The sequence below is a fragment of the Hibiscus syriacus genome, unplaced genomic scaffold (assembly GCF_006381635.1).
Source record: "Hibiscus syriacus cultivar Baekdansim isolate YM2019G1 unplaced genomic scaffold, ASM638163v2 tig00111582_pilon, whole genome shotgun sequence".
NCBI classification, from domain to species: Eukaryota; Viridiplantae; Streptophyta; class Magnoliopsida; order Malvales; family Malvaceae; genus Hibiscus; species Hibiscus syriacus.
The window spans coordinates 11,067,176-11,139,264 of record NW_024063126.1 but is presented as its reverse complement, the minus strand read 5'-3'; the positions used below and the strand labels follow the sequence as shown (position 1 = coordinate 11,139,264).

The 72,089-nt window shown below is 34.0% G+C and overlaps 3 protein-coding genes, 1 long non-coding RNA gene and 1 pseudogene across 4 annotated transcripts; 2 read left to right on the top strand and 3 right to left on the bottom strand.

Annotated features, from left to right (window-relative positions):
- Positions 1-32,818: 32,818 nt before the first annotated feature.
- Positions 32,819-33,411, bottom strand: LOC120165281 (ethylene-responsive transcription factor 13-like). The gene has a single exon (XM_039174830.1). The coding sequence runs from the start codon at positions 33,399-33,401 to the stop codon at positions 32,874-32,876; it is 528 nt and encodes a 175-aa protein (XP_039030761.1). The 5' UTR covers positions 33,402-33,411; the 3' UTR covers positions 32,819-32,873.
- A 1,707-nt stretch (positions 33,412-35,118) lies between these two features.
- LOC120165360 lies at positions 35,119-36,568 on the top strand. Its single transcript, XR_005519810.1, has 4 exons — positions 35,119-35,158; positions 35,364-35,416; positions 36,342-36,417; positions 36,497-36,568. It is a non-coding gene; the product is annotated as an uncharacterized LOC120165360 (long non-coding RNA).
- Positions 36,569-45,868: 9,300 nt separating this feature from the next.
- On the top strand, positions 45,869-46,566 carry LOC120165448 (low affinity sulfate transporter 3-like). Its single transcript, XM_039174964.1, has 4 exons — positions 45,869-46,003; positions 46,118-46,203; positions 46,286-46,362; positions 46,444-46,566. Exons 1-4 carry the CDS (start codon positions 45,891-45,893, stop codon positions 46,564-46,566), a joined length of 399 nt encoding a protein of 132 aa, XP_039030895.1. The 5' UTR covers positions 45,869-45,890.
- A 2,346-nt stretch (positions 46,567-48,912) lies between these two features.
- On the bottom strand, positions 48,913-49,685 carry LOC120165150 (ethylene-responsive transcription factor 13-like). Its single transcript, XM_039174732.1, has one exon. It carries the CDS (start codon positions 49,628-49,630, stop codon positions 48,923-48,925), a length of 708 nt encoding a protein of 235 aa, XP_039030663.1. The 5' UTR covers positions 49,631-49,685; the 3' UTR covers positions 48,913-48,922.
- Positions 49,686-52,780: 3,095 nt separating this feature from the next.
- On the bottom strand, positions 52,781-56,369 carry LOC120165447 (annotated as a pseudogene).
- Positions 56,370-72,089: the final 15,720 nt, after the last annotated feature.

The window sequence follows — 72,089 nt, the reverse complement described above, 5'->3', positions numbered from 1 at the left end:
TGAAAGTTATGCTTTTCATCCATTCAAATGATGGAAGTGAGAATGAAAAAAATAGTATAGTGAGAATAAAATTAGAGGGTGAAAAACAAAATTTCCGGTGTCAAATATTAATTAGACTTCGATTATAATATGAAGTATGGGTCAAATTAGAGTCATCTTGAATATTTTCGGGGCCTTAAGCAAAAATTAAATATTGGTCTCTATAGAACGAAAGTATATTCTATTATTTTGTGTAATTAATTTAACATTATATCAATACACTATAGAAAAATGATTAAATTTGTCATTATTCACATTGTTTTGTTAAGAAAACACCTTAAACACAACTAAGAGATAATAATATAAAAAAATGTGGGTATGATACAAAGCTTGATTTTGAATAATAAATAATAAGTAAAGATTGGTGTATTAATTTTATCATTCGATTGAGATTTGAGAAGTCTGAAAGTTAATGAATATTTGTTAAATTGAATAATAAGATTTTTAAAAAAGAAATTTGTTAAATTTAATACAAATTAAATGAATTAATAAGGTAGATGAAAGAAGAATGTCAAATATTGAGAATTTTATGAAATTATGAAATACATGCCTAAATTATTAATATAGAAATTGGGGGGCCCGACCACTGACTTAGGGTGCTCCCCCTAAGAGCCGACCCTGGTCAAATATATTGATATTTAAATAACTATTTTTTAATTATTTAAAGTTAAATTATATTAATTAAGTCTTTAAACTATTACGTTTAATCATTTTAAGTCCTACTAATTTTTTTTGAAAGAAAAAGAAGTTTAATTAAAGATCCCTCATACTCTGATCGAGCCAAAACTAAATCGAGACAGCAAAAGGGAAAAAGAGTGCTCAGGTATTTTATTCATCTATACAGATCAAACAAGGATACCAGGTTCAGTTTAAAACTGTTACCAACAGTCTTTCCTGAAGCAACATTAACAAAAATCAGGAACCCTTCACTTTGAACCGAAGCAAACAGAACACAATTGATGGGCAAAGCTCAACCACCGTAGTCGCAGGCACAAAACAAAACAAAGACTACTACTAACAAAGCATAGGGCAGCCAGCTACAACAAGCCAAAACCACAAACAAAGCACCCACAGAGAAGAAGGAAATCAACAACAATTGTAGCCGAAATCTTCTCCAAGAAAAACCACAAACCAAGCCAATTCAAACCGCAGCAAGGGTAAACCATAAATACAACAACAACAAACACCAAAAGTAGAGCAGACTTCAACAATATAAACATGGATAGCCGCCTGAAACAAACCAACCGAGAAACCCGTTGTTAATAGAGATTACGTTATCGGGCCAATTACATTTGCTACACCAAGCGATTCGAGCAAGGAAAATACCGAAAATTTGATTCTCATCAACCATCTTCCCGTTGGAAACCACCTCGTTGTGAAACAACCAAATAGTCCAAGCTAAACCATGGAGAGCCAATAGCCATACAGGGAAGGAATTTGAACGAATAGGACACTCAACCCACGCAAGGACAAAGGATTTGAGATCACTCGGCATCACAAAGTTGACATTCCAAAGTTTACAACAGCGAAGCCATAGCCTCCAAGACACTGGACAATGACAAAAGGGCTACATTTTCAGCTGATTCATGACAAAAGGAGCAAGCCAATTTGTTGAACGAAACAATGCCTCTCAACAGTAGTTCAAACTTAACGGGCACTCTTTCAAGCACCAACCTCCACAAGAAAAATTGTACTTTAGGAGGGGTAAAATTGATCCACACATACTCTAACAACGACTTATTTTCCACAGCAGAAGAGGATAGGAATTAGGAACCCACAATATTCTTTCGGCTTATAAACCCCTTTCGTGCTTAGTGTCCACACTAATCTATCATGAAGCGAATTGTTAACAGAAAAACAATTTATCATGGAGACAAAGCTCTCCCATGAACTTTTTTCCCAGTCAAAAAGAGGCCACCATATAGAGATCGACCAAAGCCATTTATCATCAGAGAGAAACCCAAAGTCTGAAACTTTGCCATCCTTCTTGATAGCCAAATTGAAAATGCGAGGGAACAAATCTTTGAGAGAAGACTCACCGGACATAAATTAGTCCAAAAGTCGATGAATTTTCCATCGCCCAAAACAGGCCGCAACTTATCAGACAAATCTCATCGTCATTGTGAATTGGTTTCACAATCGACTTCCAAATCCAAGACGCCCGACTATTCACTTTAGGTGAAAGAGAAGGAGATTAGTTGGACTTAGCACAAATGACCTTCCAGAGGCAGTCACGGTTGCTCCCAAAACGCCAGATCCACTTATTAAGGAGAGCTCGATTTTTAATCCTTAGATTAGTACCAACACAGGCCTGCATAAATCTTCCTATATGACCCAATGAATAGTACTTTTGTCGACTTTACCTCAGATGAACCTTGTAATCATTCTATTCAAAATGGAACTAATGGAACAAGGCATGAGGAACATGGATAAAAAATATACGGGAAGACTGGATAGAACATATTTGACTAGGGTTAACCTTCCACTAGAAGACAGAAGGCAACTCTTCCAACTAGCAAGTCTCTTCTTGAACTTCTCCACGATCGGTTTCCATAAAGAGCTGTTATTAGAAGACGCTCCGAGAGGGATGCCTAGATAATTGGAAGGAAAGGAGCCCGATTGACAACCAATGGAGACTGACAAAGAGTTCAGCTTGCTGCTCGAAATGTTAACTCCAAATAGATTGGTCTTCTTCAGATTGAGTTTTAAACTCAAACAAGCTCAAAAGCCCTTATGACCCTCTTGATATTTTTTACTTGATCCTCGCAAGCCTTAGCGAATACAATCAGATCATCAGCGAATTGAAGATGGGATATGGAGAGTTCGTCGTCAACTGCGATACTATTGAAGAGTTCAATATCGACAGCCTTCGTCAGAGCCATACTAAGACCTTCAACAACAATACTGAATAGGGCGAAAGCGGACAATCCTGTCTCAACCCCTTTTAGAACGAAATGAATTAGAGGGAACACCATTGACCAAAACCAAGATTGAAGCTGACGATATACAATATTTTATCCATCTGCACCACTTAGAGCCAAACCCCGTTATTTTTCGGCCAATAAAATATTCACACATCACACAAAATTATGTAATTGTTTTGACAAAAAAATAGCCTTAAAGCAAAAAAAAAAAAAGTTATAGTTCAGGATTTATTTTGACTAAAAAATAATTTAGCTACTTAAAATGGTTACATATAATAATTTTAGTACTTATTTTGACCATTAGTTTAGAGATTTTTTTTAGTTTAAGCCATTTTTAATTGATGATGAACTAATTAGAAATTAAAGTTATATACAAATTTATTGAAACTGTAATCCCCAGATCTCATATGAGTTGATTTTTTTGACATGACATCTTCAAAAAAAAGAGAGCCACCTCCCCTCCCGGATTGTATAAGGAAATGCAGATTAATATATGTCTAATATACGGCGTTATCGGAAATATAATAAGATATTTAATAAAGTCGGTTTAGCGCTACCGTAAATGTTGAGTAATAATAATGTTGTAGGTAGAAATTATGAAGAAATATTAAAAAAATTGACAATCGGCAAACTTAACTTGTCGGAACGTATCGATACAATTAAAATATGAATCGATACATAACAATATATTAGGTAAACATATGAGAAAATCGGGTTCAATATGACAAATTCGGTAAAGCGCTATTGGATATGTTAAAAGTATCGATTCCATTGAAATAAATATCGACACTTTTGGAATTTAAAAGAAAAGCAATAATAGAGCCTATAAAGTATCGATCAATTATAAACATATATCGATACATAACAATATAACAGGTAAATGATAAAACCGGTTTCATAATGATAAAACCGGTTTCATAATGACAAAACATTTAAAGCGATACCAAATATGTTGAAAGTATCGATTCCATTTAAATAAGTATCGACACTTTTGGAATTTAAAAGAAAAGCAGTAATAGCGCCTATAAAGTATCGATACTTTATAAAAATGTATCGATACATAATAATATAACAGGTAAAAATATGACAAAACTAATTTCATTATGACAAAACCGGTAAAGATCTACCGGATATGTTGAAAGTATCGATTTCATTCAAATAAGTATCAACACTTTTGGAATTTAAAAGAAAAGCAGTAATAACGCCTATAAAGTATCAATACTTTATAAAAATGTATCGATACATAACAATATAACATGTAAAAATATGACAAAACCGGTTTCATTATGACGAAACTGGTAAAGTGCTACCGGATATGTTGAATGTCTCGATACTTTGATAAGTATACGTAAGAAATTATTGATACTTTTAAAAGAAATAGGTAAATATCCTATCGAAATTATGGACACCTGACATAAAAGTATTGAGACTTAAGTAATTGTATTGATTAAATATAAATAACATATATGGTTAAAATATAAAAGGCATAGCTAAATTTCCTCTGAAAATAGATAGAACACGATCGAGTTCTTGAAATCGAAGCTTAATTGTTGCTGCATTTCATAAGGCGGTTTTAAAGCGAAGTTTGTTTGTTTGTTGCTGCAGTCGAATTGAAAAGTATGTTGTCGAAACCCTAGTTTTTTTATTATTACAGTAATAAAAAATAGGGGTATTATGTGTTTGGGGTTTTCGAAGAAGTAAAGAAGGATTTGAGACCGATTACAGGTAGAAAGTGATATTATAGCTAGATGATAAATATCGATACTTTTATTAAATATTATAGGTAGAAAATGATATTATAGGTTGTATAAATGTACCGATACTTGGAGTATTGAGTGTTCTCATTAGTTTGAAGGATATAGGGATTAGGGTTTTTGGGTTTGATTTAGGGATTTCGAATCGAACCCAAGAAGGATTTGGGACCAAATATATAATATTATAGGTAGAAAATAAATATGGATACATGTATATATTTATAGGTAGAAATATGGATGATACTTGTAGTAGTGGTCATTCAAATTCCTTTGAAGGAAATCGTTTTACTACGAGAGTAGTTATCTTTTCTTATCGATATTTGTATATTGAATAAAGTGTATGTAACCAGTATTTGTTTTGATTTGTGTAAACTGATATATGAAGGAAAAATGAAGTCAACGGATCTTACAATTGTTGTTGGCGAAGATGACTTTGAAATTGAGACCGAGAGTCGAAAGCAACCAAAAGGTAGATATATGTACTTCTAGTAAGTATCAATGTACTTTTGTTATTATTGTTGAAATGGTAATTGGATTAAAGTATTTAAGAACTTTAAATTGATTACAAATTTTAAATGTTGACAATATGACCGAATGCCAAAGGATGAAGGAAGCTGGCAATCACATTGGTTCGGTATGTAAAATGAAATTGACATCGAGTATTATTTAGCATTAATGTATTGATTAAGAAACGTGTATGCTTAATATTAGGTGAAAAATGTTGTGTTGGAGAAATGGAAGTCGATGACTGATGCTGAGACGGAACCTTACATTACACGGTCAAAGATGGATAGACAAGAATACAAAGCTTGGAGGAAAGCACATGAAAAGAAGGTATTCAATAAACTTGAAAATACTTTGATAAAAGATATATAAGAACAATAACATTATATATTTTTTAAAAATATAGGAAGTGTCGACAAGGTGCAACATAAAAAGATTGAATTCATTAATTGAACACCTTAAGGAGAATAAGCAATTGAATGTGTTGAAAGAAATGGGGTTTGAATCTTTAATAGGAGTAAGGGATCGACCAATTCGGAGGGAATTGTGTCAATCCTTGGTGGAGCAATTTGATGTCCAACTATGTATGGTTAAATATGGCGATTATTCATTTCCTATGGGGGTCCCATGTGCTGCAGCCGTCTTGGGGGTAGAAAATAAAGGCAAAAGTGTTATAGAAGTCAGTAAGACTAAAAAACTGGAAAGCACTTGCCTCCAAATATGATTTGAAGCACAAGGTGACATATTCTGAACTTAAAGAGGAAATCAAAAGTGGATCTTACGAGGGAGATGACCTGAAGGCTCGAGTTCTATTGTACCTTGTCAGGATCTTTCTTTGTCTAACGGGTGATACATCAACGAGCAAGGACAATATGAAGTTGATTTGCGATGAAGGCTTGAAAGGTGAATTCAATTGGGCTGAATATGTCCATTCGAGATTGATTGAATCAATAATCATCTTTCAAAAAGGCCACTAGAGATACCTCAAAGGGTGCATAGCAATCTTAGAGGTAAATGAGTTGAAGAACGTTTTTGTTTTTTATATAAAATAATAGTATAGTTATTATATAAAATGATAAATTTAATTATAAATGCAGGTTGCACTGTTCGATTTTTGGTCGGACTGTAATAGTGTGCCGACATATGAAAGAACTAGAGTGGCACGTATCCGTGCATATGGAAAGTAATAGGTGGTTAGAGTGATGGCGAAATTGAAGTTGGATAGACTGACGAAGCAAGAAAGGGTAATAAATGTAATTAAATAATATTAAGAATACAATAAATGTATTAATATTGTAGTTTAATTTTGAAGGTTATTGGCAAGGAGGTAGACGAGACAGAGGAGGCAGTAGAGGAATAGGAGAAGGAAGAAGAGATGGTAGTAGGGGGATGACGGTGAGGGAAAACAGTAAATTCGACATTTGATGTCTGAATTAGCGGATGTAAAAAAATTTCTTTTGATTTTGCAAAGACAATCAAGATTCGAAGAGACAATTGAAGGCTTAAGGGGGAAGTGGGTGGAAAAAGATGGAGTGGTGAAAGAAGTTGAGGAGTTGAGGGGTGAACTTAAGATGGTGACGGTGGAAAATTGATAGAGTGGTGAAGGAAGTTGTGGAATTGAGGGGTGAAGGGGGTGGTTGAGAAAAAGTCAGATGAAGGGGAAAAAATGAAAGGTGAAATAAAAGAGATGAAGAGTTATGTGGAAAAAAATACGATGAATTGAAGAAGTATAAAGAATAAAGTGAGGAGGAGGATGTGGATGTGATTTATACACCAAAGAGTGTTATAGATGTAGATTTGGATTCAGAATGTCCTGTACCCAAGAAGAAGCAGAAGGTAAGCTTAATAAAATAAAACTTAATTTGATTTTTATTATTTTGTTGTGACAAAAATTTGTATGCAAAACTGTAGGTTGAAAAAGAGGAAATTCCAAGCAGAATTGGTGATTACAAAGATGCAATATGTGGTTATTTATGGAATAGTGGGTTACAATCGACGTAAGTGAAATATATTGCTTTGTGAGTGATATTTAAATATTTCATGACAAAATATTAGTCCTAATGATTCATACATATATGTTGTAATCGAAATGGGGAATCAATTCGCTACAGTGTCCGACGTTGAAACGTTGAAGCCTATAGAATGGGTTGGCGATGCGGTAAGTAGAAAGCAAAAAATGTTAAAACCTAGTGAATATGTTCTGATTATGTAATTAATTTTGTTAGGTTATTGATTTGGTCGGTTAGACATTATGTTACCAATCGAATAAGTTAGCACTGCATGGGAAGAATGGCTACCTTCCATACCACTTAGCAGTGAGTTAAAATACTAAATGTTGATAAGTAGTGTTATAGATGGTCAATTAATAATGATTGTCGCATAAATGCAACAATAAGAGTTGGAGGGGAAATCAACTCTTGATAGTATTGCGAGCTTTTGGGAGATGATATTGGATGACTGTAATATCCCAAACTACGGGTTAGTGACTAAATTGTAAATTGTTAGAATTTGGTGATAAAAGTAGAATAGTTAAATAGTTCAATGATTTATTTGAAAATATTTCCTAAAAGTTGTTAGTAATTATTAAAGGAATTAAAGGGCAAAATGGTCATTTGACAAGAAATATATTTTCCCCTTTTATAAGCATGAATCACATTGAGGGGGGGGAGAGTTATATAAAAACTCTCTTATTCTTCTTCTCCTCTATTCTTCACGTGTGCCAAGCTAGAGCAAATGTGAGTTTTCTATTTAGTTGATTTTATAGTTGGGTTTTGATCATTAGATGATAACTAAGCTTAAGGAAAGCTTAAGTTATCTTATAATCAAAAGATGAAGATGTTATGAAAGATTTAAGTGAAGGAGTTTTGAAAGGAATTTCTGTAAAAGAGTTGATAAGTTGAATTTGAAGCTAAATTCGACTTGTCATTAACTTAATTAAGAGATATGAAGTGATAGAATTGAAATTAGAACATATTGAAAATTTGGGTATGATTATTGATTCCATATTAAAGATGAGATTTTGAGGTTTAAGATTAGATAAATATATATAAATTAGTTTGAGTATGCGTATTTAAGTTAAGAATATAAAAGGGGATGAATTATGAAAAATTGAAGTTGGAAATAGTGAATTTTCGTAGTTGAACAGTAATTTCTGGGTAAAATTCCAGATTATGCAGGGGGTACAAATACCCCCTGGGGGTATCGATTCCCCCCTAAAGAAAAAAATGGAATGTTAATTCATTAAACTAGCTTAAGTTGTTAACATAAGTTATAAGGTTTAGGCTTCTGATAATCATTCCGGAAATTATGTTATGTAGATGTTGAGCCTAAACAAGTTTCGGAACAATCAAAGAATTAGTATTAAATCAAAGCAAGACTAAGGTGAGTGCAATTTAATTGTACTTATGTTATCGATCAAACATTGGCTTGCGATGAGCCAGTGATGGAGTTATTATGGTAAAAAATAAATTCTAAAATGTTATGTGATCTTTATGTGTGCATGAGTACATGAAAATGTGTATAGGTGTCATATGTTATTATATGCCATATGTGATACTGAACTACATGAATATATGAAAAATATGATATCAACTATGTGATATGCATGATATGCTATTTTATGTGCTATGGGATGTATATATGAATATATGTGAACATGATATGAAATATGTACACGAACAAATGAGAAATGATATAAGCCATATGAAACAACCTACGTGATTACATGCAAAGTGATATGAACTATGTGACATATGAATATGCAATACGTGATATATGTTATATGATATGAGATAGATGTTTACACATACATGTGGTATGTGACAGAAGAAAAGAAATATGTGATCATAAGAGCAATGATATGAAATGTTATAAATGATAATGCCCATGTTATGTGATATGAGAGCTAGTGGTATAGTTGGCATGCCAAGAGTCGAGGGTTTACTTATGTTCTACGAAACATATGGACAGAATTACCTATGTTTTTTGGGACATATGGACAGTATACCTATGTTCTAAGAACCATATGGACATTTTACCTAGGTTCTTCGGGACCTATGGACAGTTGCCGAGGTTCTGTATGACCTCTGGATAGGTCATTCGGGACATTTATACGAGCTGTGATGACAACATTAGTGGTGCACAACCTCAATATACTCACATACCTTAAGTTCTCACTGGTGTACATGGGCTAATAAAGAGATTTAATAAGTATACTGAATATAATATGTATATGTGATTTGTTATATGGAATAGATCACAGGGTTTATGTAATAGTGTATTGCTTGGTTAATGCATGATATGTTATATATAAGGGTGTTAAATTATAAAGATTAATGATAATAAATGTGAAATGTTAAACGTGTTGATAAGGATATATGTGCATGTGGGTATATGTTACAGAAATGATATATGTTTTTATATGATATGATCGTAATAATTGTTCATGCATTTGATATGAATTATATGATGTTAAGTGTATTTCTTTATGAAATGTTTTATGATTTTATTATATGTTTATATGCCTCACTAAGTCTATGACTTAGCGTGTGATTTTTTCACACGTAGGTTTTGAAAAGAAGAAGATTGATAAAAGTTATGCAAGACAGGTCAATTTCTCATTTCCAAAGATCAGATCAGAAAAGAAGTTAATAGTATGTATTTTGTAATACTTATAGGGGTTGGCATGTAAGCAAAGATTTGAATCCGATATGTTTTAATCAGTTTTGTAAAATCATATGATTGAATTTTGGAATGTTTTAAATGTATATATGTAAATGGTAAATTTTATACGGATGAAACCTTTGATTTTTATGAATTTATACGTAGCAGGGTATCGGTTCCCTGTAGCAGGGGAATCGGTTCCTTTCCAGAAATCTGGAAAATTTTAACATTTGGTACTGTAGCACGGTACTGTTCATTACTATCCACGAAACTGTTCATACCATATTTTACTGTTCATAAATACATTTTTACCTCAAAATTTTATAACAAACATAAATGAACAATAAATGAACGTATTTTCTTAATATAAGTTCAAATGTTCTGTTATTTGCAAGAAGAAAGGTTTTGAAATGTCAATGTGACATCTCGGTCTCGTATCCGAGTCGGATATGGGTTGGGGTGTTACAATGACTATTCGAAATTCATCGACTGTGACAAGGTAAGACTCCATACGAATTGCATATGATGTTTTCGGACATATAATGTTAAATTTTGTCAAATTGGGTGTCAAATTTATTGCAGATCCTGATCACAATAAACGACGGTGGTATCCATTAGTATCTGTTGGTGTTGGATAATGTTTATTGTGTTGCAACGGTATATAATAGTCTATTTTTATCTCTAGCGGCCAAAAACATAGTAAAGGATGCTAATAAATTGGTATATATGAAAGGAAATTATGTAATATTATATTTGTTTGGATCATAACTTGATATTTTTTAATGCTGATGATAATATTAGATAGATATAATAAGGAACGCAGTTTTGTAAAAGCATGTGGACAACTAAAGGTCTCATTGAAACATTTCAAATTTGTGGAGCATAAGATAAATAAACAATTGAATGGGTATGAGATGCTATCATAAATAGAAAGCGCAATTTATGTAAGTTTCATAATTGACATGTGTGGTATTCAAATTTTATAACAGATGATTTTGTAGGTAGAATGAAAAATTAGTTTGCGGTTAAATTGTTAAAAGTCGTAGATTGAATGATATGGTTCACAATACTTAATGTACTGACAATTTGAATATAGGTTGTTGGGGAATGGGATCATATGGGAATATTAAATGATCTCGTAAGCCACGATCAAAATAAACGGAGAGAGGAGATGACAAAAGCTTCCATCAGACACATGAATAACAAAAGGGCGGGATGATGTAAATGTAAGGGAAATTTTTTATATGATTTATAATTTTGTATCTGAATGTAATTATGTATGAGATGAGAAAAGTTAGCAATAGGTTGTTGTACATGTTTCTTATACATAGTAGAAGTTATGCTGATACTTACGATATATGGAGATCGTTGTCTGCATTAATCCAAATGTCACTAACATAATTGTCATCATGTGCAGGATTAATGGGCCATTCCATTCCGTCTTTGAAAATATCAGTTGATGTAGGCTGTGTACTTGTTTCCAAACTGAGCTTGACTTGAGGACATGTTAGTTTGTTATGTCCCTCACTGTTGCAAAACCCACATCGCCTAATTTTCTTCTCGACCTTGTTCTTTGGTACTTCTTTTTGCTTGTGTTATTTTTATTTAGGGTCACAAACGTTGTTTACTATAGGGCTTGGGTTGACTAATCATTCAAATCAAAATGAGTTTTCAAATTCTACTGTTATTCTTTTTATCTCATCTCTTGCGGTTTTGAAAGACACATCTTTCTTTGATGTAATGTAGCATAACCGACTAGACGTTGCACGTAGAGCAGCGAACCTTGCCATTTGCATTACTTCTGGAGGCACATTCAAGTCAACAAAACTGGGTGCACAAGCCTTCACATCCTTAATCCACCTACTTTGAATCAAAGACCCGGGCAAACATATATAATCCAAGTGCTTCAAAACGTGAAGAGTATGGCAACATGGAATTCCGACAGTCTCGAATTTTCTACACGAGTAATTTAGGGTTTCCATATCAAAATCAAAACTGATTTCAAATGTCTTATTTTTTCTTTGTACTTTGTCAAAATATAATTTTGACTTTCATCTGATAAGGACTGAATCTCTTCCTGAATTCGGTACAATGTCTCTCGTTGAAGTTCTTCTTGGAACAAATGAAAAGATTCGCGCGTATAAATCTCAGCAGTGTGGCTTTCAAGGTCAATCAGTTTTGTGATATGGAAGGGCTTTGTATAGGAGCTTAAGTAATCCACTTTCAACTTTTTCATGCGCATTCTACTAATTCTACTAATTCCTTCTTTAATTGCACGAACAACATCTAAATATGTCTTCTTATTTTTTAGTGCAATCGTGAGTGAAACATTCATAGACTAACACCTTTGTGTTGAGCGAATATTGGCAAATAAATGACCGGTTAGATATGCTTGTGCCCATAAGTGCCGAGTATTTCCCTTCTCAGGCACCCATGGATGCTTTTCGACATTGAATTCCGAAACAATTGAATGCCAGTGAATATCAAATTCCTCGGCTGCCCACTACGAAGCCATGCATTTTGAGAATGCTGTTGTAAATTTTGGGTCACCAATGTTAGCTTGTGCATTACGAGAAAGATGCCAAGAACATAATATGTGCTTCTTTGAAGGGATAACAGATTTGATAGCCCTCTGCATTGCCTTATCCCATCGGTGACAATTGAAATAGGCGATTTATTCATCATGGCTTCTAAAAAATTCTTTAGCACCCACTCGAAAGATTGGGACGTCTCGTCAGCGATTATAGCAGTAGCAAACACAATTGTGTTATGGTGATGATTAACATCGACAATAGGCATAATTGGTCGACCATACAAATTATCTTTGTACGTTATGTCGAACACAATTACATCACCGAAGCATGTGCAATCTGATCTCGATGTAGAATCCGATCAAATAAGATTATGTAATGCCCCTGATTTGTCTACCGAGAATGTCATAAAAAACCCAGGATCATCATGTTTCTTATAATCAAAGTAAGTAATAAACACATTCACATCCCCATTGAAGATTTTCTTTTCTTTACCTCTTTGAAGTGCATTGTAGAGGTCTTTATGTATAAATCCAACATTATGATAACCCCTGCCTGCTGCGTTAAATAGTTCATTACTTGTGACGTGCCAACACCGATGTCTTTCAATGTTGTAGCCTCATCGACATCAGCCTTACTCACAGCTCTATTAGAACGCATAAATGGTGTCATAACTGGTGTGGAAAATGCATGGTTATATTTATGAAAAGACGTACTTACAACCCACTGATCGTTTCTATTTGTTGTTGTAACTACGACTTTAGCCTTGCATCCTGTTCTTGTGACTAGCGTATGAGCATGTTGACGATAAAAAATATTGACTTTGGATACTCAAAACCCTTCTTTGGAACAACAAAATTCTTGTGCCTTCATATTCCCTTCCATATCAAGCCGTGTTGTTCCCCGACGTGCACTAAAACCATGTTCTTGTGCGAATCCCTTGTAAAAGTATGAAGCTTGATCACGTGAAGAGAAGTACTGACCAACCAATCTGTTAGATTTATCAACAATATGTACTTCATGGCATTCTTTGGTTGGCTTAACATTGTCTGATGTAGTATGATCCATAGCTAATGGTTGCTACATATGGAAAAAATTTGCTTGTGCAAGTTCAGTGGTCTCAACAGGAGTTGATGGAGATGTAAGTAAAGGTTCATAGAACAACATGTTTCAGTGATGTTTTCAATAGGATGTGGTAGTTGAATGATAGGTACAACATTAATTTCTTAGGACATATTTAGGTATGTACAATTAATAACTACAAAATTCAACATTTATTACTTTAAAGTAATAGGTAAATTTACAATGTAAGTGATAAAAAAGAGACTTTTTTAATGAAAAAATTAGTAAACATAAAGTTAGGAACATTTTTGTCCAGTATGCTTCCCAAACTTGATGTATTGATATATTTATTATAAGTATCGATCCCAAAAACATCGAAACCGATAATTATAAAGTAATAGGTAAATTTACAATGTAACCAATAAAAATATATTGGTTTTATGAGAGAATAGGTCAACATAATGTATCGATACTTTTTAAATTGTGTTGATACTTTTGGTCCAGAATGAATGCCCAACGAGATGCACGCATAAAGTGTCGATACATTTATCATAAGTATCTATCCCAAAACATCGAATGATAATTATAAAGTAAGGTAAATTTACAATGTAACCAGTAAAAATATACCCATTTTATGAGAGAATAGGTCAACATAATAATCTATACTTTTTAAATTATGACGATACTTTTGGTCCAGAATGAATGTCCAACGAGGTGCACACATAAAGTGTCGATACATTTAATGTAAGTATTGATCCCAAAAACATCGAAACCGATATATATAATATAATAGGTAAATTTAAAATGTAACAAGTAAAAATATACCGATTTAATTAGAAAATAGGTCAACATAATGTATCGATAGCTTTTTAAATTGTGTCGATACTTTTGGTCCAGAATGAATGCCCAACGAGGTGCACGCATAAAGTGTTGATACATTTATTGTAAGTATCGATCTCAAAAACATCGAAAACGATATATATAATGTAATAGGTAATTTACAATGTAACTGGTAAAAATATATCAGTTTAATTAGAAAATAGGTCAACATAATGTATCGATACCTTTTTAAATTGTGTCGATACTTTTGGTCCAAAATGAATGCCCAACGAGGTGCACGGATAAAGTGTCGATACATTTATTGTAAGAATCGATCCCAAAAACATCGAAACTAATATATATAATGTAATAGGTAAATTTACAATGTAACCGGTAAAAATATATCGGTTTAATTAGAAAATAGGTCAACATAATATATCGATACCTTTTTAAATTGTGTCGATACTTTTGGTCCAGAATGAATGCCCAACGAGTTACACGCATAAAGTGTCGATACATTTATTGTAAGTATCGATCCCAAAAACATCGAAACCGATATATATAATGTAATAGATAAATTTACAATGTAACCAGTAAAAATATACTGATTTAATTAGAAAATAGGTAAACATAATGTATCGATACCTTTTTAAATTATGTCGATAACTTTTTAAATCGTGTCGATACTTTTGAACCAGAATGAATGCCCAACGAGGTGCACACATCAAGTGTCGATATATTTATTGTAAGTATCGATCCCAAAAACATCGAAACCGATATATATAATGTAATAGGTAAATTTACAATGTAACTGGTAAAAATATATCGGTTTAATTAGAAAATAGGTCAACATAATATATCAATACCTTTTTGAATTGTTTCGATACGTTTTTAAAATTACACGTGTTTTTTTTTCTTCATTATTAATAACATAAAAGAATCGATACAAATCCTAAATCAAAAACCCTAAACCTAAAGGTAGAATAAAACTCTTCCACTCCGATGAATACAAGCGTCCATAATAAATACGATCAGATCTTCAGGTAAGTTTATTGATATTATGCCATAATTTAGGGTTTGATTAATTTACGAATTGGACTCTTTTTTCCTTAATGTCTTTGTGTTCCAATGTAACAACATCGACACCAAAATGGCTCTAAAACATCAGAGTCGTGGGTCTTCTTAACCTTCTTCCAACCAAGCTCTTCTCAATAACAACCTTGTTCTCAACCAAGCCCTTCTTCTGAACAAATCAGGTCATTCGAAACTTAGAACTTTAGAACCGACGAGGAGAAAGAAAAATGGCAGAGAAGTTTCAAAGTAAGGAAGATTCATCCTGAACGTGTTATTGACATGGATTTCATGTTCGATGAGAAATATGATTTTAGTTTTAAATCCAAATTTACATCTTGGGGTTGGCTTGAATTCCTTGGTGTAGAACCAAAATATTTCCCCAACCTAGTTAGAGAATTCTACAATAATGCTTCCTTCGGGCGTGAGCCTAATAATAATAATATAATAGGAATTAATATACATGTCATGGGGAAGGATATATATATCTCCAGATTCTGGTGTCGAGAATAAAGGGGATTCAGATAAAAATGATTTAGATACTACACTCCAACGTGTTGATAGAAATAGCCCAATTCACCTAGATGTAGAGTCGAAAGTGTTTCATAAAATACTCACTTGGTTTATTCGGCATTCTAGGGGAAAATTTTCAGTGATTCGAGACTGAGATTATTGATGGTTAGAAAAGTATAGATCCAAAATGGCTCTAAATATTACTAAACTGATATTTATCACAATTGTTTATATAGACACAAAGGGAGCACAATTTCAACTTCACTACCATATGGATGTGTCATCACCCATCTGTTGAACAAGCATGAAGTTGATTTTTCGACTGACTCCCCTGTTCGATTAACCTGCAAGATTAACATGTTATTAATGACTAGAGCGAGATACGATTTTGTTGAAAATGTCGGTTGGAAGCGTGTCAAAGATGTCATTGGATTAAAACAAGAGAAGGAGCAAATGGACCCCATTGGCCATAAAGACGACTAACCAATGGGAGCATATTGATTCCCTTGTGAGCGAAATGCAAGCCAATATTGCATCATTTCAACGACATCAAACGATTTAGGTAATTAATTATTTATGTTTCTAAACATTTACACGTTGTAAAATGTATTTGATTTTCTTTTAACAAATGTGAACGACCAAGCGCTCAATGAAGATGACGATGAAGATGATAATGATGATAATGATCCAAACAAGTATATCGTGTCAGCAATACCGCGCAAGAAAACTTGTAATTTTTAATGCCAATGGTGTCCTTGCCTACTTCTCAAGAAATCCAAAAGGTTTTAATTCTGTTAATTTGTTTCCATTATTTTAACATATAAGCATACAACTTTAATCTCATTTTCTTCATGCTGTAGATGTTATCCTGAGAACAGGAATATATAAATTTCTGCATTTTTGTTTAGAAATTTTGTTGCCATTTGGTTTCCAAGATGAGGTTAGAACTGTTAAGAAATTGAATTACTATAGACAAAATCGTTAATATACAATTAAATATTAATATTCGAACTTGATTACAATCTCAGACATAACATCGACTGTGTACTTCAAAAACTACCTTTGTTGTCTGACCAGTTTCTACACTTTGCTGACTTTTATTTGTTTATGATTCCTACATATTTATGTTTGACTGTTTGTAAACAGGATCAAGTAAAGTGCAAAAAACAAGATAATCTTACCTACTGTAAAGATCTCCATGAAGTGCAAAAAACAAGATATATTTACCTACTGTAAAGATCTCCATGATGTTTGGATTGCATATCCTCATTTTAAAGCCCTAAATACACTGTTGGTCGATGATCAACGGAAAAATGATTATAATCCGGTAAGTTACATTTATGCATATGCTTTTCCAGTTAAACAGGTGTTCATACATTGGTTGATTAACAATTTATGTTTTTATATAGCAATACAATTACATATGTCCACATCCCTTTGACACTACCTATTCGGAGGACAATGCTTTAGGTATGACACAAATTTATTCATGCTTATACGAATTTAGTTTCTTGTTAGTAAAATTGTACCTGATTAGTTTGATAATTGAAATTATTTATATATGTCCCTAGAAAAAGGCGGTAACACATGAGAGTATTTGGAAAATTTATGGAAGGCGCCTAATGTTTCGGACTTCGTTAGAAATAACCCTTTTTCATCGGATTAATTTTGTTGTGGGTACATTATTTGAACATTGTTATATATAAAATTGTTGTGTATGTATGTTTGGTTTACTTATATTGTGTATTTTTCATTCGATTCACATAATACATAATATGCACTTTTTCAATTTAAAAATACTAAAACATATACACAGTTGAGTATAACATGCGACTTACACAATAATATTCCATTCAGATGGGTTGTGCATAACAATCTATCTATCTCCTCTTCTCTTCCAAGTGTGTACTTTATTCCCATGTGACAAGTGTGACAACCCCATCGACTCACAACTCAGCTTTGAACTGAATCAGTATTGTCTTTTACAATCTTGATGGTTCATAACGCATGTTACTTGAACAATGAATCAATTATGCAATTTCCATATTCTTTAACACTGCATTTCATGTTCATTTCATATTTAATTGGAGTTTGAATTTCAATATAAATTTTGGCTTCACTATAAATATGAGCCCGAGCCTTTGTTCTATCCAAACAACAACTTACTTAAACAACGCATCAAGAGGTAACATCAAATTCCATTTCTAAGGTAACAACTTACCTTTTTCCAAAACTTATTAACTTAGACAATTTGCATGTTATAATTGATTATTCCTAATTTCCATTGTTTTTCTTTCCCAACTTGAAACGCGAGGGAAATCCTGACCATCATAATTTGAGTAACAAGCAGAAAGATTGGATATCCAAAGATGCCTTTCGGATATTATCCATTTCAGCCAGCTTATTGAGATGTTTAACCTTAAACTAAACCGTCTGAGAAACATACTTGATGTAGAAGCAGTTGCAGATTTAAAATCTCATAGTGTGTATTTGGTTCTCAAACAGTTAAAGCGTCAAAAACGGTTCGGACGTATGATCTGGGTGGTATACGGGAAATGCAACAAATGACAACTAAAAATCCCGATAATTGAGGGCTACAACTTGTAATAGTAATAAAAATAATTGAAGGGCACACATGTATAAAGTATCGATACTTAGCTAAATTAACAATGTAAACGGTAAAATTCTACCGGTGCAATGATAATAGGCGTACATGAAAGCGTCTAACTTGTCATTTACGACTATTTTCATTATACCGGAGAACTTATCCGTTTACATTGTTAATTGTACTGTACTTATGATTTAGTGTATCTTCCATTATTTAACATTATTAAAAAGATCTAGCGTTTAATTCTCAAGAATTTCTGGATGCATTTTGTTGCATTTCCCGTACCACCTAACATAAGTCCGAAAATGCTTCTGATTCTTTAAATGTTTGAGAATCAAATGGATCGCCTTCGAGATTTTAAATATGCAGTTGCTTCTACATCAGCTATGTTTCTCTCATACGGTTTCGGTTTACGGTTCTCCTATCTTCATGAGCTGGATGAAATGAATAATATCCGGTATTCTTCGCATATCCAATCTTCCTGCTTGTTACTCAAATTATGATGGTCGAATTTCCCTAGCATTTCAGGACGTATGATCTGGGTGGTATACGGGAAATGCAACAATGACAACTAAAAATCCCGATAATTGAGGGACAACTTGTAATAGTAATAAAAATAATTGAAGGCACACATGTATAAAGTATCGATACTTAGCTAAATTAACAATGTAAACGGTAAATTCTATCGGTGCAATGATAATAGGCATACATGAAAGCGTCTCAACTTGTCATTTACGACTATTTTCATTATACCGGAAAACTTTTATCCGTTTACATTGTTAATTGTATTGTACTTATGATTTACGTGTGTATCTTCCATTATTTAACATTATTATTAAAAGATCTAGCGTTTAATTCTCAAGAATTTTGGATGCATTTTGTGCATTTCCGTGTACCACCTAAATCATAAGTCCGAAATGCTTCCGATTCTTTAAATGTTTGAGAACCAAATGGATCGCATTTGAGATTTTAAACATGCAGCTGCTTTACATCATGTTTATGTTTCCTCATACGGTTTCGGTTTACGATTCTCCTATCTTCATGAGCTGGATGAATAAATAATATCCGGAAGGTATTCTTTGCATATCCAATCTTCCTGCTTGTTACTCAAAATTATGATGGTCGAATTTCCCTCGCATTTCATTAGGTTGATTGCTCCTAATATATAACGACATTTGATCTCCGAATCGTTGTTGGTTGATTGGTCGGGCTTTTATATCCATATTTGTTTCTCTGTATACCGATACTGAGGATTGTTGAAATATCAATACTAGTTATATTAATGTATTTTATATCTGCTTACAAATGTATCGATACACATTATTAAAGTCATTTCTATAATCTCCACAACAAAGTTTTCATACTTAGAATTTCTAAATCAGTTAAATATAACATATTGAAAATTTGAGAAAATGGTAAAAATTTAAACAATCGATTAAATATAACATATTGAAAATGGACACAACCGGTTTCTATAATTTAACCTATAAAGTATCGGTACCTAAGAAACATGTATCGATACATGAAAATATAACAGGTTGAAAATTGACAAAACCAATTTCAATATAAATGACTTAATAGGTAAAAAATTGACAAAACCGATTTTCATAACAAAGCTTATAAAATATCGATACACGTATGAAAAGTATCGAGTCTTATAACTTCGAAACTGATTACTTTAAATTAATAGGTAAATATGTATACAACCCCAATGTAAGGTGTAAAATTATACTGGTTTAATGGTAAAATACATTTATATAAAGTATCAATATTTTTTGTACATGTATCGAAACTTTTTGTCCAATATCGATACCATACATAAAAGTGTCGATATTTCTGGTTTAAAAACGGTATCGGTTCTAAAATACATAATAGGTCATCATCTTTTTGACAAAATCAATTTCCATAATTGCGCCTCTAAAGTATCGATACAAGTATAAAAGTATCGATACAAGCATAAAGTAATAGGTATATATACAATATAACTGGTAAAAATTGATAAAATCGGTTTTTGGGAATGACAATCCAGTAATTAACCTATTTTGTTATCGTCGAATTTCCAAAGCCCCATCAAGTTAAAAAGGCGCTACCTATTACGTTATATAAACGCTACCTAATATGTTATTGTGTTTGATAATGTTTCCAATAATTTACCGGTTACATTATCGTCTATATATTTTTGGCGCATTTTACATTGGATGATAACATAACCGGTTATTACCTTTTTATTACCAACTCAAATAATATTTCCGGTTAAATCATATAACATTTACGGTATAGATTTTAACCGGTCACTTATTTAACCGGTTATTTGTTTAACCAGTCACGCAATTTTTTAGCCGTTTTCTAACCGTCTCACAGCAGAACTTCCCGAGCCACCTGCTTCAAAGAAATTTGATTGAAAAATCATTAGTTTAAAAAAAATAAATGAAAAAAGAATGTTAATTATATTATATTTTCGACATTTCTCATTCCTTTGCTCAATAAATCTTCCATAACAGCAAGCCGCAGCTCTGAAGTGAAGATTAGTAATTGGATTGACAGCTGCAACGTCGCCGGCCACGTCGGGAACCTGAATTACCCAAATTCAGTTTACAAAGTTACAATCAACCCACCAAGTGGCACCGTGGTCACAGTTGAACCAGAGTGATAGGTATGCAAATGAAGATGATGAGGAAGATGAGAAAATTTTAATAGGAAAATTTGGATTTAGTCCCTAAGTTATTTAAAATTTTAGAATTAATTATATTTATTTTTTATAGAAGCTGTTAGTTTTATTTAAAATAAAAAATCCAGAATTACAATGAAGGTTTACAAGTATAGTTGTAAACTAAACATATAATTAAGACATTTTCTTATAACTATTGAACAAGAAACTAGCTACTTAAGATCACACAAGGACCATACAAAGAAAAGGTAAAAGAATTTAACCAAAAAGTTCGAATAAAAGATAGATACGAACATATTGAATGTATCGGCAAATGAACCACAAAAGAGGATAAAATTACTTAAAAGACCACCGACAAATTGCAAATCAAAGTCGAGCGACATGAGAAAACTATCCACAAACGCAAATCGCATATCCAAATTCAATCCGATGGTCCAAAACATGAAAGATCAACATGATAATAAATAAACGTCTTGATCAGTCGTGACGATGTCAAATCTAACACTGAGAAAAAGATAAACAAAAACAATAGTCAAAACGACCGAAACCGTGCCCAAAGACAGAAAAAATACTATACAAGCAAAGAATATATCATAAATATAAAATTATTAAAAAATAAAAAAAAATAAAAAATAAAGATATAACTTTAAGAAAATAGATGCAAAATAAAAACATATTGACGGCGGCTACCAATACTAAGGTTAGTATCGTGGCCTGAAACCAAAGAAGAAGAAGGGGCACGGGCTAAAGATGTTTAGAGTTGAGAGAAAAAATATAAGTTAAATTATTTAATTATATTTTAAGATACATATTATTTGTGTTATAATTATTTTTTAAAACTTAAGTTGATTTAGTAGTAAGTATTAACTTGAATCCTAAGAGGCCTATGGTTGATCTTTATGAGACAAATACCTTTAAGAGGCCTATGGTTGATCTTCATTAGGAAAAATCTTTATTTATTTTTTAATAAAACGAGGTTTTTTGATGTGGTATCTACGTATATATCTTCAAAAGCTTTTTAAGCCAGTCCCCTATAATTTCCGCCGATGAGCAACTTGTTCCATTGACTACAAAACTAGACAATGTGAGGACAATCTCTAAAGTTCGAAACATGCTTCATTTGCACAACTCGGAAGTTTGCTCTTGTAAACGTGGCGACATTCCAAGTTTCTCACTACACACACCCATTATCCATTCAACAGAGGCAAACCACAATAACGGATGCACAAATATTCTTGAGGATGGACTCTTAAATGTTAATAATTTACAATTTTTTAATGAGATAGAGCACAAATAAATTTAGAATAAACATCATCAGTAAAATAGATATTGAGTGATGAATGATGTAACTTACCTATAAAAAAATGCCATGTACAAGAGTTTCCGTTAAGTTTTAATGGAGAGGTACCAAAAAAAACATAAACTAAACGTTAAGTATGATTTTGAAATAAAATAAAGTTTAGGTACTAAAACGGAACAAAAGTAATAATTTAAGTACTAAACGTGCAATTTACCCTATGTAATATTTTCAATTAGAGAAAATAACCTCAGTTACCAAAAATGCCTTATAATATACGATTTTAACCAACTTTTTTTGGATTTGCCAAAATGACCAACTAAATCGCAATGCGATTGATAATTCGCAACGCGATCTCCGGTATCGCAAATCAGTTTCCAGATTCGCAACGCGATTCTAACTATCGCATTTCGATTTCCCAAATTCGCGTTGCGATTTTCCTAATTCGCAATGCGAATACGTAAATCGCAATGCGAATCTGTAAATCGCAACGAGATTCTAACTATCGCAATACTGAATTTCAAATTCGCAACTCGATTTCTGAATTCGCACATGTTTTAATTTCGCAACACAAATGTTTTGGGTATATAACTACGCAGCAATAGCAACTCATAACCTAAATCTCTAAATCACAACTCATTCCATCTCCATCTATCACTCTCTCCGGCGACATCCGTTCCTATATCCAACGACATCCTTCCCCATCCGGCAACAGGTTTTAGTTTCGCAGCTCGTTTGTTTAGTAAATTAATTTACAATAATGAAATCATCTAATGTTGATCATGTTTGGATAGATTTGTGTTTTGGAGGGTCATGGGAGAATGTTCATGGTGTTTTACAATATATGCCTTTACCCATGAATCTTCAACTAAAACTGTCATTAAAAAAGTTAACTTATGAAACTCTAATGTTACGTGTTGCAAATAAATTGAATTTAGAGCCCCTAAGTGGATTTAGGCTATCTTATCAGAGAAATGGTAAAGTTTATTTGTTAACCGACAATGAAGATGTTGAACGATTTATTGCTTACATTAGTGTTTCAAGTGATGATGTTACATTGTATGTTGTTGAACTAGAAGTAGTGAAGTTGGGTCAGCGGGTAGTAATCAACTAAGTTTTCAACCCCAGTTTATGGTGCTCAAAATTTAATGGTTCCACCACAATTTCATCACCAAGTAAATATTGTTTCACCACATTTCCAATACCAAACACAATCTCAAAACCTACAACCTTTCCCTAATCCAAATCCCAATCAACTTTCAGCACCAAATTCCGGTTATCTTATTGACCAGTTAGACGATGATGAGCCAACAGAAAAAATTGTGAGTACTAGTCAGTATTCGAAATTTGATCTTGGTCAATACCCGAACTTTGATCTTGGTCAATACTCGGATTTTGATGATTTTTCAGAAGAAGAAACAGACCCTGCGTGTAATGATTTTGATATTGGTCAATACCCAAATTTTGATGATGAAACAGCCGTTGCCGAGGAAGATGTTGTTGATGATAATGAGGAGGAAGTTACGACTGTAAATGAACATGTTGAACATCCATTCTGTAATTCATATAACACTGAAGAAGAAAAAGAAGAAGAAGAAATCCCCAAAGAAAAGTCCCCGAAGAAAATGCCACGGAAGTATAACTGGAATATGCCATAATTACTTCAGATACCGGAAGAAGAGTTGGTAAAGATAGCAGTTGATTGTTACACAAAAATTATTCGTATCAAGAAAGATGATTGTTTTGATACAAAGGAAGACTTGAAGATAGCTTTGTATATGAAATGTGTGGAAGATGGCTATCAACTAAAAGTTAACAAATCAAGCAAAGATCGTTTCGAAACAAGGTGTATGATTGACAAAAACTGATGTGGCATATGATTGCAAAGAGGATAAAAGATTGTGAAATGTTCAAGTTAGGACTTTTATTGATAAACATACATGTTCAAGAACCCAAGTTTTTCCTCACCATAGACAGGCAAACAAAAAGGTGTTGGGTGGTTTTCTGGCTGAGTTAATGTTTTTGAATGGTAGGGTATATCAGGGACATGAAATTATGACTGACATGAATGCTCGGTTCAAGATTAGTATCTCATATTCTCAAGCTTAGAGAGCCAAATGTTATGCCTTGGAATTGTTGAGGGGGTCGCCAGAAGCATCGTTTGCCCAACTGCCGGCTTATTGTCACGATTTAAAGCTAAAAAATCCTGGGTCGGTAACTCATATCAAAACAGATAGAGATGGATGCTTTAAGTTGCTATTTATCGCCATTGGTGCTGCGGTTAGTAAATCAATATAATTTTGTTGACTCATTTTTGTTAGTTACATGCATTTCACATTTAAATGATTATATTTCTTGTGTATATGATTTTGTAGATTCGTTCGTTTATTAATTGCATGCGCCCAGTTATTATAGTTGACGGAGCACATTTAAAAGGTCGATACCTTGGAGTAAACTTATTAGAAGTAGTCATGGATGCTAACAATGGGATACTGCTAATAGCTTACGGGGTTGGCAAATCTGAAACCTCTGATTCATGGACATGGTTTATGGGGTATCTTAGGGATTGCATAGGTCCTATTAGCAATCTGACAATCATATCTGATAGGGCAAACTCAATTGTCAACGCTGTTAGAAGGTGTTTCTCAGATGCTTTTCATGGACTTTGTGGTGTTCATTTGTATAGAAATCTAAAATCAAGGTCTGTTGGTATAAAAAATCACAAATGGACATACTGGATTGTCTACCCTATTCCATATCCTTCTGAGTGGGACATACCAGATGACTTACAAACACTTTTGCCACCAGCCATGGACAGAAGGCTACCTGGGCGACCAAAAAGTCACGATCGTATACCGTCTAAGGGTAAAGAGAAGAAGAGATCGATATGTAGTCGGTGCAAGGAAAGTGGTCATACAAGGTTGACATGTGGATCACCAGTGCCATCACAATCATCTTTTCCTCTACCAAAATATGGATCCTCATCAAAATCCCAATCACAACCGGCTTCACCTTTTGGGACTGTTAACTTAGGTGATTTTTAAATGCAAACGTTGTATTATGTGTGAACTTTTAACATTTTCAGTTAGACATGTATTAGTAACTTGAGTTTGAACATTGCTATGATATATTCAGTTGTTATCACTTATTAGACATTCATTTGACTATCGCAATGCAGAAATCGCAACACGGAAATCACAACGCGAATATGACTATCACAACACGGAAATGACTATCGAAATGCGGAATTGACTATCGCAACGCGGAAATGACTATCGCAACGAGAGAATCGCAATGCGAAATGAAAATCGCAACGAGTGAATCGCAATTCGAAAATGAAAATCGCAACGCGAAATTATGTTTTACATTCAACATAATGCAGATTGAAATCAACAAATCAACTATTACATTTCAATCAATTAAACAAGCACAAATATTTTGTACACATCAATTAAACAAATCAACATTTACAAATCATCTTTTACAAATCAATTAAACAATCAAAAAATAATAATGAAATCAACTTTTGCACCCATACATCCATTTCACGCAGCTCACTTCGGGATTAACATGCAGAAACCAAACATTGAATCAACAACACTTTCTACACATCTAAAACCTACAAACAGTAAATTATTGAATTCTAGCTACTTAACCAAACATTTTCAAACCAAAAAGAGTAAATATGTTTAACAACACTTGCATTTGGCTTACAAATTGTTTATGGACACTTTCATAATGCGGATACAGGTAGGCAGCATCTCGCATATATCGCTCTAGCCATAAAATGCTGAAACCACAAGCCTACTGCACCTCTATCTCTATCGGTGGGAGGTAGAAAATGTGTACTTCCTGTCGTCAAACGCTCCAAGCACATGCATACGAGAGGACCACAATCCCCTCTGGCTTTCTTCGTTGTTGTGGCGCGGTCGTCTCTGATAACTGTAACATTGAACTTCTTTGGCTTCTTGTTTCCAGACTTAGTCCAATAATCAATTGCATCCAAGAATTTAGCCAAATGAGAGCTCCATCCCTTAATCATATCTCTCAAATCAGACAACGATATATAATTTATCATGCTGTCATATACTATTGTCTTTAGGGATGGGAGCTGAAGCTCGACGAGAAGCCAATGAGTACGGTCCAAAACAGGGATAAACACCTGCATCGAAATGTAATAATTCAAATTGCGCACTTATTTATGAACACCCTTAAAATATTTAAACAAATATACTAACCTTATCGACCTCCCACTATGCAGGATAAAGTTTAGCTTGTCCATTAGCCAACACATATGATTCATGTCGTTGATTCTTCAAGTGAACTACGTGAAAAGACGTCGGCATAATTGTATATCACATTTTTTTAATATTTTTCTTCAATTTCCTTACAATTAGAAGACGTGTCACCCATGCATCAATATGCTGTTTTACAAAAAAAGACATATATTAGTGAATTACATAAATTTTAAAAAAAATTAATCAAACTGAAATATAAGAAATATAAGACTTACCCCCCATCGAAATAGCCGTTGTCTTCAACCCCTAATAATACACCCCACCAAGACCATTCAATCAACAAATGCATATCATCATTGAGTTTGTATATGTTAGCGTAACACCCTTGGCTCCGCTAATGTAGATAAAAATCAACTGCGGTCTTAGCCCAAAGGGTATTATCCAGAATTGTTTCCGGTAGTTGTTTCCTCTCCACTTCATCTGCTGGAATGGTACTGGCCGGTAACTTATACGAAAGCCAACAGTCATCCATCATGTCCGGCACGTGAGGGGGCTTCTCAATAATTCGATATATTACGCCATGTGAATCGGGCTCTAGAATGTTGGGAGGGACCTCTTCAATGATGACAGTGCCCTCTTGAATGGTGGGAGGGGACTCTTGAGGGATGATAGGGGCCTCTTGAACGATAGGGGAGGCCTCTTGAACGATGACATGTGAGTCGGGCTTTTTCTTACGGATTCTTCGCACTATTGGGGTGAACGAAGACGTAATGGCACGTGCACGCCGTCTGATGCGTGAACTCCATCTTGCAAGAAAAACCCGACGTAGAGCATCCACCTTAGCGGGCCGCTAAAAATAAATTAATACATAAATCAGTAAATAAACAGACATGATATTAAACAGTGAGAACAAAGACAAATATATTTCAAACTGGCACGGTATTCACCCAAGTCATTATTATATCATTGTTCACAAAATGCATCAGATAACATTCCAGAAGTAAGCACTTATATAAACATTTAAAAGGACAACATATAGGTTTAGTGCAGGTTCAATGACAACATAAAGAGTAGTAGTTTATTCTTGAAACTTAAATTTTCAACATTTTGAAGTTAGTATTTGTCTTTTGGTTGAAGTAATGCAATTCATTCAAGTTTCAATTTGTAGAAGAAGAATTAGAATCTGAAACTTAAAATCGCAACGCGAAAATGAATATCGCAATGCGAAAATGACTATCGCAATGCGAAAATGACTATCGCAATGCGAAAATGACTATCGCAATGCGAAAATGACTATCGCAATGCGAATTTGACTATCGCAATGCGATTTTCATTTCGCATTGCGATTCTTTCGTTGCGATAGTTAAATTTGCATTGCGATAGTCATTTTCGCATTGCGATAGTCATTTTCGCATTGCGGTAATCATTTTCGCATTGTGATTCTCTCGTTGCGATAGTCATTTTCGCGTTGCGATAGTCATTTTCGCATTGCGATAGTAAACTATTCTTCTTCTGCAAATTGAAACTTGAATGGATTGCATTACTTCAACCAAAAGACAACCAAAAACAAATACTAACTTCACAGGGTTAAAGAATAAACAGTTAAACAGTATTGGCAGCAACCGAATGAATTTACTAAGCAATCTAAGTGAAATTACGAGTAAATTTATCATCAAGTTAAATATGAAAAATATTAAACTTACCTCGTTGCGTAGAGTATGAACCTCGTTATGCAACGATGCTACAATCTCACGTAGAGCTGCTACCTCACCACGTAAAGTAGACACCTCAACACGCCATGCACCATTGTCATCGCGTAAAGTACCGACCTCCTCACGCAAGGCATTGACCTCATTACGTAACTCCCCTAACTCATCCCGTGGAGGTGGAGAACAGGGAGATAAACGTCGTGGCATCTTTGCCGGTCGCCTATCATGAGGTGATGGTGGAGAAGAGGCTCGATGATGTGACAGAATAGGTGATGACTCTCGTTGTGGAGGTGTATATTCGGGTCGATCAGGTGATGGCTCTGGGTGAGGTGATGGCTCTCGAAGTGGTGGCTGCTCATCATCCGTGCCATAAAAAAAAGCTTACTAGGTTGCCACCAATCAGTGGCAAGCTCAGCTTCTGTGGCTGTCAGCCTCTGTAATGGAGTGTTGGCCTCCTAATAATATGAAAGCTCAAACAAAGTTAAACGTGTACTATTAATAACTTGTTTATAAACATATGGTAGTATTTGTGTTAACTTACATTATTTATTGTAGTATGCGGTAGTAAATCTTCCCATTGCTGCAAGGACCGTTTCCTCTTCCAGGAAATAGCCCTAGGAATATCATTAGAAGTTTTTAATGCATATGTCCACATGGCGGGAAAGACCTCAAATATCCAAATCTAAAAACAATATAATAACAAACATTAGTAACTGTTAAAAAATTAATTATAATTTTGGAAACATTATATAAAAATTATTACCTTAAAGGCCCAAATAAAGCCTGACAAAGTGTATTTGGAACCATCGCCATGCAAACTTTTCCGATCATTAAAGGCAGACGACAACTTATTCCATGTAGCTCTCCATAGATACGAACCCCACGGAAACAGGTTCCATGCATTTAGGTCATCTACCAATTTAATTAGATCATTAGGAATAGGTTGTCGGGCCTCTCTGCCTAAAAATCCGGCTTGCAAAAGTATTAGAAGGCATACTCGGACAACATCGATGTCATCCATCCGAGTAAAACCATCTTTCTTATTCAATAATCTCGTCAAGTCTTCCACGTGTAAATTCGACTTCTCCGTTGACTGCTCAGGAAAAACCCGGGAAAACCATGATAGGGGGTAATATGTCTAGTGTACCGATCTACATCATCGTGTCCGAAGCGTAGACCGGTGATTAAGCAAAACTCCTCCCGCCCAAAACACGTATAAGCCGGTGGAAAATCAAACCATATCTCTTCATCACGACGTTGTATAGTCTCTGGTAGATTACTAGTCATGGTTTGAAGAAACAGATGGGTCAACATAGCATCTCCACCTGGATGTTGTACTTTCAGCCATGGCCCGAAGCAAGTATCCTCAAATATTTTTCTTTGTGCATGTGAAAGCTTCGACGCAATTGTTTTGGCCAGGCTTACTTTATTTCTTAAGGTCAATTGAGCCGAATAAAAGTTCTACAAAAAACATAAACATACCAATTTAGATATACCAAAAACTACACTGTGAAGATATGGACAATAAACATAAAGAGTAGTAGTTTATTCTTCAGACTTAAATTTGCAACACTGTGAATTTAGTATTTGTTTTTTGGTTGAAGTAATGCAATTCATTCAAGTTTCAATTTGCAGAAGAAGAATAGTTTCTGAAACTTTAAATCGCAACACGAAAATGAAAATCGCAACACTAAAATGACTATCGCAACGCGAATTTGACTATCGCAATGCAAGAATCGCAACGCGAAATGAAAATCGCATTGCGATTCTCTCGTTGCGATAGTCAAATTCGCATTGCGATAGTCATTTTCGCGTTGCGATAGTCATTCTCGGTTTCAAATACTAAAATTGAAAGAAACTTGAATGGATTGCATTACTTCAACCAAAAGACAAATACTAACTTCACAGGGTTAAAGACTAAACAGTTTAGCAGTATTGGCAGTAATCGAATGAATATAATAAGCAATCTAAGTGAAATGGTTAATCTATTATTGAAAACACCAGTAAACTTATCATCAATTTCAATATGAAAAACCTAATAATAATGCAAAAATTTCAAAATAAAAATAATTAAAAAAACTAACCCTCGGTGGTTGATTTGGTTGATTTTCCATTTCTGACCGTGAATGATTTCACCGGAGATGGAGACTGTTATTGTTGTGGGGACTGATTTCGTCGGAGATGGGGACGGATGTTGTCTTAGAGAGTGAGAGATGGAGATGAGACTGAGTTGTGATTTAGGGTTTTAGGTTATGAGTTACGATTACGGGATATACTGTGGACGGTTCAGTGTTCCGATATATTAATATATTCGTGTTTGGAATTTGAAAAAAAATACGCGTTAATACGAATGTCGCTATGTAAATCGCATTGCGATAGTCAGATTCACATTGCGATTTACGTATTCGCATTGCGATTTACGTAATCGCATTGCGAATTAGGAAAATCGCAACGCGAATTTGGGAAATCGCAATGCGATAGTCAGAATTGCGTTGCGAATCTGGAAACTGATTTGCGATACCGGAGATCGCGTTGCGAATTATCGATCGCATTGCGATTTAGTTGGTCATTTTGGCAAATCCAAAAAAAGTTGGTTAAAATCGTATATTATAAGGCATTTTTGGTCACTGAGGTTATTTTCTCTTACAATTATGATTTAAAATTAATTAATTAATATTATTTTATAATATTATGAAATATTTTATTCAAATTAATATTTTATCTAAATCTATATAGTTATAAACAAAAAATTTATGAATTTGATTATGATATATAATTAAATATATAGTGTCTTGAATGAAGTTAAAGGTTTTAGGTTATATTTATGGAGTTCCAAACATTTTTTTTATGACGATCGCAACCGAAAGTGACCTATGATGGTGGTGGGCGGCGGACTGCGATGAAAGAGTTTGATCGAGTTTATGAGTTAAATTAATATTTTATCTAAAATTTAAAGTTGAAATTAAAACTTACTCATTTTATTGCCGTTCTTTTCCAGCGAGTTATATTGTGCTTTCATAGTGACTTTTCCATGCAGTGTCTTGGGAACCTTTTCAATACGGTCCGGATTGCTAGCTCCCGTTCATAGTTTTGCTACAGATGATACACGAGGAATCTTGTTATGGTGTTGTTCCTTCTAATGACCGGCATACCTAATCAAAACTAATACGGCTTGAACCCCTTATCTTTGATACTGCCCTTAGGAGTAGCCAAGTGCAAGGGTACGCAATAGGTTCATAAGCTCGAGTAGGAGTTGCAAGCCGCATCCGTAGCCTGTCATTCTGATTCCGCTTCTCACTCTTGATGGAAAATGATCCCTGCTAGCAATCTCCGGTGCTAAAACCTGTTCTCAAGATATCCTCCAAACTCTTGGGGTCCTTGCTTCGGATGTTGTTCCCCCGGTGTGAAAGCAGTTGGTTCCGTAGTTTAAGAATTCTGCTAGTCACAAGTACTCCATCTCCATCATTGCATATTGAAATATAGAAAATAAAGAGGAAAAGGCATAACCAGAAGAATTGTGAAAAATAAGTTAATTTATCCAATTGAGGCATTTTTATTTATTTTTTTTCAAAATGATTCCCTCAGCTTTCTTAGTATAACTTATGAGCTTGCTACTTATGGATCAATGCTCAGATTAGACCATGCACAGGAAGCCTTCTTTTCGTCGGCAGTGCTGTGGAGGAAGAGGGTACGTTTTGTTTTGCCTTTGACCCGACTAAGACTGAGACGGCCAATAAAGATCTTGATTGCTTTGAGCGTTGGGTAGGTCCAAAACAACCCACGTTTGAATATCAGGGTGATTTTGGGGGGAGGTTGGGGGTGGTGATTGAGGGAGCGGGAAAGAGACAAATCTTTGCCATCGGAAATGAAATTAGGCAGACTCTTATATCCCTACCATAAGTAGTTGATGAGTGTTTTAGCTGGTCTCGTTTTCCTGCTCTTAATAAAGCAAGACAACTTCTCCGTAGGTGATAGCACTGATTCGGTACCTCCGGATGGCGGATGAGCAGGTCCCGCATCAGCCAACAGAGACTCCGCCTCTGGAGCTAGCATCCTCTTATCAAACTAATAATTTAAATGAGTAAAATATTACTTTTTTAAATTTAGTGACAAAAATTTAACACTGATAAAACAAAAGTCACTATTACGTTTTATATTTATTTATAGTTGTTGGTGTTAAGTGTACTTACTAATGTTAATGTTATAAAGACAAAGGTCCTTGCCAGCAATTATATATAATTAATTAACATCATCCAATATAATATATTGTGTTTTTTTACTGAAGTTTTGAATATCTTCCAATGTCAAGGTGAAAGTAAATAATGGAAGATGGTCAGTCAAGTACAACCATAGGAATAATTAGATAAAATTAACAAATTTAATTGAATGTCATCAACGATCACTTGAAGATCATCGACGACGGAGATGACGGAAACTGAGCTGATGAATAAGAGGAAGACGGCTCCGGAGATCTTCACTTGTTATTGGTTACTCTGACCGGTTCCACCTGATCGGAGCCGATGAGGTGTGGAAAATTCAGTTTCGCTTTCGCACCTCGCATTTTAAAAGCCGCTATGTCATAAGCCAGAGCAGCATCCTCGGGAGTCGAGTAAGTACCAAGCCAGATCCTCGCACCGTTTCGCTTCGGATCCCTTATCTTCGCCGCATACGTCCCCCACGGCCTTCTCCTAACTCCCTTATAATGTACCTTCTTCGGCGGCGCGTGAGATTCAGACACACTCGCAGTCGGAGTAGTCTCCAATACCTCAGAAGTCACTTCGGAACTGGAAAACGAAACATTATTAACAGCAACCGTGTCCTCCGCCGCTTCAAACAACTGATCAAAGCTTATCCATTGATCAACATTAATCGCATCATTTTCCGCTACATTTTCAACAAACGGTGCTGGACTTGGAAACGTATCGAAATCATCTTCCAGAAGATACTGACGAATAGTTTCCAAGAGGCTGAGATCAAATTCTGAACCACTCTCACAGTACATATTTGTGTGTGTTCTTAGAGATATCGAAATCAAGCTTTGTTGCTACAAAGGAGCTGAATTGGTTGAGTTTCTCTTATTTAGGGTTTGATTACTATATACATTGAAACTTTGGTATTAAACAATTATTACTGTTTTCTTTTAAACATATAGCAGCGTTTACACTCCAAACGCCACAAATTGATAACTTTAGCGGCGTTTTTATACAAAATGCCGTAACAAAGTAGTACTTTAGTGGCGTTTTTATACAAACGCCGCAATAGGTTCATCCATAGTGGCATTTTTTAAACAAACGTCGTGACTTAGTAGAACTTTAGCGGCGTTTTTAAATAAATGCCGCTATAGACACGTAATTAATTGGCGTTTTTATACAAACGCCACTATAGACACATAATTTAGCGGCGTTTTTATACAAATGCCGCTATAGACACGCAATTTAGCGGCGTTTTTATACAAACGTCGCTATAGACACGTACTTTAGCGGCATTTTTATAAAAACGCCGCTATAGACACGTACTTTAGTGGCGTTTTTATACAAACGCCGCTATAGACTCGTACTTTAGTGGCGTTTGTGTTTAAAAACGCTGCTATAGACTCATACTTTAGCGACGATTGTAAACACAAATGCCGCTAAAGTTTAAAGTTTCCCTTTAACCTATTTTTTTCATTCTCGCTCCCTCCTTTTCTGAAAAATAAACATGTTTCATCTTCTCTCTTCCCTATCTACTTCACCACCACTTAATTCAAATTTCCTGCTTCACCACCACTGCCACTGCTCTCAGCGCTCTGCCTCCCGTGCCACTACAGTCTGAGTTACTCCCAATACATTTAGACCGAAAGCAAAATGAGATATAAGTCTAGAGAGAACTGGACTGAACCCGAACACGACAAGTTCCTCGAGGCTCTCCATCTGTAAATTCTAAAACTATTTTTTCTATCTAATTAGTTATACGAAAATTTTCTTGTCTTTCGAATTAGGGTTTTTGCCTCTCTCTTTTTCTTTTGGAAATTGATTGCGATAAATTGATTGTTGGTTTTGCTCTTGTTACTTCTGCTCTTGTTGATTGGTTTCACTCTTGCTTGAGTGTCATTTTTTCTTTTGGCAAAATGGTTCTTCGTCAAACCAATTTGAATCTTGAAAGGCCCGGTTAGTAAATTTTACTACATTTTAGGGTTTTTATATGCCCATTTCTGGTTATGGAAGTGGTTAAAATTGTTTGCTTGATTTGTTTATTTTGTAGTGATTTTAGCCTGCGTTGGAAATAAAAATGCTTATAGTTGATCTATAATTCATCCTTAATTCTTATTAAGTTTTGCTATAAATTAGAAATGACTATAGCTTATAGTATGTTTAGTAACAAATAGATCAGTACTGAGATAAGCTTTAAGTGGTTTGTAAAATTATCATGTCAGATTTTGCTGTAGGATTGGGGTTTCCGTGTTAGAAAGTCAGGTTTTGAAGCTTGTAGAGAAATTGTGTCTTCGTATTTAGACAATTCGAATCTTGAATTATGATTCTCATCATTGTTTAGATTTGAATTTCTCTCTTACCACTATCATCCAAAAGATTTTTTGTTATGTCCAGCTCTATTCGCTTTTCAACGTGAATCAACTCAGACTTTCTCCTTGGTGCCATGAGCATATATTGTGAATAATAGTAAGGCTATTTTGTTTTCTTTGTTTGGCTGTAGGCTGAAATGCAGAAATTGAGGGTTCAAATGGCTTCCATGAAGAGGGATGCTGAGCATTATTCACGCCAAGTAATGTTCAAATTTATTCCTCTGTGTTCCTTACTTCAAACACATTTATGCATGCACCTTGTTCTGTATGCATGTTCTAATCAGAAATGAAGTATGGCTTTATCGATGGTTTGGTTTCTGTTAAGTGTATATAAACTGAAAGTGTTTATAATGACTAGTGAACTTAGTACTAGTAGAGCCTTAACTTTTATTGCTTGTTTTACAGCTAGTTGTATGCCAGCTGCCAAGTTAATGCGAGGTCTGATTTGGTGAGAAATGGTAAAGAAATTTTTGAAAATATCTTTCACTTTTTTCTGGGATTTATTTAATTTTTCTTCGGGGTTGTTTTTATATATATATTTGAGCTATATAGTGGATTTTATTTTGTTGGTTTTCTTCGTTAAGGTGAAATATTCTGTTTTGACTAGTTAATGCGAGGTCTGATTTGGTGATGCTTTGAACAGTTCGTTCATATATATATAAAGGTTTACAAGTGAGATGAATGTTGAATGTTTAAACAATTGGTGTTAGTTGAGCAAGTCACTAGACTAAATACCCAAAGGCCTTGATTGTAGGGGGAAAAAGTCAAATCTAGAGATGCACACAGTGAAAATAGTTGATAATTTGTTTTCTGATGAACTTTCAAACATCTGTTGCATATCTCAACTTGTAGGACCTGTAAAATGTGAATAAATTATTCATATTGTTGTCTACCAACTAAAAGTTCATACATATCACAATATTTCCTGTATTTTTAACTTAACATCTGTGTAACACATCACAGTTTTACATTTTACTTCTCTCTACACAACCATGCTCCTGCGATTAAGTTGGAATTACACAATTTAGCAATAATAATGGGTTTTGAATTGTTAAGGACTGACTAAAATGTTTTGTACAAGTAGTTATTGATTGTATAAAGAACATCGATGTTTGTTGGAAATTTAATTATAAAAAAAGAATAATAAATGGAAGAGCTACATATTAGTATTTACATGGATTGCTCTGATAGAAAGAATATGGAAAGTGAACATTGTGGCTTACCCACTAGAAAAGAATCTGTTATAAATGTATGCATCTATATAATATCGCCTCATTCATACTAGATAGAGAGAAGTATGGCTATCAGGGCTTCAAATATTAGTCTTGCTTCTTCGAATATTATTTGTTCTTAAAAAATTGTGGCTGGATTTTGATGTTTAAGGCTGGTTGGTGTTGGAGAAGCTTCTTTCATAAGTCTTGCAGGTCCATTTATTGACGACAATGCTCCCATTTCTCAGGTCTTGTTCCTAACTTTGAAAACCTATCCTCTCGCGTACACTACACTATCAATCATGTTAATTCTCTATCATACTCCAGAGAACTGCCTGGCTTGCAACATTTTATATGTGCATACCCACTGGAATTGCTGTTGGATATGTTTATGGTGGACTAGTGAGTTTGTATATCCTTTTTGTTCTTTCTCACTTTATTTTCCGTCTTGTTCTTACTGTACAGATACGTCTGCTGGATGTTAGAGAATTAATCAAAAAATGTTTTTACTTAGGTTGGGGAACATCTTAACTGGCGCTATGCATTCTGGGGAGAGGCACTGTTAATGTTACCATTTGTTGTTTTTGGCTTTGTAGTGAAACCATTGTAGTTGAAAGGTAACCTTTCTGGCCTGTTTGCACTCCAGCGTTTGTTATTTTATTATCTCACAACATTTTAAATATTAAACATCTTTGAACTTTGAATCGTAGGTTTTTCTTGTGTTGAATCAAAAAAAGAATCAACACCTGTGGAGACAATTTCTGCTGTAACTGATGGTACGCACTATTTATTCTTCTTCTTCTTCTTCTTCTTTGATTTGTTTTTGGTCCATTATTTACTGAGAAGTCACTTTTAGTTATCACATGGGTGGAGCCAGGAAATCTATAGTACGGTGTCATTTATTTTTAGAGCGGTGTCAATATTATTTTAAAGGGGTGTCAATTTTATTTTTCATATTTTTATATTAAATTTACAAAATAATTTTCTTAAAAAAATAATTTTGGGTGTAAATTTCATCAAATGGCAACGCCCTTGAGTTACCTGTAGCGATGCACCTGTTATGTATATATGAATGTCATAAGTAGAAGGTTTAAATAAGGCTAGACAGAATATAAAGGAAGTGTTAGATCTTTGGTATAGCACCTAATAGAACTAGATTTTAGCATAATCAGACAAAAATAAAATGTCAAGAGAGAGAAAGAGAGAAGTGTTCTGACCAAAGTTAGATGATTTGTTAATCTTCCCTCTATTTTCATTACCCAAATATTTTACCTAAAAAGTGGTTCAATGTGTCTCTAGGTGTGTAGCCAAAAAATGTAAGTAATGAAAAGTTCTTTTATGATGCCAATTCCTGTTCTATGCAGTGAAATAAATATCACAATCCAAGTTCATCTTTATTCTATATTATTCTCTGAATGTTCTGTACAAGTTTTGTGAAGTTTTATCCTTCATTTTCTTTTGTTCTGCATACAAAATGTACTAATCCATTGACATCTAGTTTGTCCATACTGCTATTCCAGCATCTCTGGTTTGTTGTTCCAGTGGAATGACCCCCGTGTCCAAATAGTTTGACAAGATCAGTGAATAAAACATTAAGTGAGTGGGTCTTCAAACCATGCCTTTAATTAAATCTCCTGTGACTTTATTTGTGTCACTGATCCTTATGATGAAGCAAACTGCTTCAAAACAATATTACTTATTCTTTGCAAATAGAAATTCTATTAAAGGGAACTGAGAGGAGACATCAGAAAAGAAAGATTTAAAAGGGTCATTGGATTCTATTTAAGAGTGTTGGTCACACTGGAATCACCACCCTTTTACATAATATACTTGTTTATAAAAAAGTTTGAAAACTGAAACAATTTTATCTTATTAAAGTCTAAACTAAGATTTTAATTTTCAGACGCATAATTTTCAGTTTCCATAATTTAGTTCATAAATTTCTTTTAGTACTCTTATTTTTCCTTCTTTTGCAGCCTGTATATGTCAAGGATGATTTTTCAAGGGTAAGCGACAAATATCAAAATGGAGTCGGAACTAAAGCAAGGGAAGCAAAGAGAGAAGCAACATATCAGAAAAAATGTGAAGACTTTCAAAATCAACTTCAAGCTATGATGCAGATGATACGACAAAATCAACCCCCGAGTCCACCATCTTAGGTGTTATTATTGTTTATTCTAGTTAACAATGTTGAACGACATTATATTTACGTTAATGTAAACTTTGATTTATTATTATAGATTTTAAGTATCTTGTTATGGATTTCAAGTTTGTTGTTATGGATGTTAAGTTTATTGGATAATGGTTTACATGTTAAATTTGGGTAACAAAAGAGTAGAAAACATCATTTGAAAAATTAGTTTTAATTCGCAGCGTTTGTATAGAAAACGCCACTAAATACATAGTCAATAGCGACATTTTACATTCACAAATGCCACTATATGACATAACATTTAGCGGCGTTTTTGGGAACAAACGCCGCTATATGCCAAGACATTTAGCGGAGTTTTTGGCACAAAACGCCACAAAAGAAAAGATAAATAGCGGCGTTTGGAAAATACACCGCTAAATATCATAACATTTAGCGACGTTTGTAATAAAAACGCCGTTAAATATCATTACCTTTAGCGGCGTTTGTAAAAAACGCCGCTAAAAAACATCACCTTCAGCAGCGTTTGTGAACGAAAAACGCCGCTACCTTTTGCGACGCTTGTTTCAGCGGCGTTTGTTTTTGCGCCACAAAGGTTTTTAAAAAACGCCGCTAAAAACCTGTTTTGCTGTAGTGTTTTATATTAAAATGTATTCGGTCTTGCTGATAGAATCAATTTATCTTTTGATCATTAATGGTTCATCCCTTTTGATTTATGTGGAGAACTACAACTTGGTCGATGTTTTTTTGTAAGACAAATAAATGTATAATGAAAAGATAGAATCACAATAAAGGAGATGGTGAAAAAGCCCCTTCCCTCAATCGTAGTTCATATGTATATATAGTGACATTAGCTAATAGTGGCAATCATATGGTTATTATGATTACTCGTAGGTCAGTATGCTAAATAGGTATGATCGTCAAATCTTAGCTCTGATTGATCACGTGGGCCTTTCAAATGTCTTGTCTATGCACAATAGTTTTAGATCGGCATATAAATACCATAAATTGAAGCCTTTTTCCCATTTCTCTTATTTCATTTCCTTTTTTCTTGTATCCTTTATTGATATTCTCTCCCCTACTAAAGAACCCAGATTTCGACTGATCATAGACTCTGATGATCATCGCCAACCACTATACTTGTCGTCACCACCAGTGGTCTCCCAAAGCCAACTTCTTAGGATGGAGTTTTTGGTCACTCTGAGCATGAATTTGACCTCTAATCATCTAAATACATCATTGGTTTTCGTAGATCTAGCAAAAACTATTCAGTTTTGAAGTAAAAACACCTTTGTTCGTTGCTGACAACTGTCTGATGGCACCACTGTTCACTTATTTGCTTCCCGGCATCGAGAGAAGAAATCTCACCTTACAAATTTTTAACCCGACATAGAAATTGCCTAGAATGAGAAACCTCGAGTTCATCGGTATTTTCTTTTCTTTACCTTATGCTTTGTTATTACCTTATTGTTTAGTTGATCTTGGTTTAGTTTGTTGCAGGTGTACACATACTGCTTACGAGGAGTACACGCCATCATTCGTTCATTGTTGTTGTTATCATCGACGAGCTTGTTGTGGGCAAGGGTTGGTTTGTCACACCCCAATTTAGGGGCTAAATTATAATAATACTAAGTATCGGATTATAGTCGTAACAAGGGAGAAATTGGGGATAAAATCATAAATTTTTAAATGTTGCAGCATGATTTTGGAACTTGTGGGAAATTCAGGGACTTAAACCTAAATTATACCATTTTTATTGGGCAGTGAAAAATAAGCCCCCTGTGATACCCGAAAATTCACCAAAACCACAAATTATACCAAATTACCAATTTGGGAACCCTAGCCACCACACTCCCCAAATCCACCAACTTCGACCACCATTACCGAGCTCCGGCACCACCAGCAGCTCTGACATCCTCCTGCAACCCAACCCCATCCGTTGCTCATCAATATCGACTACCGTTTTGTCGAATCAAGAGAAGAAGTCGACGCCGAAACCCCTCGTCGCTTCATTTTCTTCGACAATTCTGGCCACCCCACTCATCGATCTGTCTCACCGCCTCAAGCATCAAAATCCCTAACTTTGTGTGACCAAAACCCGACTGGGTTCGTCGCCCCACTATTGCCCATTCACCGTCCGTCGTGGTAAGCATTTGGTTATATTATTTAATTTATTTTCTTCATGTTTTGGCTAGTGTTTGGAGTGTTTTTGGATTGATAATTGTGTTGGTTTTCGATTGGAGTAATCGACCGCCTGGAACTGCCTACGTCACCGTCGCACGCTTCGGCAGTGCGCATGGGGCTCCTCCACCAGTCCAGGAAATTTCTTGAACCGGTCTAAACCGGGTCTGTTTGACCTGACTAAGTTAACCCGTACAAGTCAACCCGTTGTCTTTGACCTGTTGACTTTGACCCAAAAGTTAACTTTTTCGAAAATGTCATATTTTATGTTTTTTGACATCCCGAATCTGAATCTGAAGTCCATTTTGTCAAATTCGCGTCCAGTAAGCTGTTTTTCAATGATTTATCTTCGGATTCAAGTTGGTTTCTCAATTAAGTTTAGTTTTTGACGTAAATTCGTTTGCTTTGTATCCAAGAAATTATTGGATGTTGGATTCAAGTTCAAGGGCGATCAAATGAAGTTTAAATGGTTGACTAATATGGCATAAAAATCGAGGTAATACATTTATACCTTATGCATGCTTTATAGACCATGTTAGAAATTGGTAGATACAAGGATGAATATGATTGGTTTCATCTATATAGTAAATTATTCTTAAACTCGATTCGAATACAATAAAAATTCGGTAATCGAATATGACTCATATGACTTGCGTAAGAAACTGGAAGATCAAACGGAAATAATAATAATAAGTTTAGTGATTCAATAATAAATGAATTGATTTTAAGATCCGTAAATTTTGATAAATTTTCTTTAAAGGTTAAATTCCTGGATTATTTGGATACGAAATTACCAAAAATAGCACTTTGTGGTAAAATTACAAAAATGCCCTTGTACTGAAAAAGGACCAAGACTTCCCCTAGTGGTGAAAATAATCTCCAGTGATCAATTGAGCAAAGTACCTTGAACTCTAAAGGAACTAGAATACTTTCAAGCCTAAGTTATTAGAAGTAATGCCACTAACGGAATTGAATGAAATGATGATAATACCCTTGAATCTTGGAATCACCGATTAAATTCCTGATTTAGTTGGAATGCCCCTAAGTGTAATATAATTCGAAACACGTCCAAGCTATGGAATAACTAAATACCCTCAGCTCTGAAATGAACAAATCAACCTCGTATACCAATATGACTATATTATATGAACAAGATAAACGGAATGGAAGTATTGTATGTATTTGAATTTTGGAAAAAATAGAATTACTCTGGAAACTCTGAAGTGACCGAGATAAACTTGACTACTAAATGACGTAAGTAACCTCAATGACTTAAGATTAAGTGAGTGACTTGGATAAGTCTGGAAACATTGATGAACTTACATGATGTACTGTCCCTAAGGGTTATGAACTATAAATCAAGCACGTCGACATTTCTTTATATCGTTGCAATGTAGAAATAAAATAAAGACCATTGGAATATTTGTTTGTCTCCCTAAGACCCATTCATCTATGATTCTGAAGATGATCAATGGACAATAGTTATTTGTATTAAAGAGTGAATACCCTTGAAGTGCAACTATTTGACCGGTTAACAAGTATCATTGCAGGGACTTGTACAACTCGAGTTAACTCGATATTTTTCTATAGATTGACACAAATCGTAAATGCCTTGAATCTTCATTTTTTCCCTTATCAGCTCAAATCACTAAGAATTCTCTAAGAACCTAATGCCCAAAATGCCTCTGATTTCCTGAATAATGGAATCACTCTTGTCATATCTGAAAACAAAAGGACTCTGAATACCTTTTTGATTACATAGTGTCTCCAAAAAATGTATGAATACTTTATGATATTGATAAATCATGTTCTGAATAACTGATGATTATGTCAGCTAATGAACTCTTTCGATAGTGATTCTAATTCCCATCATTATATAAGTATACTGAAGATCTATGTTTCCCTGCCCGATAAGATTATTAAGTACCTTCGAATAATATCTGGAACCTCTAGTGTGTTCCCTGATCACATGGATGTTTTCTCTAATTCTGTTCTGATCTCTGCTCTGATTTCTGCTCTGATTTCTTATATCTCTGTTTATTGACTGAAATTATTTTTATACATGGTACTCTGGTATGATTAAAGACTCTGGCAGGTTCAGTCGCTGCTAGTAATTCCTTGTTTAGGTCCAGCACCGACTGGTAATTCCTTATGGACCTAAGGCGACCCTTGGGTAGGCTCTGCGACCCTAAGATCTTTCTTGGGTAGGCCTTGCGGTTCTGTGATTTTTCTTAGGTAGGATCCGAGAATCTTTCTTCGGTAGGCTCTCAGGCCCCAAGGTGCTCCCTTAGGTTATGCAGTTCTGAGGAACTGCATATGATGTTCAGTTTGAGGGTTTTACTATGGTTTTTGAAAAATACGTTTTAAACTGCTACTGTTTTAAAAAGATTTGTATCTTTTCACTGGTTTTGTGGGAACACACTAGACACCCTATTCTGATCTCCTAAACCCAGTTATCCAAAATATTACCCTCTGAACTGAAAGATTATTGTCTTGTATTATCTGAGATATCAGTGGGACCTTAGCTCAGCATAAAAGTCTGTATTTGTTATCTGCATGTCCTTCAACATCATCTGGTAGTTTTGTATTACTGAGCTTCCCAAAGTTCACTCTGTTACTCACCTTTTCAGATTAAAAGGATTGAACCAGTGCAACTATCGACATCAGTAAGAGAGTTCCATCGACGTTTCTTGCGGAGTAGGGTGCATGTAGCTTGTATTTTGTTTTTATATCCGAGTATGAAATTCGTTTTATTTCTGAATATTGTTAAATTTTACTGTTATGTTTATAAATTGTTTTAAGATTTTACACGTTTTAACAAAAAAAATTAAATTTTCTGGGATTTTTACGATGGTCGCTCCGGTGACTCTAATGTGACACCTCAGATCGGATCGGGTCACTCGTATTAGTCTGTGAGTGTTACATGGTCATTCGTGGTTGTTGTCACTGACACACGAGTGTCATGATGGGCTCTTCGACGCTAAGGCAGTCCTGTTATGGCTAAGTTTAGCTGAGTAAGGATGCTGGTAGTGGAGGCCACCGAGAGATGCTATTGCTGCCTGGGTGCTTGGTGTTGGCTAGGGCTGCTACTGGGTCACCTTGATAGGGTTGGAAAGGTGATCTAGTTGGGCAAAGCGCTCTCACCAATTTTACTATTCCAGTGAACCAAAATAGTTGAGTTGTGGCTATTAACTTATAGTAGGGGATTTTAACTTAAAATTATTGAACCAAAATAGAATTAGGGTTTTATACCCAAACCCCCAAATATATCTTATATATATAGAGACCAATTTTTTAAATAAAATAATAATATTTATTATTTTAAAATCAACCAATCAATATATAAATGAATCATCACGAAATATTCACTCATTATTTCTAGAATAATTACGAGTCACTAACTCGATATATAATACTTCACAAATATGTTCATATATACATTCACTTTAATTTGAAATCGAGTACACGTGTATAAATAAATAACTGCTTAAATATTTACTTGATATTCGAAATAATTTTATAATAATCATTCGATATTCAAAATCATTATGAGATACTCGATATAAAATAATTCAGAATATTAATTGATAACATGCTCGGAAAATCGGATTTCATAAAAAAAAAATTAATCAAATGCTTTCAAACATAAAAAATCATTTAATATCAAATAAATAATAATTAATCGAGAAATCACACTTGATCGGTTGGATTAGGATTCAGATTTCAAATTTTGGGGTGTTACATATGATTTTGAAACCAAGATGGTTATCCAAGCATCGATGTTAGGTTTGCTATCGATACTCAAAGAGTATGGATACTCAATAGGTTAGTATTGATACCCTATTGGGAGCACTACAACAAAACATGTATATAGCGGCGTTTGTCGCGGCGTTTTCAAATAAAATGCCACTAAATTTGTGCATATCGCGACGTTTATATTCAAAACGCCATTAAATGGTAACATTAACGGCATTTTTCAACAAACGCCGCTAAAACTCATATTTTAGTGACGTTTATTTGACAAACGCTAAAACTCGAACTTTAGTGACGTTTATTTGACAAACGACGCTAAAGATTAGTACTTTCGTGGCGTTTTTTAAACAAACGCCGCAATAGAATCATTCTTTAGTGGCGTTTTTAAACAAACTTCGCAATAAGATAAATATATTGCAGCGTTTTTGACAAACGCCGCTAAAACCTAGTACTTTAGTGGCTTTTTTGACAAATGCCACTAAAACCTGATACTTTAGTGGCGTTTTAAGCAAAAACTCCGCTAAAAACTCATACTTTAATGGCTTTTAATGATTCGCTTGAAATAGAGTCTTGTGATATAGTGGACTTGTTTATTTTATTATGGTTATTTTTGGTTTATTGTTTATGTATTGTTTTTCTTTCGAATGGGTCCATGTTCTCACTTGTTGAGAGTGTTTAGCTAGAATTGTCCTGCATGTACTGTGTTTATGTTGAATTCTTTACCAATGAATACTTCGTTGTTCGTAATAAAAAAATATAGTATAATTAAATATTAAAAAGAGATTCATGTGGAAGTGGAACAACAAATCGTATGAAAGTAAAAAAAAAAAAGAAAAGAAGAAGGAAGTCTCAGTACTCTTGGATAAGCAAATGGTTTTCATTGGTTAATTAAATATTTTAATATTTTATAATAATATCTAATAATTTATTATTTATCCAGAATTATTAATAATAATAATTAGTCATGAATCTCTTGATAACAATACGACTATTTAAATCATTCGTCCAAACTTTTTTTGGTATAATCATCGACTAATCCGGATTAGGTACTGAGGAGACAAGGACGAACTTCCTAATTTTGTTTCGCAATCGTTAGGATTCGAACTTCTGACCTTGCTTAAAGGATTTAATGCTTCATCCCACTAGAGCAACTGATAGTTGGTCAAACTATGTTTGTTTAGATGTTCAACTTTTTTTTAAGCATCTAGTATTTTATTATATTATAATTTTAAAATCAAACCATTAATGTTCATAAAAATATCATCATCTAACGAATGTATGAAATATGGTCACAACTTTTAATTTATTTTGTTTTTCTAAACACAAACTAAAAAATTAATTTTTAAAAATTCCTAAAATCTTTAAAATATATAGATCCATAACCTCGAATTCACAAATCTCTAATCTCAAAATTCATTTGTTGTCGTCAAATCGATCACTATTGTCCATCCCCTTACACTGTCATACTCCATTAATCAATTACTCTTTCATCTTTACATACAATCCACAAACTCAAACTAATTAAATGGGAGAGGAATCAATTTGTATAAATTGCAGGTAGCTATCTCATTTGTCAAGTTATTGTTGCAATCCATTGGACCAGCCATTGGACAATTTGGAAGACTTCCAAGGACAAATATGTTTTGTGAAGTGGTTCAGTATCTCATGGCCAGTAAAACTCCAGGATTATTGACACTTGGCATCAACTCTAGCTTACTTTGCTTTGCCAATGCCAACTTCCTCAGAGAAAGGTATGAATGCAATTGTAACTCACCGGTGAAAGAAAATATTAGTTTGCAAAATCAGTCCGAACCCTGTGTGGAAACCTTTCCCCTTCCACATAACATCGCATTTCGTTGTTTCAGAATAACAAGGTTAGTGACAGAATATGAGAATGGAGCAGAAGAAACTGGAAACGACAGAATTCAAATCTTAATCCTCGACATGACCAGTGAGTTTAAATAATTATCTTACAGTTTACAAAACAAAGGGGCAAAGAGAGACAATTTTAGAGTATGTCTCCTTTGTGGTAGATGTGCTGAACATTGACACTTCTGGATTTCTGGCACTCGAAGAACTGCACACCAATCTGGTTTCACGAGGCATAAAAGTAAGCTCAACGATCGAGATTGTAATCTTTATACCTATCCCTGGAATTACTTAATTTTTAAGATATAATATTTTTCCGCAGTTGGCAATTGTAAATTTGAGGTGGCAAGTGATCCGCAAGCTAAAGCTATCGAAACTTGTGGAGAAAATTGAAGCCGATTGCATTTTCCTCACTGTTGCTGAAGCTGTAGACGCATGCCATTAGCAATCAACAACACCAACTTCTAAGTAATGGCTTCCTTCCATCCAATACTATTCCTTGTTTAATTGCTGTTTAATCAAGAACTTCAAGAAATTGAATACAAGTTTGTCCACATACTCTTTAATATAGTCTCATTTGCTCTTAATACAGTTACAGAACTCGAATATTTAGATTATTAACCATCGTAAACTTTGAATTGTTAATAAAAATATTTGCACACAATAACTTTGGATAATGTTAGATAAGTCCTAGTTTCAATTAACACATTCAAAGTTGGTTTCTATGCCTCGGATACTTGACTTGAATTTATATAATATCTACACGTTACCAATATAGAATAACGCACCTATACATATACACATCGTGTATCAAACAATCCAATTTCATTCACCTAATTAAAACTTTACAAAACACACCGTAAATTCACGGCTTCTGTATAAAAAACGCCACTAAATACATAGTCAATACCGGCATTTTTTGAAAAACGCCACTAAAGTTCTAGATCTTTTGCGGAGTTTATACAGAAAACACCACTATATACGTAGTCAATAACGACGTTTTACATTCACAAACACCACTATATGACATAACATTTAGCGGCGTTTTTGGGAACAAACGCCAATTTATGTTAGAACATTTAGAGGCGTTTTTGTGATAAAACGCTACAAAAGAAAAGATAAATAACGACGTTTGGAAAAATCGCCGCTAAATATCATAACCTTTAGGGGCGTTTAGAAAAACAAATACCGCTAAATATCATTATCTTTAGCAGCGTTTGTGAACGACAAACGCCGCTACCTTTTGTAGCGTTTGTTATAGGGACATTTTTTGTGGCGTTTGTTTTTGAGCCACATAGGTTTTTAGTGGCGCTTAAAAATGTCGCTATATGACTAAAAAAACGTCGCTCAAAACCTATTTTGCTGTAGTGGAGTATCAATATCCATTGGGGTTTGAAAATACCAAAACTTGGATTTAGTACCGATACTTAAGAAGAGTATCGATAATCAAACATCGATACCAATCTTTAGGTGGATGTATCGATATCTGTAAGAATTTTAAGAATATCAAGGTTGAATTTAATATCAATACCGAGAGTATAGATACCTCTGGACTTAGTACCTATACTAGTGTATGAGTACTAAAATTATAGTGAGAGCTAGCTGTTTTGAGTGAACAAACCTTGAGTGAATAAAGCTTTAATAGCACTTGGGGGTGTATAACAAGCTTTAATAATATTTAAAACTTGATAATAAACTATTTTTAAGCATAAAAAATTATGATGTAAGATTTTATAAAATTTATGTCTTTGTTTGTTGGTCAAGAAAGTAACAAGGACATTCAAATTATTTGTGTACAATGATTATATATCTTATATGGTGCTTATCCACATTTCTTAAGAGTTATGTCGTGGCATATAAAATAAGCTAGTTGGTTGCATGTTTTAATGTTGTGTGACCTAGACTTCATCCGAGATATTCACGCACAATAGGCTAACCATGTGTACGTTCTTAATGTTATGGTTACCCTAGACCTCACTCAAGGTACTTAGACATTTGTGGGGCCATTGGATGTATGTTCCTGATGCTTAAGTGACCTGGATATTCAAACTATATGATGTTATTGTAGGCTAGAGGAATGTATACTTCTGAGGCTATGTGACTTCGAACTCATCTTGATGTTTACATGTGTGTATTGACTTGTGTTACGTTGATGATACTGATTCTCAAACTATACTTGTTGACATACTTATGTTTTGACATACATGTAGTATAGTAGAGTTATTATTGTATAGCACTGAATGCGTAGGTTTAGTGTTCAAAATGTGAGCAACATATAATGATAGGAGACTTTGATCATATTCATAGTTCAAATTGATATTTTATCTAAAATTTAAAGGACAATTTGATATTATAAAATTTAAAGGTTAAATTAATATTTTATCTAACGTTTAAGAATTTAATTAAAAAGTTAACACATTTTACTAACCTGTCATATTATCGTCATTTCTAAGAACTTTCATTTGCTTGCATGTGCTAAGAATTAGTTTTATATTTATTTATAGTTGTTGGTGTTAAGTGTACTTACTAATGTTATGTTATAAAGACAAAGGTCCTTGTCAGCAATTATATATAATTAATTAACATCATCCAATATAATATATTGTTTTTTTACTGAAGTTTTGAATATCTTCCAATGTCAAGGTGAAAGTAAATAATGGAAGATGGTCAGTCAAGTACAACCATGGGAATATAAGCTGTAAGCAGGGGAATGTTAGCAGATAAAACAAATAACATTTCTATTTAAAACAGGAATGATTAATAAAATATGTACAATTCAATTATTAGCAGATAGCAATTTATCAAAATCCAGTTGGCTTCATCAACTGATACATGTCTGGTTCAAACTCAGCTTTAATCGAACAATTAATCTCATTCCTCCTCCGTTTCGACTTTGGAGTTCTGTCATCCGACGTCACTGTGGACGACGGAGATGACGGCAACTGAGCTGATGAATAAGAGGATGACGGCTCCAGAGATCTTCTCTTGTTATTGGTTACTCTGACCGGCTCCACCCGATCGGAGCCGATGAGGTGTGGAAAGTTCAGCTTCGCTTTCGCACCTCGCATTTTAAAAGCCGCAGTGTCATAAGCCAGAGCAGCATCCTCGGGAGTCTCGTAAGTACCAAGCCAGATCCTCGCACCGTTTCGCTTCGGATCCCTTATCTCCGCCGCATACGTCCCCCACGGCCTTCTCCTAACTCCCTTATAATGTACCTTCTTCGGCGGCGCGTGAGATTCAGACACACTCGCAGTCGGAGTAGTCTCCAATACCTCAGAAGTCACTTCGGAACTGGAAAACGAAACGTTATTAACAGCAACCGTGTCCTCCGCCGCTTCAAACAACTGATCAAAGCTTATCCATTGATCAACATTAATCGCATCATTTTCCGCTACATTTTCAACAAACGGTGCTGGACTTGGAAACGTATCGAAATCATCTTCCAGAAGATACTGACGAATAGTTTCCAAGAGGCTGAGATCAAATTCTGAACCACTCTCACAGTACATATTTGTGTGTGTTCTTGGAGATATCGAAATCAAGCTTTGTTGCTACAAAGGAGCTGAATTGGTTGAGTTCCTCCTATTTGGGGTTTGATTATTATATACATTGAAACTTTGGTATTAAACTATTATTACTGTTTCCTTTTGATAATTCCAGGAAGTTGCTGATGCTTGAGATCTCAAAACATATTTTAATCACGTTTTTGAAGTGCTGCAACTGTTCAATTTTTTTATTCATTGAACCTTGATGCTACAAAAGGTTCATTATTTCATATATTCTATAATTCTCCATTTTGAATCGAAGAATAGATTAAAATTAGTGTTTTTTTTTAATTTTAAAAATCTCATGTATTCGGTCTTGTTGATAGAATAACTTTACCACTTCGGTTATTAGTGGTTTGTCCCTTCTGATTTAAATGGAGAATCACAATCGATGAGATAACAATCATTAGTCAATGTTTTTCTATGAAACAGATAAATGCACAAGGATAAAATAAGATCTCTATGAAGGATATAATGAGAAAGTCCCTTCCTTCAGTCGTGGCTGATATGTATATATAGTTACATTAGCTAATGGTGTCAATCATATGGTTATTATGGCTACTCGTATGTCAGTACGCTAAATAAATATGATCGTCAAATCTTATATTTTAACTATGATTGATAACTTTGGCCTTTCAGATGTCTTGTCGATGCACTGTACGCTAAATAAATATGATCGTCAAATCTTATATTTTAACTATGATTGATAACTTTGGCCTTTCAGATGTCTTGTTGATGCACTGTAAATTTAGACTTCATTTCTCTCATTTCTTTTCTTTCTTTCGGATGTTCTAATGTTGTGTGACCTAGACTTCATCCGAGAGAATGAACCTAGACCTTACCCAAGGTATTTGATATTTGTGGGGTCATTGGATATATGTTCCTTATGCATGAGTGATATGGGTCTCATCCAAAGTACATGATGTTATAGTAGGCTAGAGGAATGTATGCTTTTGAGGCTATGTGACATCGAACCTCATCTTGATGCTTACATGTGTCTATTGACTTGTGTTATGTTGATGATATTGATTCTCAAGCTATACTTGTTGGTATGGTTATGTTTTTACATGAATGTAATATAGTAGAGTTATTATTGTATAGCGTTGAGCGCGTTAGCTTAGTGTTCAAAATGTGAGTAACGGACGGTGGATAGGAGACTTTGATATTCTAAAGTTTAAAGGTCAAATTAATTTTTAAAAAATTAATTCATATTTATTAACGTATCATGTTATCAAGCTAATGACATTTAACAATTTAGTGGCTAAAACATTATGAAATAATAATGTAAATCACGAAAATGTTTCTTCTTTAAATTTTGATGACAAAAAATGAGTAGCTATAAAACATAAGTGACTATTTTGATAATTTACTCTTACCAATATTTTAAACTATCATCATTTCTAAGAACTTTCATTTGCTTGCATGTGCAGCTGAGAATTAATTTTATATTTATTTATAGTTGTTGGTGTTAAGTGTAAACAATGTTATGTTATAAAGACAAAGGTCCTCGTCAGCAATTATATAAAATTAATTAATTTACACCATCCAACATAATATATTGGTTTCTTCTTATGTTTTGAATATTTTTTTTAATGAAAGCGAAAGTAAATAATGAAACGTAATATCGTTTAAGTAAGGTCTTGAGTAGGGCTGTAAATGAGTCGAGACAGATCGCGAGCTACTCGAGATCGACTCGATCAAGGCTCGATAAATACTCAGATCGAATGGACTCGAGCTCGAGCTCGACTCGAGTTCTTAACGAGCCGAAATGAGCTACTCGATATTCGACTCGAAAAGCTCGTGAACACCTCGAAAAAAATATTATATTATAATTTTAGATTTTTTAAAATTACATTATTAAAAATAAATTAAAAATACGTTATTGATAATTATAAAATTTTAAAAATATATTAAAATTATATAAAATTTTCAAAATATATTAAAAATTCTATAAAATTTTAAAAATATAATAAAATAAAAATATGATTCAATTTAAATATTAATAATTTAAAAAAATAAATCAAAATAGAGTGTAACCGATTTTATAAAGAATTAAGAAAGAAAAAACTCATTTAGACTTACATTAATATCTTAATTAACAAAATTAATGGCATCAAATCATATTTGAGAGAAAATGATCATCACTAGTCCCTACTACTAACATGTATCATATAAAGTAAAACAAGACATATCAATTATAGAAAAAAGATTATTAAAATTAAAAAAAACAATTTAACAAAACCCTTATTAAAAATATATTCCTAATGATAATATTTTTAATAACTAATTATTTAAATTGTTGTATTATTTTGAGGTTTCGGATTCAAATATCATAAATATCAAAGGTTTGAGCATTTAATGTCAAAATATTATATTGTACTTATCTCATAAATCGGTACCAATTCGATTAATTAATGTATTTGTAATGAGCCTTAAACCCTAAACCCTAAATACTAAACTCTAAACCCTAAAATCTTAATCCGATTATGTGATAGGGGTTAAGTTATGCACATGAGGGTAACATACAAATTATGCAAAATGATGTTATGTGAGTCATAAATATATCATTCATATACTTATACATAAACATATCAACATGCAAAAATAAATATACACAACTTGTTGATTAAGACATGATTTTTATCATATATTAATGATGACTATCGACACCGTCATTTCTTTCAAGCACTGACTCACCAACATGATGATATGAACTCATGAAGAAAAAGATCAAACTCTTTTAACTTGAGGCTATCTAAAGAAGAAGCTTGGATCCATAAATTTTTTTTGTTCTTTGTTCATTTAGCAACAAAGAAGATTGATCCTTGATTTTTTTTTCTGAGGCATAACCTGAAAAAGGAAGAAGAAAAACATATTTTCATGTACAGTCTGACGTGTTTGTGTTTATTTCCTTATGAAATATGTACAAAAGGAAAACATATGAAGTTCATAACAACGTTTTCCTCTCTTTTTTTCATGTAAATTGTGAATCAAATCCCCCTTTTCCTGTATTCCTGTAATTATATGAGCAACTCAACAGTCAAAATATTACCGGAAACAAGTGTATTGAAAGATTGTCTAACTGTTTAATTAAACAATCACTAACATAACCAATATACATTCAAAATTATTTGTTCAATGTTCATCGGTACAACAGAGAAACGAGTTCAGAAAAATTATCGACTAAATAATGGTTTCGCGAACTCATACGTTCTCCTTTGAGCTAGAGACCTCAAGATCTGGTTTCTTCTCTTCACTAACGGCTGTGGAATTCTCCACGGATTGCTCTGTTCTTTCCAGACTGCAAAATAGTTTCAAAAGAAATAAAATCTTAAGGGATTCCAAAAGAACATAGTTCATTATAAGAATAGGAATTTCACTAACAGGAACCATCAAGTAATAACTCGTCCCTAGAAAACTACATGATGTCAGTTTGAAATAACGTAGTGATTTTACCTTAAACACGAAACTCCTAAGAAAACAGAGTTGTCTTACACTTGGATTTCCTACTATCTTTTTTTACAGGACACAAGAAAGAAGGTACATAATTTTTCTATTTTAGTTCCATTAGTATTATACATTGCTTTAGTAGAACAAATGTATTTTAGTGTTATTATTTATTTCATTCTCGCTATGTGATTAATCTGTGTTTGAAATAAAGACTTCACCAACAACAAGCCATCCGACAGTGCTACAAACTTCTGCTAGCAACTTGAACACTTCTGGTAGAACTAGCAACCTTACTTATTCAGATAAAGTTCCACAAAGACAATGAGTGTACCATGAATGGTAGTAAAAAATGTATAATACTGAAGTTACTAAAACTCAATAATCATTATTATTGATCTACAGATGAAATTTCAGTAATGATTCGAAGGAAACCAAGCTTGTAGAGCTACCTTCAGTTATGATTCAAAGAAATGTCAAATATCACTCAAATGCAGAACATGGGACGTTTAAGAAACAATCAAATTAAATTTATCATTTCCTAGCTCAATCATCTCTCAAATTTGAATCTCAATCAATACACCATAAAAAGCCATCTGAATGTTCTAATTGCTCACCTAGTTAAACAACAATAAAGAATTTCCTCACTTTTCATTTCCCCCTAAAGGTTCCTCAGTGAAAACACCAAAGCTTCCATTTTTAGAACAACCCAATAACAATGGAACCATTTTTGAACAGAGGAAGAAAAGGATTCAAATTCTTGTTCATTTTACATATTGAGCAAAAACCCAGGTGAGGAAATCGACAAACCTGCTGAAAAGTCTTAACAGTTTTCCCAATAGTCTTGCCAACTTCAGGCAACTTTTTAGGTCCAAACACAAGAGCAGCCACTCCAGCAATAACGACAAGTTATGGCAACCCAAGACCAAACAAAGCATTGCAAGTAAGGCCCTTTCTAGCAGGCTCAGCTGTTGTCCTCCGTCCTGGTCGACCGACTTCCTAGCGGCCTTCTTGGCTAGCTGCTTGCATGGACCTTTGCCGCCGGTTGATTTCCTGGCAGTTTGCTTGGTACGAGCCATCGGTATGATAATTTGATGAGAGAAAAGTGGCGTTTGGATTACAAGAAAGCGATAGTAATTTGAAGGGAAGTCTTGATATCTCACATCTTTAAGATAGAAGCAAGTGCTCCATAAGTGATCCTATAAATTAAATCCAAAACGCATTGGTTTAATTTACAGAGCCGCGCGGTGAGCATTTGAGCTTGATTCGAGCTTGAATCGAGTTTAATTCGAGCTTGAATCGAGTTTAATTCGAGCTTGAATCAAGCTCAAAATCGAGTTTTAATCGAGCTCGAATCTCGAGCTTCAGTTGAGCTCTCGAATTATTTTTGAGTTCGAGTCTTTTCGAGTTCGAGTTGAGCTTGAAAATTTTAGGCTTGCGAGTTTTCGAGTCGAGTCGAGCTTACATTTAAAGTTTTCGAGTTTGAGTCGAGCTCGATAATACTCAAGCTTGAATCGGCTCATTTACACCCCTAGTCTTGAGTTTGAATTTTTATGTGTGCATAAAATTTTTGTCGAGAGATTCACTCACCAAAATTAAGTGTGCGACGCAGGTCGGTCCATATTAATAAAAAATAATAATAATGGAAGATGGTCACTCAAATACGGTTTTTTTCCTAATATATCACCTATACCCTATATATTTCCCTGTCAGGAACCATTCAGACTATTTTTCCCAATCTAACACCCTTTGCAGTAAGGCACGACCCCCTGCAGTGCGCTTTACGGTGATCTGGCGCCACTTGGGGTAAGGCGCGTTCCCTGCAGCGCGCCTTATGCTGACATGGACACACATGTCTAAAGCGTGGCCCCTGGGGCGCGCCTTACGCCACGTGGGGCTATAGCGCAGGGCAGGGGTCGTGCTTTTCAATTATCACATGCTCAATTATCAGACATGCATAATGCAAGGCGCGGTGCAGGGACCGCGCCTTGTATAATTTACCCCAACTTCTCGGCTTTAAAGCATCCTCTCTCGGCTATAAATAGCCTTCTCCCCGTAAACTCTTTCACAATTCCCTTTCAACCGAGAAATTAATACAACAATCCTTTCAACCAGTAAATAACACCCGACAATCCTCTTATATTTGATTCAGAAGTTCGTTCAATCTTTCGTTATAAGGTAATTTTGTTATAATATTTTTTATTATACTTATTGTTTATTATGATTATTTGAAAAAATATTATACTAATTGTTTTCAATTAATTTTTGTGCCAGTTCAAGGGGAAAGCGGCAATATACGTTGAAATATTTTTGCGGTACAGGTAATAATATAAAATTATATTATTTAAATTATTTATGTTTATGTGTAAAAATTGTATTGTGTTATATTTTTGTTCATATATTATTTATTTAAGCAGGTTTGTTTCAGTTGTTTTTTTGCAGATATAATATTGTCGCACTTTTAAACTCTAAGAATGGCGTGACTTTCAGTTATTGTTTATTATGATGGAGAAAGTCGAGAAGATGAAACCGATGTTGTTTTCGTATCGAATGAGCATTTTAAAATATCATTCAAGAGAAACATAACTCTTGAGGAGCTGATAACGAAGATTTCGAGGAAGGTTCATGTTAGAAGTAGTAGAAGAATGTCGTCGTTGCAGTACGTATTTGCAACATCATTGTTGCCATTAACTTATACAATAAAAAAGTTCAATAAACAACTAAATACAAATATAATAAAAAAATAAAATTTATCGATGCCTGCGAAGCGAATGTGTTCCACAGGGCGGTGGCTGTCGATCTCGAGGAGGATTTCTTCGTATCACTGGTTGGGACTCCTCGCTGTCATTATCATCACTATCATCATCGTCGTCGTCATCGTCGTCGTCATCGTCGTCGTGAGCAGTTACATTAGGTTGATGAAGAGCTGATGATGATGAAGCACCTCCATAGAATAAGGACCCTGGAGGTGTATGACTGACTATACCACCAGCCTGCAAAAATTGGGAAACTCATAAAACCTAGACATCGGTGAGTGTGAAAACTGTACAGGAGGTGTTTGTACTGCGACCATGGGTGATGAGGTTGAACCCGCCAAAATGTGGTCATATAAACCCCAAGTCGGATCTGCAAACATAGACCCATAATATCCTCCAAGAGGGGTCATAAAACTCTGTGACGATGGTAGCGACGGGGTCATAAAACCAGGTGACGGTGGCGGCGATGGCATCAGGTAAGGGAATGGTGGTGGCGACATCATATATGGTTGAGGTATGTAAGTCGTTGTAGACAGTGGCTGATGTGAAGGTCCTGCTGGTGCAGCTGAAGATGAACCGGAAGCACCTACTCTCCGTCCACGAGTCGGGGGACGATGGTGTTGTGTCGGTGAACGTCTCTATCGACGTTGCTGAAAGGTCCTCCCTCGTGCATCCTCGGAAAGTAGAAACGGTTTCTTGTTACTGTTGAACCACTCATAATAACCTTCAGGAACCATCAAGAGGTCAGTAAAAATGGGCTCTCTACGGGGAAGGCGCCGATGTCGATCCTCCCACAACACGACCCACTCATGATACTCCCGACACAAAGCAGTCCATGAACCATGCACCATCCCCGATATCACATCACCATCCACTGGTGCATAGAAACATCCTCAAGTGTATTACTTAAAATTAGCAAATTTAATTGAATATCAACAATGACAACTTGAAGATTAGACGTCGATTTGTTTCTTATTTTTAAAAATTTATTTTACACTCCTAATTTCTTTCATATTTTTATAATAAAAATAATTATGTTAAATTTATGATTATCTCTTTAGTTAAATTGTTAAAGTTAATCTATTTGTAGCTTAAATTTTTAAATTATTATTTCATCTTAAAAGTATTTGTAGTAATTTTCGATATGTTGTGCTTCAAATATGATAAAATCATCTATTAATATATTATCATGTTTTACTATTATACTAATATTAATGTTAGATGTTTTTTTATTCTAATATGAAATAATATTATCGTTTTCCATCCTAAAATTCAGGAATATTATTTAAAGGGATTATGTTGAGTTAATCGATCGACGAAATAGCCAAGAGGGGGTGAATTGGTAATAAAAATTTTGGTGGAAGCTTTTGCAGAAAATTGAAAATATTTGCACATTGATTTAGAGTAGTTCGACTTTCTCAACCAAAGTCCACGTCCACTACCTTAGCTATCCACACTAAGGATTTTCTAACAAATTCACTAATTTGTTCTTTATTTTGAGGACAAAGAGTAACCTTACAACTCCCTCAAGAATTATACCCCAAATTCTTGAGAACACTCTCTCCCAAAGAGAAATACATAAATTTGCAAACTTACAGAAAAACCTCACAAGGTAAGATGTTTGCACAATTCTAGAACAAATAAAGAACACTAAAAAATGAATACAATTGAGCACAATAAGTGTTCTTGAAAGCAAAATGAATATTGAATGAAAATTTGGCTTGAAATGCTCAAACTTGAGGTTTGTTGCTTTCTCTTTGATTCTCTAGCTTCTCTTCTTAATTGTTGTTGATCAATGGCTCCTAAGCTTGTTTAAATACACCTTAGATCACTTATAAACGTTAGGGATCATTGGTGAAGTCAATAAAGCCGTTATTGTGTAATTATTATTTAAAAATCTGGTGGGAGCGTGGGGTGCATCGATGCATAGCCAAGGTACATCGATACACTATGTGTAAAATTCAAATATTTCGACCGTTATAAGACTTAGTGCATCGGTACACTAGGGGTGTATCGGTACACAAAATGCATTCGATGTTTCAAAATATTCAAGAGTGCATCAATGCATGGCTTGTGCATCAGTACACAAAATGTATTCGAAATGGGTGTGCATCGATGCATCAATGTAGTGCATCGGTACATCACTTTGTAAATTTGATTTTTGGCTCGATTTTGGTTTGAAATACTTTGTGAAAATTGTTTCAAAAATATTTTAAGTTTAAAACACCATTTTACACTTTAGTAAGGATTGAGATTGACCTTTGAAATCCTTGGAGTAATAGTTGTGATATTCGAATAATTAAATCGAATATACTTTAAAAAATGTTTATAAAATCTTAAAATTCAATAACACTTAATTTGTTATATCGAAACATCAAAATGTTTTCACCAGATTAAAAATTAAATTAAATTACATTCGAATTCATAAGTTTTATTTCAAAGAGAACTAATTAATTAACTAGGTACCGATTTAGGGTGCTGTGGGGGTGCTAATCCTTCCCCACGCTTTATAAGAATTACTGCATCGGTATACTAGGGGTGCATCGGTACACTAATTACATTTGATGTTTCAAAGAGCCAGGAGTGCATCGATGCATGGTTTGTGCATTGGTACACTATGTGTAAAATTCAAATATTTCGACCGTTACAAGACTTAGTGCATCCGTACACTAGGGGTGCATCAGTACACTAATTACATTCGATGTTTCAAAGAGCCAGGAGTGCATCGATGCATGGTCTGTGCATCGATACAAAAAATGCATTCGATGTTTCAAAAATATTCAAGAGTGCATCGATGCATGGCTTGTGCATCGGTACACAAAATGCATTCGAAATGGGTGTGCATCGATGCATCAATGTAGTGCATCGGTACATCACTTTGTAAATTTTATTTTTGGCTCGATTTTGGTTCGAAATACTTTGTAAAAATTGGTTCAAAAATATTTTAAGTTTAAAACACAATTTTACACTTTAGTAAGGATTGAGATTGACCTTTGAAATCCTACGAGTAATATTTGTGATATTCGAATAATTAAATCGAATATACTTTGAAAAATGTTTATAAAATCATAAAATTCAATAACACTTAATTTGTTATATTGAAACATCAAAATGTTTTCAACAATCTCCCCCTTTTAGATATAACAAAACATTTGAGTAATTTTAAGATTTTTTTTGTAGAAAATATTTTGAAATCAATTTTGTAAAATTACTCCCCCTTACTATAACATTTCTTCTCCCCCTTTTTGTTAAATCAAAAAGACTCTATAAAATATTTGTTCAAAATAAGACTTTTGAAATTTAGCCAATTGATTTTAAATAAATATAGCTTAAGCTGCTAAGATCACAATCAAGAGAAAGGTTAGCCATTAGTTTCATAAATCAATATTCATAAATAATGTGTAATGATAATTGGTCATATGTGTCTAAATGATGTAAAATTAAAAAATTTCAAACAAACCAAATATATATAAGCATTTAAGTTCAAAACATCCAATTCAAACATCCAAATCATCAAATTCAAACAATCCAAAAACATGTCAATCCAACAACATCAAAGTGTTTTAACAATCCAACAACATCAAAGTGTTTTAACAATCCAAAACATAAATCCTAAGTTCAATCCAAGCAAAACAGAGCAGATCAAGGCAAGGTCTAATCCATAGGAGGATCGGAAGTAGGAGGATAATGTGCTCGTATCTCAAGTTTGAGCGCATCTAAACGTTCGTGCATCTCCCGTTGTTGAGCCCCTAAAGAAGTTAAATGGGACTCAATGAATGCAAACCTTAGATCAAATGACTCCAAAAATGATCAAAAGTATGGAGGCACTTGATCCTCTTGCTGTTCCAACTCATCATCGGGAATGTGATCGTCGATTTCTTGAAATAGCTCTTGAAGTTCTGGATCATCGTCCGCTGCTGGTGCCGGTGGAGGTGGAGCTCGTGAAGAACTAGCTCCCGGTGTTTGCTCAGTGGATCGAACCCATTGATCACCTTTCTTTATCCATCCCGATCTCTTTAAAGATGTGAGATTAATAGGGTTTTGAAGAGGGATGAGAATATCAAGAGTGACCCTAAGACCAAGTTTAATAAACAAATTAAAAAGGAGATAACTGTAAATCAAGGTTTCTACATTCTTAGATGGGACAATGTTTATGGTATCTACTAACTCACTAAAAATGATCTGTGGCAGATTTATTTTCTTGTTATGTTGGATACAATGTATCCACCATAAATCTATAACTCTAAATGAGGAGTACCTACCTCCGGATGATCTAAACCACTAAGAAATCATCAAATGAAGGAATCATTCGTGATGAGTTCTTAAGGTACTAACACTATCCTTATATTCATAGGGTGTTGCCACAACCTCATTTTTATTATATAAACCTAAGTTATCTAGTCTAAACTGGGTAGCGATTATGTCAGAGTCAATAAAAATGAATTGACCTAAAAGATAGGATCGAATTCCTATGGTTTTGGATCGATTCTCGTTTTGGACACATACCGCATTGTAATAGAACATGCAGACTAATTGATGATAAACAATAGGTTTGAGTTTACAAAGTTTATCAAACTTCCAGGGTTTAAGAGTTAGAAGATATTGAAAATTCATATCTTCCATAGCTTGTATCAAAGGGATACGCTCTTCACGGATTTTGTATGACTCAAAACAAGTATGGTACCTATGGTAGAGATCTTGTCTACGACCAAGCACATGAAACAAGAGTTTAGAATAGTCATATTTGGGTTATTCGGGTTTGGATTTAGATTAGGTGGAGGAATAGGAGGTCAGTTTTGGGTTGAACGACTCGATGAAGTCCTAGGGCGTTTAGGATTAGACATGGTTTAAAAAATCAGAATGGTTAAGGTCACCTGCAAATTTGAAACAATTGTATGCAATTCAATCAATTCCAAAACTCAAATGAGTCCTTAATATTTCAAAGTTCTCTAAACCGAATCCTAATGGGAAAAGTTTTGAAAAACTATTTGGAAAACAATGTTAGAAAATCATAATGCATATAGTTTTTATAACATAATTGAATCAAAAACATCAATTAAAACAATAATATTCGAAAATCATTTTTTTTAATTTCGAAATTTCATTTTTTTTTGAAAAATTGTGTGTTTTTGATTAAATTGATTGTAAAAACTAGTTTCTAAACATTTTACAATCAATGCCCGATATCTAGAACTAATCAAAACTAGTCTTAAGATCAAAAATCAATAAAACAGAGGTTTTTGAAATATTACCTTGAAAGTTCAGATTTTATGAGAATGTGATGTTGTTTGCACGGATTTAATGAATGTGGCAGGTTTAGGAGTTGAAAAACGAGTGGATTTTAACTTGATTTTGTTGGTTTGGAACTATTTTAGAGAGAAGGGTGAGAGAAGGGGCGACGACGTGAGTGTTTGGTTTTAAGAGTTATGAGAAAATGAAGAAGTTTTAGGGATTTAAGCCTAAAACCCGATGGGTGTATAAATGCACAGCAGAGTGCATCGATGCACATTCAAGGAATGCATCGGTGCACCTTCATGGTGTATCGATGCACATTCAAGGGATGCATCAGTACATTCTCTAGTGTATCGATGCATTATGCACAAAAATATCAAAAATCCATTTTAAATATTCAAAATGCTAAATTAATCATCTCTAGTGGTATTGGCAACTCATATATAAAAAATTAACAATGTTCAATCAATCAAATATATCCTTAAACATTATTTGAACATATAATTAATTTTCACTAAAAATCATAAACTCCCCCTAACTATTAGCAAAGAATGCAATCAAAAGTATTATTTTTATAAGCATTTTTAAAAAACTAATTAAAAGTGCTAAAATTATTTTAAACACTAAGTGAAGATAGGTTAGTTAAACCTAATTCTCTCCTAAGTGTCCAAAATTTTTCTTTATCTGAAGTCTTTGTAAAAATATTCGCTAATTGGTGCAAAGTATCAACAAATTCTAGAACTATATCTTCTTTAGTGACATGATCTCTAATGAAATGATGTCTAATTTCAATGTGCTTAGTTCTAGAGTATTGGATGGGATTTTTAGTGAGACAAATAGCACTAGTATTGTCACACTTGATAGGTATGGTACTAACTTCAATTCCAAAATCTAAAAGTTGTTGTTTCATCCATAAAACTTGTGCACAATAACTACCCGCTGAAATGTATTACGCTTCAGTGATAGATAATGCAACACAATTTTGTTTCTTTGAAAACCATGAAATCAACATATTTCCTAGGAATGGACAAGTACCGGAGGTGTTTTTCCTATCTATTTTGCATCCTCCATAACCCGCATCAGAGAAGTCATGCAAGCTAAAGCTAGAGTCTCTAGGATACAAAAGTTATAAACTAGGAGTGTCCTTAAGGAATCTAAAGATTCTCTTAACAGCTAGTAAATGAGATTCCTTAGGGCACGATTGAAATCTAGCATATAAGCAAACACTAAACATAATGTCTGGTCTACTTGTGGTTAGATAAAGCAAAGAGCCAATCATTGACCTATACAATTTAACATCCACACATTTACCTCCTTCATCTTTGTCAAGCTTTGTAGAAGAACTCATTGGAGTGGCATGAGGTTTCCCATTTTCCAATCCAAACTTCTTAAGCATATCATTGACGTACTTAGCTTGATTGATGAAGATGTCATCTTTTGTTTGCTTGATTTGGAGTCCCAAGAAATATGAGAGCTCCCCCATCATGCTCATCTCGAATTCAATCTGCATTAGCTTAGAAAATTTTTGGCAAAGAACATCATTACTAGAACCAAATATTATATCATCAACAGAAATTTGAACTACTAATAAATCTTTACCTTTATGCTTTAAAAACAATATAGTGTCAACCTTCCCTTTTGAAAAACCTTTTTCAATTAAAAAGTTTGACAATATTTCATACCAAGCTCTAGGAGCTTGTTTTAAACCATAAAGTGCTTTTGTCAATTTAAAAACATGATCTGAAAATTTTGAATCTTCAAAACCATGAGGTTGTTCCACATACACTTATTCTTTTATAAAACCATTTAAAAATGTACTTTTAACATCCATTTGATATAATTTAAATTCATTGAAACATGTAAATGCTAATAACATTCTAATTGCTTCCATCCTAGCTACGAGAGCGTATGTTTCATCATAGTTTATGCCCTCTTCTTGAGTATAACCTTGAGCAACAAGTCTAGCCTTGTTTCTCACCATATTACCACTTTCATCAAGCTTATTCCTAAATACCCATCTAGTACCTACAGTATATTTATTACTAGGCCTTTCAACTAATGTCCATACTTTATTTCTCTCAAATTGATTTAACTCTTCCTGCATAGCCATAATCTAATATTAATAATTTAATGCTTCTTTAATATTATTAGGCTCTATGCATGAGATAAATGCAACATAATTATATATATTTCTAAGAGAAGATCGAGTTGTTACCCCTTTAGATGGATCACCTATTATCTCACAATCCTTGACATAGTTGTATTCTCTTGGGTAAGAGACTTCCCTTACTTCAATGGTTGGATTTTCAAGAACATCATGAGTTTCTTCATCTTTCATTTATTCCTTTGATGATGGTTCTCCAACGTCATGTCTAACATCATTTGGGTTTACAATACCTACATCATCATTCACACAAGAATCCTTCATCGGAAGGGGATTATCATCGAAAACAAAATGTATAGACTCTTCTACAACTAAAGTTCTTTTATTAAATACCCGATAAGCTTTAGAATTTAAGGAATAACCCAGAAAAATTCCTTCATCACTTTTAGCATCAAATTTGCCAAGATTTTCTTTACCGTTGTTTAAAACAAAACATTTACATAAAAAAGGATGAAAATAACTAATGTTAGGCTTTTTATTTATGAAAAGTTCATATGAAGTTTTCTTTAAAATAGGCATAATCATTACTTGATTAATAACATAACAAGCGGTATTTGTGGATTCCGCCCAAAAATATTTTGGCAAATTGTTTTCACAAAGCATGATTCTAACCATTTCTTCTAAAGTTTGATTTTTCCTCTCAATAACTTCATTTTGTTGTGGGGTTCTTGGTGCTGAAAAAATATGGCTAATACCATTAGAGTTACAAAAATCAGTAAATCCAAGATTTTCAAATTTCGTACCATAATCACTCCTAACACTAGTTATGGAGTAACCTTTTCATTTTGGATTACTTTTGAAAACGTGATGAATTTTTCTAATGCTTCATTTTTAGTACTTAAAAATAGAACCCAAGTATATCTAGAATAGTCATCTACCAATGCAAAGCAATATTGTTTTCTACCCAAGCCAATAGTCCTCATTGGCCCAAAAAGACCTATATGGATCAATTATAATACTCTACTAGTTGATACATCATTAGTGGACTTAAAGGAAGCTATTTGATGTTTTACTTTAGCACAAGCATCACATATTTTATCTTTATCAAATTTTAACTTTGGCAACCCTCTTACTAAATCTCCTTGAATTAGTCTTTATAAAACACTCATGCTAGTATGTCCTAGTCTCATATGCCATAACCAACTATCATGCTCATCCTTAGCAACTAGGCATAAATTAGTCATATTAATATAATCTAAATGCACCATGTAAATGTTTCCTATTCTATGACCAACAAGCATAATCTGATTAGATTCAATGTCAATGACTTTACAACCATTTGTTTCAAACAAGACATTGTATCCTTTATCACAAAATTAACTAATACTCAATAGATTATGCTTTAACTCATTCACATATAAAACATCTTTAATTTGTATGAAAGAGGTATTACCTATACCTATACCTTCAATGTGACCTTTTGAATTATCACCAAAAGTCACCTCTCAATTTTTGTCGTTAAGCTCGATGAACCGGCTCTTATCTCCGGTCATGTGTCTTGAGCATCCACTATCAAGGTACCATGAGTTTGAACTTGTTTCCCATGCCTTGTAGCAATGATCCTTTTCCTGCAAACATAGATTAATTTTTGATTTTTGGTACCCAATTTCTTTTGGGTCCATATTCATTATTCTCCAAAATTCTAGTCCCCTTGGGTATCCATTTGTATAGGATATCCTTATCTTTAGTAGTAATGAGTTCTTTAGGAACCCGTATACTTCTAACAATTTTTCCATTAGAGGTTCTTCGGGGACCTCTATGATTGTAGTTTTTAAAACTTTTTCTAACAAAGATAGATTTTGAACTTTCTCAATTTTCAAAACGTTTTGTTCCAACTTTATCAAAAGAAGCTTTAAGATCATCAATTTTCTTTTGATGATCATCATTTACTCTTGAAAGTAAATTATGCAAATCATTATTTTTCTTTTCAAAATCATCTAGTTTGATTTGTAAATCTTTGATTTTACTTTCAAGATCATTGTTGGTCTTGAATATGAGATTATTTTCGTTTTTCAATTTTGAAATATCATTTTTGTATTTTAAAAATAATTTCTAATAATCCGAAGCCAACCCAGTATATTCCTCTAATAACTCATCAAAAGAATAATCTTCAAAATTAAATGAGCTAGAGGTTACCTGAGAGCTTTCCCCTATGGCCATCAAGCACAAGTTTGCTACTTCTTGTTCCTTTTCATCGAAACCTTCATCATCGCTCCATGTAGCCACATGAGTCTTGTGTTTTTCTTCGATTAACCCTTCTTCTTCAATTGTGGGCAATCATATTTGACATAACCCGACTTTTTGCATTCGTAGCAAATGATCAGGTCTTTCTCCTTTGATTTAGTTTTGAAGCCTTTATTTCGTTTGAATTTTCTTCCTCGGTTGGGCTTCATCAATTTTCTGAACCATTTGGCAAATAATTTCATTTCCCCGTCATCGTCATCTTCATCCGAATCACTCTCATCTTTTGTGGATTTGAGAGCAACTCCCACGTTCTTCTTTTTCTCATTCTCATTCTTTGTCTCATCAATCTTCTCGAGGTCTACCTTATCTTGAAACATCATTTCATGAGTGAGGAGAGAACCAATTAACTCTTCGAGAGTTAAAGACTTTAAGTTTTTAGCCTCGATGATTGTCGTCTTCTTTGATTGCCAAGATTGTGGAAGAGAGTAAACTAACTTCCTTACAAGATTTTTGTTTGGAATGATCTCTCCATATAATTTGAGACCATTGACAATCATGGAAAATCTATCTGTCATAGCTTTGATATCTTCATCTGGTTTCATCCTGAAATTTTCATAGCTATGAGTTAGAAGACTAATTTTAAATTCTTTTACCTTATCTGTGCCTTCATGAGTGACTTGAAGTTTGTCCCATATCTCCTTTGTGGTTGTGCAAGATGAAACTCTTCCTTATTCATCTGGTCCAAGAGAAAAAAATATGGATAGCCTTTGAGTTGAGCTGGAACATTCTTGTCTCTGCTTCACTCCACAATCTTGAATGAGTGGAAAAAATGAAGTATCCGTCTTCTATGATATTCCATGCTCTCATATCACTTGCTTGAATGAAATACCTCATTCTATTCTTCCAATAAACATAATTAGCTTCATTGAAGAAAGGAGGCTTGTTGATGGGCATAGAATCAAGACCGAAATCGGAGTTTGAAGTGGAGGCCATTGATGACTTGAATATCGATTTAACTCTTCCTGAATCGACTCAAGAGGCTATTAAACCTTCAAAATAGTGAGGCTCTGATATCAATTGTTGAGTTAATCGATCGACAAAATAGCCAAGAGGGGGTGAATTGGTAATACAAATTTTGGTGGAAGCTTTTACAGAAAATTGAAAATATTTGCACAACGATTTAGAGTGGTTCGACTTTCTCAACCAAAGTCTACGTCCACTACCTTAGCTATCCACACTAAGGATTTTCCAACAAATTCACTAATTTTTTCTTTTTTTTAGGACAAAGAGTAACCTTACAACTCCCTCAAGAATTATACCCCTAATTCTTGAGAACACTCACTCCCAAAGAGAAATACACAAATTTGCAAACTTACAGAAAAACCTCACAAGGTAAGATGTTTGCACAATTCTATAACAAAGAAATAACACTAAAAAATGAATACAATTGAACACAATAAGTGTTCTTGAAAGCAAAATGAATATTGAATGAAAATTTGGCTTGAAATGCTCAAACTTGAGGTTTGATGCTTTCTCTTTGATTCTCTAGCTTCTCTTCTTAATTGTTGTTGATCAATGGCTCCTAAGCTTGTTTAAATACACCTTAGATCACTTCTGAACGTTGGGGATCATTGGTGAAGTCAATAGAGCCGTTATTGTGTAATTATCATTTAAAAATCTGGTGGGAGCGTGGGGTGCATCGATGCATAGCCAAGGTACATCAATGCATAGCCAAGGTACATCGATACACTATGTGTAAAATTCAAATATTTCGACCGTTATAAGACTTAGTGCATCAGTACACTAGGGGTGCATCGGTACACAAAATGCATTCGATGTTTCAAAATATTCAAGAGTATATCGATGCATGGCTTGTGCATCAGTACACAAAATGTATTCGAAATGGGTGTGCATCGATGCATCAATGTAGTACATCGGTACATCACTTTGTAAATTTGATTTTTGGCTTGAAATACTTTGTGAAAATTGTTTCAAAAATATTTTAAGTTTAAAACACAATTTTACACTTTAGTAAGGATTGAGATTGACCTTTTAAATCCTTGGAGTAATATTTGTGATATTCGAATAATTAAATCGAATATACTTTGAAAAGTGTTATAAAATCTTAAAATTCAATAAACTTAATTTGTTATCGAAACATCAAAATGTTTTCAACAGATTAGAAATTAAATTAAATTACATTCGAATTCATAAGTTTTATTGCAAAGACAACTAATTAATTAACTAGGTACCGATTTAGGGTGTTGTGGGGGTGTTAATCCTTCCCCATGCGTAACTGACTCCTTAACTCAAATTTTTGGTAACGTAGATCGTAAAATTTTTGTTTTAATTAAAATTAATATTTTATTAAAACGACAAATATATTTTTGGGTGCCCAATCACACCCTAATCAAAGATTGGTGGCGACTCCACAAATCGATTTTATTATTTTTAAACTCGAGTCTCAAATTATTTGAGGAACGTTTTTTTACAAAATCTCGATTATTTTTTAATCGACACCATATTATTAAAGGAAACGTCTCGACATTTGTCACTTGGGAAATAATTAGGATACTCAAATTACTTGTGTATGATATTTTTGTGTGTGTGATGAATATCCATATATCCCAATTGTTGTGACGTGACACTTTAAATGTTAGCTTGATTATGTGCTTTGTGATTTGTGACCCGAACTACACCATTTGACATTAAATGCTCATACCTCTAGTATTTATGGTGTTCGAACCCAAGACTTCAAGGAATAACAATAATTCATTTATCACCAAAGTCGTTTGGTTCGTGCAAATATAAATACTTAATCAGGTATAAAAGATATTTAGCAACTTGATTAATTTTCCAAAAAAGAATAAAGATTTTATATACCTTTAAGCCTAATTAAGGCAAAGTTCCCAAAGGAAAATTGCATCTATTATGTATATTTTGCATTAAAATTTTGTAAACATACATGCAATCATACCTAAATAATTCTTGGCAGGCAAGAAATGTATTTACTAATTATACCTTTTCTATTTAGCAAAGCTAACCTTTAAACTAAAGGTTTAAGGGCTATTAAACCTTTTTTACTAATTAAAAAAGTTTGAATTTAATTTCATTAAGATTTTTTTAACTTCTAATAACAATCATACTTAAAAGTATAAATAATATACAATTATTATAAAATACTACTAAATTGGTAATTGAAATATACATAGATTTATATTTTTTGAATAGTCTCGAGTGATTACAAGATAATATATGCTATGATTTTTTTTTAGTTATTGACAACGTACACACACTCTGCAGACGCAAATGCACACACACCCGAATCCTTTAAGAAAAAATAATATTCTCTTTTACCACTTAGATCATTCATTGGGTTAAAATCTAAATTTATATTAAAATAAACCTAAATATAACATAGATGGAAAACTCATAAGTTATATATATATATAATTTAAACAAAAAAAAAGAATGAATTCATGTTTATTAATTAAGATTAGTTTGTTAAAGGATATCGACAACATAATCTTCTTAATATAGTTTAATATTGGTACAAGATATTGGATTTTATTATATTGGTTTTTTAACTTGGAATAACATGTGCTTTTTTATTATATTTTTTAAATTCATTTAATATAAAACTTTGTTAATTGGATGATTCCTTCTACCCTCCTTTGGCTTATCTTTTTTATATATAATGAAGGAATGTAGGCGCATGCCATGTTACATCAATATATATACACACACATCATCTGCGGTCCAATTTGTGACGATGGAGAGTGAATTATAATAAGTGGAGAAGTTGATGACAAACAATGTAGTTAGGCATAATACCAAAAAAGGCCCTTTGTCGCAACCGCCTTTCGGTTGGGCTCCGGAATTGGGCTTCAACTTAGGAAAATGGATTGGAGTCGCCACCGATCATTTATTGGGTTGATCGGATACCCTATTTCTTACCTGATCTGCGTTTTACCAAGGATGTGTCGGATTCGGGAGTCGGTTACAGTCAAGGAAGGGTTAGCACCCTTGAACTGCCCTTTCGGTACTACATAATTTCCAGTTGTCTTAAATTAAGAAAATTGAAAGTTTGAATTAAAAGGTAAAATTTGATCCTGAATTATTTACCTTTGATTATTTGAAGATGTACACTTAAAAAATGTTAGATTAATTAAACGAATACACGAGGGAAAAAAAATAAAGAAAAAAAATAGAGACAAAAATAAAAGAATAAGATAAAAAGGGGATAATAGTAAATATACATAATAAGGTGCTAAAGGTAGGAACATGAAAGTACCCGAAGTAAAACATGCATATCTATATATAAATGTTAAGATAAAGGAAATGTAAAATAGTAAATATATTAGATAAACAAATAAAATAAATAAAAGTATATGTATATTCATAGTAATTTAATGATAAATAATTAAATATTAGAGGGGAAAAACGATAGTAATAAGAAAAAAAACGAGTACAAAAAGAAAAATAATGTATATATACAATAATAAAATATAGAAAGTAAACCAAATAAATATAATAGTGACAGACTTAGAATATATATATATATATATATATATATATATATAACGTAATGTCCAAAAAACAAGCAAATAATTAAAATATATATAGTAATATACATATAAAAATATAAAAGAAAATAATAATAACAGAATAGAATAAAAATATATACATATACTACGTTAAATAAAATAAAAAAATATAATAGGTAATAAAAAATACAGAGGGATTAAATTGAATTTTACGCAGTTAGGTGCTCAAATTAAAAGGAAATGAAAGTGTAGGTTAAATTAAAAATGAGGAAGTAAAAATAAATAAATAAATAATTGGCTTTTCAAAAGTGATCAAATCGAACGAATCGTAACATGGAGATCAAATTTAGGAACAAATTAGTGAACAAAACCGAATTTAGGGACAAAGATGGGGCTTTTGACACAGAAGGGACTAAAAGGGGAATTTTCCCTATTTTATTAGAAAACGCGGATCTCCCCGGTCTGGTCGACGCGGGTCACCGCTCGGGTCCATGGGTCTGAGTATAAATATCAAAAATTTTATATTCTTCTCATTTCTTCTCCTTTCGCCAAGTTCTTGTGTTCCTGAAGAACACTGAACGCCGGCGTGAATTTCCAGATTCCGGTGACCCGCGTGAATTTCCAGATTCCGGTGACCCATGCCACCAGATTCCGGTGACCCATGCCACCTCGTCGCCGCCGTTGAACGACGACGGCCACTGTTCTTCGGCGGCAAAACCCAAAAAAATTAATTTTTTCGCAAGTTCCCAACTCCCCTATTTCAAATATCCGATTTTTTTTCAAAACAATCAGCCTCGGGGCTAGATCTACCGAAGAGATCTTGAAAACGCCCCCTTGTTCATCGGCTAAGAAAGCGATTTGTGGGTTCATTTCGCAACAAATAACACAGGAGATACGGCATGCAAGACAAGAAATCGAATGAACAAGGTAAAAAAAAGCTACCTTTTTTTTATTATCTCTCTCGAAGATCTTTACAAGGGCTTGAACTTTCTTGGCTATTGTGTGTGAGTGGTTGTTACACAGTGATCTCATGTGTGAATCCAGTGTCCATCCCCCCCATTGTGTGTTGATTACAGCTTATTTATAATCTAGAAAAAAACCTATTTTTTAGAGTCTAATATGATTACAACACTGATCTTTGTTATCTTCATGAGTTGTTGGCGAGATTGGTGTTGCAACTACTGAGCAAGGGAAACGTGAAGGACAAGGAGTCTTCGACGCGGAGGAGTCTGTAGAGGAAACGGCGCTGCTGGTGAGGGTGTGCTAGGGAAGATGGGCCACAGTTAGGCCTAACGAATTGTAAAGGCCTGTTACAGAAATGTAAATGTATTAGTTTTGAAATAATAATAATACTCATATATTATAATGCATAATATCAATATACATAAAATGTGTGTCTACAGCTGCCCCTCTTTGCTCATTATCGTGTAACGAAAATGGAGCAAAGATTTAAAGACCAAATTTTAACAATATCGAATGTCCTCTGTCGTAGAGTTGGATCCGACGCTGAACTGTTTTGTCAATCACAAAATGACTTCATCGTCGTGAGGTTGAGTTCAAACTGAGCCCGGAAATCCTTCATTGTGAAGTCGAAATTGAACTCGGAGCTTTTAGCAAGTGGCCTCTGAATCATCTTCTGGTTCAAGGTACTTCGTCGTGAATGTGACCCTTGATCTGAAGACTGTGGTGTTGTGGTGTTACAGATGACTCCTTCGTCGCGAAGTTGGGTCAATCTGTTTGTGAATTGGAATTATATGGCTCCTTCGTCGTGAAGTTGAGCCTGAGGATATCCCCCCGTCGTGAGGTTGAAATCCAATGCAAGTTGCGTTGTTTCGAGGCCAATATCCTTCGCCGTGAAGTTGAAATTGACTCTGAAACTGGAAAGTGTTTGTTGACAACCACGGCCCCTTCGTTGTGAAGTTGAACTTGTGTTGTCTCGAGTCCAATATCCTTCGCTGTGAAGTTGAAATTGGCTCTGACATTGGGAAGTTGTTTGTTGACAGCCAGCGGCCCCTTCGTTGTGAATTGAACTTGTGCTGTCTTAAACTGGGAAATTTTGTTGACAACCAGCGGCCCCTTCGTTGTGAAGTTGA

Coding starts and splice junctions, on each gene's coding strand:
- LOC120165281 (XM_039174830.1), bottom strand. CDS start 33,401: ATGTACTGTGAGAGTGGTTCAGAATTTGATCTCAGCCTCTTGGAAACT.
- LOC120165448 (XM_039174964.1), top strand. CDS start 45,891: ATGTTTTGTGAAGTGGTTCAGTATCTCATGGCCAGTAAAACTCCAGGA. Junction 46,204..46,285: donor CTTAATCCTCGACATGACCA/GTGAGTTTAAAT, acceptor CCTTTGTGGTAG/ATGTGCTGAACATTGACACT. Junction 46,363..46,443: donor TGGTTTCACGAGGCATAAAA/GTAAGCTCAACG, acceptor ATTTTTCCGCAG/TTGGCAATTGTAAATTTGAG.
- LOC120165150 (XM_039174732.1), bottom strand. CDS start 49,630: ATGTACTGTGAGAGTGGTTCAGAATTTGATCTCAGCCTCTTGGAAACT.